The sequence below is a fragment of the Ylistrum balloti genome, unplaced genomic scaffold (assembly GCF_031769215.1).
Source record: "Ylistrum balloti isolate Yb309-2 unplaced genomic scaffold, AGI_CSIRO_Ybal_v1 Utg371068, whole genome shotgun sequence".
NCBI lineage: Eukaryota > Metazoa > Mollusca > Bivalvia > Pectinida > Pectinidae > Ylistrum > Ylistrum balloti.
The window spans coordinates 1,664-66,287 of record NW_026782590.1 but is presented as its reverse complement, the minus strand read 5'-3'; the positions used below and the strand labels follow the sequence as shown (position 1 = coordinate 66,287).

At 35.1% G+C, this 64,624-nt stretch overlaps 5 protein-coding genes across 7 annotated transcripts; 2 read left to right on the top strand and 3 right to left on the bottom strand.

Annotated features, from left to right (window-relative positions):
* Nucleotides 1-4,402: 4,402 nt before the first annotated feature.
* LOC132560485 (protein TonB-like) lies at nt 4,403-11,967 on the bottom strand (the record flags this gene model as incomplete). Its single annotated transcript, XM_060225150.1, has 4 exons — nt 11,806-11,967; nt 7,208-7,366; nt 6,685-6,751; nt 4,403-4,560 (listed from the first exon to the last, which is right to left on the bottom strand). Coding segments are annotated over exons 1-4 (546 nt in total), but the record flags the coding sequence as incomplete, so codon positions are not given.
* A 316-nt stretch (nt 11,968-12,283) lies between these two features.
* Nucleotides 12,284-17,135, top strand: LOC132560483 (uncharacterized). 2 transcript variants are annotated; one of them, XM_060225147.1, is made up of 4 exons: nt 12,284-12,382; nt 13,125-13,214; nt 14,004-14,069; nt 15,588-17,135. In XM_060225147.1, exons 2-4 carry the CDS (start codon nt 13,129-13,131, stop codon nt 16,396-16,398), a joined length of 963 nt encoding a protein of 320 aa, XP_060081130.1. In that variant the 5' UTR covers nt 12,284-12,382; nt 13,125-13,128; the 3' UTR covers nt 16,399-17,135. The 2 variants fall into 2 exon arrangements, with proteins under 2 accessions (XP_060081130.1, XP_060081131.1); XM_060225148.1 differs by lacking the exon at nt 12,284-12,382 and adding an exon at nt 12,389-12,657.
* Nucleotides 17,136-18,035: 900 nt separating this feature from the next.
* On the bottom strand, nt 18,036-42,553 carry LOC132560482 (HBS1-like protein). 2 transcript variants are annotated; one of them, XM_060225145.1, is made up of 17 exons: nt 42,474-42,553; nt 38,360-38,428; nt 38,027-38,191; nt 37,349-37,483; nt 36,896-36,949; nt 27,908-28,250; nt 26,870-26,952; nt 26,437-26,596; nt 25,731-25,843; nt 24,239-24,355; nt 23,523-23,756; nt 22,747-22,920; nt 22,262-22,357; nt 21,836-21,939; nt 21,176-21,276; nt 20,214-20,358; nt 18,036-19,699 (listed from the first exon to the last, which is right to left on the bottom strand). In XM_060225145.1, exons 1-17 carry the CDS (start codon nt 42,514-42,516, stop codon nt 19,646-19,648), a joined length of 2,190 nt encoding a protein of 729 aa, XP_060081128.1. In that variant the 5' UTR covers nt 42,517-42,553; the 3' UTR covers nt 18,036-19,645. The 2 variants fall into 2 exon arrangements, with proteins under 2 accessions (XP_060081128.1, XP_060081129.1); XM_060225146.1 differs by lacking the exons at nt 18,036-19,699; nt 20,214-20,358; nt 21,176-21,276; ... (7 more) ...; nt 26,870-26,952; nt 27,908-28,250 and adding an exon at nt 34,822-36,434.
* Nucleotides 42,554-42,829: 276 nt separating this feature from the next.
* Nucleotides 42,830-49,000, top strand: LOC132560486 (inosine triphosphate pyrophosphatase-like). Its single transcript, XM_060225151.1, has 5 exons — nt 42,830-42,866; nt 43,836-44,015; nt 44,862-45,011; nt 45,897-46,089; nt 48,656-49,000. The coding sequence occupies exons 2-5, from the start codon at nt 43,869-43,871 to the stop codon at nt 48,937-48,939; spliced, it is 774 nt and encodes a 257-aa protein (XP_060081134.1). The 5' UTR covers nt 42,830-42,866; nt 43,836-43,868; the 3' UTR covers nt 48,940-49,000.
* A 615-nt stretch (nt 49,001-49,615) lies between these two features.
* LOC132560484 (annexin A13-like) lies at nt 49,616-60,645 on the bottom strand. Its single transcript, XM_060225149.1, has 9 exons — nt 60,625-60,645; nt 55,784-55,862; nt 53,943-54,037; nt 52,937-53,050; nt 52,739-52,829; nt 52,463-52,611; nt 50,738-50,915; nt 50,250-50,362; nt 49,616-49,741 (listed from the first exon to the last, which is right to left on the bottom strand). The coding sequence occupies exons 1-9, from the start codon at nt 60,643-60,645 to the stop codon at nt 49,616-49,618; spliced, it is 966 nt and encodes a 321-aa protein (XP_060081132.1).
* Between the last annotated feature and the right edge of the window lie 3,979 nt (nt 60,646-64,624).

Genomic DNA, 64,624 nt, shown 5'->3' with positions numbered 1-64,624 from the left:
CAAACATGATATGTCACCATAACTTAAAATAGAAGATGCCTATTCTTCCAGAAAACCTGGTCTTATTCTCCTTGTACTTTTTCTGGGAATCTTCAAGTAGATATTGACTTTGTTCCAATTTTTCATGTTTATATATTCTTTGTTCTCTAAAACTTGTCACAAGATATTTTATTCCTCTTGTATTATCATTTTTTTAACATCCTTACAGTGACCTTGAACCTTGAAATTTACAAGATGTGAATATCTTTTAGGTTGTGAAATTTGATAGAAAAACGAGGGTAATACAATGGAAAAACACCCCCATGCAACTATCCGTTTTTTGACTGTGACCTTGATCTTTGATATCTGACCCTGAATTTCTAAAGAAACCGACTTCTCCTCACAAGGGATACATGTTCCAAATTTGATTAAGGTATACTAACTGTCTTGGCCTCAATGCGTTTACAAGGTAATCATATAGTACTTATGCAAGTACTGTGACCTCTACATTCAATCCTCAAAATCATTACTATATCCTCGCCACATTGCCCAGGGATAACTGAAACTGTAATCCAAATGATAACTAATACCCCCAACACCCACAGCCTTAGTTATCTCCCCATGGTGACCTTATGCAAAAAAACATCCTCTGAAACACAGCGGCATGTGCACATGTTCCCTAATATTCCTGCGAAGTTTTGTTGAAATTGGTCCACAGGTTTAGAAGTTGACCGACATGCAAAACCTGTCTATATTGACCAGATGCCATGGCAATCAATATTTCCAGGGGAAAATGGTGCATGCACATCTACACATTGTCCCGAATATTACTGTAGTTTCATTGGAGTTGTCTAGACAAGATGTGTCTACAGACAGACAAACAGATGGATGGACAGATAGACAACTTGATTCGATTTACCCACCCTTTTGGTGGTATAAGAATGCACAAGAGTGCTTACAAATTCCATGTGGACAGACATCATGGAAAAATAATAATGATAATAAAAAAAATAAAAACATGATAAAGATGCTTATATCTTGTTTTCTTTATTCAGTATTCTTTCCATGCTTCGATTAGCAATGTAATCTTGTCATGTCAATATCCTAGTACAAGATTGCATACACAAAATTGTTGTAGGTAGACTTTTAAGATAAATAAAAAAAATACATGTCCAAGTTTAAATGAAGGTTTTAAACAGAAGTCGTATTATGTTCAGTATACAGTGATTTTTCTAGACAATTGTAAACTATAAACTCGGTATACAGCGATCTTTTCTACACATTTGTAAACAACAAACTCAGTATGCGGTGATCTTTTCTACAAAAAGTTTTTTTTATATATTGTATATACATAACTCAGAAAAAAAAATAAGTAAACCTTTCTATGTACACTACAAACTCAGTATACAGTGAGCCTTTCTACATAAACTTGGTATAACTAGTGAATCTTTCTACTTAAGTGAATTGAAGATTGTAAAGAAATTTACTACAAATGCAGCATACAATGATCTTTTCCACATTTTTTTAGTTTCTGCCATTTGTTGATTCTTCTTTTGTGATGGTAATTATATTGCCGCCTTTAGAGAGTACTGTGACCTTAAAAGGCAACATGGTTGTTAGCATATCCTCAAGTGATTAACCATCTTCAACATCTAATTGGAGGTCGGAAAGAAGGACGTTTTTCTCCACCATAAGGTCCTCAAATCCATTGTTGGTCACAATGGCCAATTCCAAGTTAGAAGAATCAAGAGATACCTTCTACCATTCCAGATTTCATTTCTTCAGGGACATCCACCTGCTGAAAGAGAGTAAGGGAAATAAATAACTATATTTCTTTATTGCTATGATTATGTGCAAGAAATATACACTTCTGTATAAGCTTATAGTCTTGAACTTCCCAATAGGAGTCTATATTAAATATAATTAATTGTTTTGACATTCAGGACTGTCAAATTATGAAGTGATGGACAGCTAGAAAATAAGAATATCTTGACCATGGTCATACAGAGATTGAATCATAAAGTTAAATTCATGAGATAAATCTGTGCAGTATGATAATTTATTTTGACATTTGTATTTCAAAAATCATTATGACTTGAAAGGTAATGTGTAATTTAATTAATTACATTGGACCGTCATGCAATGGCAATGCCATTTTCATAATGTAATTGTAATTTCATTAATTACATCATCATGTAATTGAACCCATGCCTATTACAAACAGTAGCTGTCCTAACTGATCCTAAAATTAAATTTGGCTATGTCTATCACAAAATTAATGTTGGCTGTCTATTACAAATGCCATATTTAGCTACAGCAGAGGTATTTCAAAAATGTATGTCATTGTAACTGAAAGGACACAATTAATGGTTACTTAACCAGAACTACAGTTCTGAACAAACCACTACAAAGCCTGGTTAACTGTACTAAGAAAATGTCTTCTCAATTAATCAATTTCATTGATTATTGACATCTTATTGTTGTACTTACAGTCACTTGAGTTTCTTAAAAGTTGCAATTTGACTTTTAATAAGGCCCAAAATGATAATACTGCAATGTCTTAATTAGCTCTCGAGGGGTATTGGTTACACTGTTTATCTCATTTCATTCCATTCACCATGAAAATAAAACTCTAAAAAACAGTCGACAATTAATGACAAATATTGAGCCTAGGGCTGGGTAAAATTGATGAATCAAAAGTGTTGAACTGAAAGTGGACGCAGTTGACATAATACTGAAATTTCTGAGATGAACAAATACAGTACATATATCAAAATGTTCAATTGTACCAATAATACTTTACACATTCACACTGGGACTTTACACATTCACACTGGAACTTTACACATTCACACTGGGACCTAACACTTTGCTAGGTTTATCCTAATCTTTATTAAAATACTTTCCGGGAATCAGATGTTAATTGACATCTTCATTATTCCTAATCTTCATATTGTAATCGTTCACATGCATCACTCTTCAACAGAATCAACGAGACATCATGTCAGAAAGACAAAAACTAAAATTAAGCTAAAACTATATATATTAACTTCACATGTAAACCTGAAAATTAGCATAGCTGTAGAGTTCCCGTACGATTTCAAACTCTGGTCTTGGGCCGTTGGGGTACTTATAAATTATCTCCGATCAGAAATTTGAAAGAGCTAGACCTACAATAGCGCGGACAGTGACAGATATTTTAAAGTAAAATCGATATATTACCCAGACAGATTCCTAGATCTATTCACGGTAGCGTAAGTAGTACAGTACAATATTACGGATAAGTTTTTTTTCTGGTTAATTTCCGATCTGTTGGGCCACTGACAGAAGTGACTGCGATGAGACCATTATGAAACGATCATTCCAAAATAAATCCATTTCAAAATACTGAAATACTTTACGGAAGCAACAAAAATGTGCTAGATGCTTACATAACATTTTTCAAATGCATACTGCTTCAAGGGAAAAGTCTTGAAAATATTTTGAAAAAAAAGTGCAGCCTAAATTCAATAGACGCGAAGGCTCATTCCAAATGAATTGTTGCAAAAAATGCAATTGATAGTTCAGTATAAGTATTGACTTCAAATTCAGCTAACATATATATATAGTGATACTTACCTACATGAATTACCTGCCATCTTCTTTCAGCCGCCGTCTTCTTTCAGGGTCCAGCAGCACAGAGCACCCCGGCTGTTTCCGTCAAAATTTTATGCTACTCTAAATCATTCTTATTTTAGTTTCATTTTTATTTTCAACTACATATATAAGTATTTTTAATAGTTATCAACAGTATTAAACGGGAAGTAAATTTTCGAAAAAAGAAAAATAGAAAGATATACAAATGTATATGACTCCCACAATGCATCGCGCGGAAAAGAAAGTCAAGCCGCCATATTGGCATCGCCTCGCAAAATTTACCACCATAAACGTGAGTCTTTGTCATTGTATTTACAAATTTCGATGTCTGATTATCATTAATACACAACACAAAACATTTTCTTGATGTACAGGTAATGAAGAAAATGTCGATAAGGTTGTTTCATTTAATGACTAGGATCAGCAACTTGTAGGGGCGATAATCCAATGATTACGGTAATGTCCGGCAGATGGAGTAGGAGTAAACTTTCGATTTATGAACCAATGAAAACGAAGTACTGATACTCAGCCTCAGGGGCGATAGCAACATGCTGAAGAGCATTGAAAATGCTCTTAGCATAAAAACATAGCACAGATTTCCTTGATATCAATTGAGCAATGCATATGAAAGTTAATTGCAAGAAAAAATATAGAAGTCTTTTCAGTCTTTGAATATATAATGTTTGTTATGGTGAACTAAACTGCTTTTATCTGTTACAGTGATGTACACACATCATTTAGGTGAGAATTACCACTGTAACTAGAGACACATTAACTTTTAAATTACCTTCTTTTTCTTGTTTTTCCCTTTTGACCTCTGTTCCTGGGGAGCTTCCTCAACCTGTGTTACTTTGATCTCACACTCCTCCCCTGAACCAGAATCATTCTTATCTTCCTTCTTGTTTTTCATCTTTCTGTCCTTTCGGGACACTTGAGTGGTCCATCCTGACAACACATATCATAATATCAAATCCGCCATATCATTATAAAAATATTCAAATGGCAATGTTAAGTTAATTTTGCTACCTAAAACAAGTACACTGCTGTTCAAATTTATCTTTGTCCTTTCGCAAAATGCGATCATTATTTTTACATTTGTTATTTCCCTTTACTCATACACTTAACACTGCAGGATCACATGTACACAAAAGCTGTATATTGAGCTGCATAATAACATCCTCAACAAGTAGCATTAATTCAATCTAAAAGTTTCCTCTATTTTTTATATTCAAAATGATTCATTAGTTATAAAATTTAAATAAATGTGACATGATTTTATTCAACAGGACCTCATGTCATTATTTTCACCTAGGGCCTCACGAGTGCGACACAGCTTAAAACAAAATTTAAAACATTGTAAGGTTTCATTTATGTATTACAATATTGAAGATGCTAAGAACACTAGAAGGTCAGACAATTAGTTTTTATAACCATGAAAATATAATTCAAAAGTACTGACATTACTGAAAAGCTTAAAATGTTAATGATAAACATTTCCTATATCTATTTGTAACTTTAAATGGATATGCAGTTCTACTTCCTGCACCAATATTTCTCAAAATCTATCACCTCTTGTCAGCTGTATGTAACATAACTTTCGCTGGGCTAGACAATGCACAGATTTACTTTCAAGTAAAGGAATATTTTACCCAATGATATTAAGAATGTCCACTGTTTTTCCACTTTTAAAAGAAAACTTATTCAACACCTTATATCTATGTCTTAGATCTCTTTGTGATATATTTGACATTCTTATTCAACTTTTTTACCACCATATTGACCTAAATTTTAGACTATGCTATATTAGCATATAACTATGTCAATTTTTATCTGTTTGCTATATTAGCATGTATGTATATTAGGCACCTGCCATTTAATTGATGAAATATTTTTGCATGAGTAATTGTGCATTCTATGATAATTTTAATTAATGTCTGTGAAATTTTTTTCCAAGATATAGTTTAAAATCCCATTGTTGTTTAATATGTAGATTGTAGTTTAAACTTGATTCATGTATGTAACTTTGTAGATTTTAACTAACATTATTTTACTAATCAGAGGACCATGTGGAAAATTAGCCATTAGCTAAACATGTTTTATATCCTCAATAAATAAAGTTTATCTTCATTATTATTATTATTATTATTATTAAAGTCATATATAGTATACGAGTATCCCTGTTTTTTCACTTAACTAAAATACTTTTAAAGTTTTCTTGCTGTATTCAGTTGGAGATGTGCAGTGTAAATGCTTAAAGTTACAGAATGGTTAATGCAATGTACAGAACAGAATCCGTTCAATTATATCCAAGTCTAGACCGGTCAACTTCCTTTATTTCTACAAACTGAACACTCCCTAAGCCAAACAAATAATCATGTCCCATGCATGGTCGGTTTAAAGAAAACTTCTTTACAATAGATTATAAAGGGTCTATTCAGTATCTGTTGACCACTGATTTATAGTTTAAAGATGCTGCCCTTGGAAGTGATACAAAATGAACATGTGTGCCTTCAGCAATCAAGAAAAATTTAACTCTCCATTACTCAACCAATGATACAAATATCAATAAGAAACTTGGCATAAATGTGTATTATAATCAAATAGATCTATGATGTCGTTAACTATACTGATTAGTTTAAAAGATAATTTTTAAGAGTCTTTAAAACTCTTACTGGCATCAATTGTCAAGAATAGAATAGAAATCAATGATCCCATAACCCTGTGTGTTCTAGCTACTATCTTTATCTCACCTCAACTTTAAACCAGAAAAATGTTAGGTTGTGACTGTCGCAAATCTCAATCTGAACAGTGTTATGAACACCTAGCCTGTCACTTTTGGTAAGTTTCTATAACACTTGCTTGTCTCATTGCAACTGATGCATGCATAACACTGTTTTAAAAGATGGCGGCATTATTTTTAACACAATATCGCCACCTGGGGTCATGGGTCACTCGGACAATTTTAACCAATCAGAAAGTTAGGATTGGTAGTAACATCTACTTCCAAGGGCTGTGACAATAGGCTGAAACAGTAACTGTGCTACCTTTAGCCTAATTATAACAACATACCATCTTCTTCTATTTTTGCAGACGCTATAGTAGGAACAACAGCTACCTCTTCCTTGTTTTTCTTTGCCTAGGAAACAAGAGCACACATACAATAATAAATTCCAATTTTCAAACCATGATATTTTATGCCCCTTCTATCTATGCTGACCAACTACCTTTCCCCCTTGAAAAATCAAATGCCAGTGCACAATTACATCAATTATCCATCATCGAACCACAGCATTTACCATCCACCCCAAAAAAGGCATCATCATGCTCCCACCTACAACATGTAATGATTATAAGTCAAAGTATAGGTTATGACTAGTTACAACATTTGACCATACTTAAATTAGAGCTGTCACATCTTCAAAAAAGGTCATACAAGTGACCTAATTAGGATTCAAGATGGAGGATGAAAGATAGCTTAACTAAGGTTAACCAGTAAATTACTCTTATAAAAGGTCTTCATTTCAAGGTACAATGTATACTGATGCAAGTTATTTACAACCTCAGGTAATTTAAACTATTTTTCATTGCCTACCTTTTTAGTCTGAATTTCTGCCTTTTTTGCACTTTTGTTTCCAGGAGATGGGGACTTGGCTGGTTTATCAGCATGTTTAGGCGATGGCTGGGGTTTGGTTGGCACACTGGTTTCTTGGGTCACAGCCGTGACATGGCCATTAGTTTGACTTTTCTGTTGCTACAAGACACGAAAACAATGCATTAAGCACAAGTGTCAAAAATATCTATGAAAGTTTCGCATCAAATTGAAATTTAACATCAAAATCAGAAACTCACTTGCAAAACATAAACATTCTCTTCATCTTTTACTTCATAAATGACATCATGATCATATATAGATATATAGACATATTCTAAATATTACAATTAATGCAATTCGTTGGTGATTAGACTTCACTGTAGTATACAAGAGGTGTTTAGAAAGCACTTAAATCTAAAGCTTAACAATATACATGTAATTTAACGACTTAAAAGTCATGTAACTGCCACACTTTTTCAACAATCAAGGAAAAATTATGATGATTTTAAATATTTTAAAATGAAAAAAAAACCCATTTATTTTCTAATTTAACAAAAAGTAGGATAGTTAATTCCTAAAATAATCGCTTATCTTGTAACTTGTACAATTTCACATTTGTTTGCTTTGCATTAAACAGGATTTTTTGTGATATGTGTTCATGCTCAATATGCTATTTTAACACTATTGGAATTGTCATTCTTCATTATGCTGGTCAGTTCGAGATTCCCGTAAATAAGAACAATATACACTGATTCAGTCATGACAGTCTTCAATCCTTCCCTGTTTTATTATGTCATTCTTTAAACCATATCTAACATTAAAGTTAGAAGTTAATTTCATAAACATTTTCTATTTTTCCAACAGTTAATTCAATCCAATAAGGAGCATGACATTCTCTAATACAATTACCTGATCCTACTTGGTAACAACTGCATAATACATGTACCTAATTTACCAAAAATAAGGGACAGTTTAAAAATTACATTATCAAAATTTAAATCAATATGTCTATTAAATAGTTCAACAAAATTAAGTATTTAATCATTCTCCCACACTGGAGACATTTATGTGGTGGTTACAGTGACTCTACAACAGCTGTGTTAGACCAAGCAGCTTTAGAAAGTACATGACGTTGTATATTGGTGTAACACTACATTTAAAAACTTTACTGTACATTAGAAACAGACTTGCCAATAACATGAATGGCACTCTAGAAAAAATCAATACTTTGTGCCGATTTACCTAGTAGGTATATTTAAGTCTTATCTAACAGCTGCCAATGTTTCTGATTAAGTGTGTATCAACAGCCTATGTAGGTTCTGTGGTGTGTGTATTATAGGCCATATCGTCAACCTGTTAGCTCTGCTCACAGAATTTCAAGTGATGACCTCCATAGACATATCATAAATTTTAAACAGTGTCTTCCTGATCTGTAAAATCTAACAGTACATGATAGTGATGACATCTATCACAAATACACCAATTCATAATTATATTGTATATCATTGTAGAATATTACTAGCTGACAAATTTTTAACAAGAAAATGTCTGTAAAACATAAATCATAGTTTTGATGAATTTGCAAAAAGTTGCAAAATGTGTCCTTTTACCCTTTAATCTTAATTGATGACCTTCTTAATATGATTAGGTGTAGAATTTGATGTTATGAAACTATAGAGTAAATATGAACCAAATCTGTTCTCTTGAGAGGTGCTAAAAATATGAAACTGATCAAGAATTTGACGGGACACAGCAGGAAGGGACAGAGGGACATATTGTGCTATATACCTCTCACTTTGAGGTGTACGACTAACACAACTGTAGTAAACCTTTTCATAATCGTACATTATATGGTACATTATTGCATCCATGTACAAATAGTAGGCAGTGTCCCTCTCTCACATCAAGAAGTAATTACGAATCTGCAAATGGAATCTCCCAAATGCAATCTAAAATCAAGTAAATCTCAGAAAATAAGCTTTTTCAAAATACTTTTTGAACAGGGGTGAGGTAAGACTAAATATTGTGTATGATTGAAGCAGGAAATTGCTGTACCACTTGGTTTGAAGGATTTTTACTGATTTCATGAGTCTCTATGCAATGTACTAAAAATGATGTACTGTGGGATCAACATCTAAGAATGAATGGGAGTTCCATAGGAAAAAGACAACTTCAAGACTCAAAAATGTGTTCTAAAAATCACGTCAGTATTTACTTCAGATGGTAATAAGCTGAAATGCATCAAAAACTCCTTAAAATTACCTAACATATTTGTCTTGTTAATTCAATGAAGGAAACTTCATAATGTTTTCTAAAGCCTGCATAATTCTTCAGTGACTTGGGCACATCTGTTTTCTCATTGCTTTATTGGGTACTGGTAGTTATCTATAATCATGTTTTTTCACAGCCTTACTTTGCAGTAACTTTATCTCCTGCTTTCTTATATTAGATATTATTGTTTAAATGAGCAAAGTCACCTTCTCCTTTTGATTCTTATAATAATCATAAACTGCCTAAAATGGACAGTCACCTTCTCCTTCCAGCTTCTGTTCTATTTGCCTATCTTGACAGTCATCTTCTCTTTTCTTTCATGTAAAGTGATTATTGCCTAACTGGACACAGTCACCATCTCCTCTTTTCTTATTGCCAAACTCAACACTGTCATCCTTTCTTCCAGTTTTCTTATTGAATAACTTGGTACAGTCACCTCCTTCTGTTTTTTATTGCTTTAATGTAGCTATCTGAGCATTCACCTTTTCCTCTTTTTTCTTACATGATTCAACTCTATTTTGATGATTTTAGGGACTCAGATATTTGAGTGCTGGACTCATGACTTTCCTGAGGGTCTCATTCAAATTTTGCGGATCCATCATGTCTGTCAGTAATGGGACATTAAAATTTGGGAAATGGTATTCTGTACCTAAATGTACACATTCTCCTTCTCCTATTTTCTTATTGCCAAATTGGACACTGCCACCCTTTCTTCCTGTTTTCTCACCATGCACTGTCAACTTCTTTTCTTTAAATGCCTAACTTACAATAGATATGTACTTTCTCCTGTTTTCTATCAATTATTGTCTAAATGGATCTGGTCACCTCTTCCTCCTGTTTAAATAAAGTCTAACACAGTCATCTTCTCATCCTATCTTCTTTTAACCTGTAGCTTAACTTAGCACAATCACCTTATCTTTCTATTTACTTATAAGCTATAGCCTAACTTAGCACAATCACCTTTTCTTCCTATTTACTTATAAGCTATAGCCTAACTTGGCATAGTCACCTTATCTTCCTATTATCTTATAAGCCATTGTCTAAATTGGCAGTTACCTTATCTTCCTACTTTCTTATAAGCTATAGTCTAACTTGGCATAGTCACCCCATCTTCCTATGATCTTATAAGCTATAGCTTAATATTTTTTTTTCAATTTAAGGGCAGTTAATCATTATACAAGATGCTGCCCAAAACAAAATCTAACCTCCATTTGAATTTATCTTATGCATAATTGAAGTTCAATCTCTTTATCCATCAAGGATCAAGAAGAAAATTTTACCAACACCAATTATGATGGAATAAATGTCAACTTGGGCAACACTATGTAATATGCCCCTGCCTTTCATGGCCACAGGTGTCTTAAACCAAAACTTTCTGTCTCCAAAATAATAATTCAATGTCATTATTCACATCTATTATGCTGTTACTGATAGGTATATTTTTATTGACCATGTTCATTTTAGAGACAGAACAGACATGTTCATAAAAGTGCTAGAAACACATCCAACATGGATACAGTGAGTTAAACGATTATTTAAGCAACGTCACAGAAAATGTGTGGTCATTTCAAAGCGAAAATAATTTATTTTCCTCACTAAACTTTTCAGACCTTACAGTTTGCAATTTTTAAGCCAATCACAAGTGTGTGTTTTTTCTCTCTCAGCTTTGACTTATACTGCTATTAGTATCATTGATAATTGCGGCGCATTTGAAATTATACGTCAAAGTGGAGAGAGGAAAATGACAAAATAGAATCGCTTAAAAATAAGGTCTGATAAGGTTAGTGAGATAAGTAAACTTGTTTTGTATTGAAATGAACCCACAATTTGTGGGTATGCTGCAGGAATAATTGTTTAATTCACTGAATCCATGGTGGATTTGTTTCTACCACTTATGAACAGACCCATTATGTCTCTAAAACGAGCAAAGCAAATAGCATAATAAATGTGAATACTGACAATAAATTATCATTTCAGAGACAAAAATTTTCCGTCTTTAGGTGTCTGGGTTCTGGAACATCCACAAGTTTATAAAAAATAAACAAGTTCATCAGAAGAATGAGATTTTCATCCTCAAACTGTTAATATTCCAGAACGCAAGTACCTGTGTTTACCATAAAGCATAACTTTTTTGTTTGCGTTCATATCTAATCTGTATCATCATTGGCACCCCATAATCGACATTGGTTACAATTTCTTCATTTTCCGTTGAAATTTCTTTTGATACGAAAATGCATTCAGAAAGCATACTTATAGAAGGTATGACACATATAGTGTGTCATTACGTTCGAATTTATGTGTCTGCTGACATTAAATCAACCTGATACCTTGGCTTTCTTTGGCTTCTTTTTCTTGCTATCCTCATCAAAATTGAAGCTCGGTGGCTGGGCAGGTGATTTAAAACCAAAGGCAAAAACGAGAAATGCACACAGCAGGACACCAAATACAGGTACTGCCACGTGCGGGGATACCACCTCTGTCAGCTCCATTGCTTACAGCTTTTCAAACAGTCTGTTGTGTGATAAATGCGCTAAAATATGGTATCTTTAACTCTGTGTATGCATCCCCTTCATTATACGACGTATGGAGCTCATGCTGACGTCGCGTGCTTTCTACGTCATCAAAATGTGTGTATTGATATTTTAGAAAATAAGAGAAAGCATCCAAAATGAATATCAAACTCAACTTTCATTAAATAATGGTAACAGCAGGGAAGTTAACATATAATTCTATTAAAATAAAGTCTTTACAAATAACGACTTTAACAAACACGATGACGTCATTCACAAGACAATATGGCGACGCGATGTATAGACTCGCGTAGAAAATTTACGAAGCAGTTTTGGTGCAATACAAGACAAATTATGTGAAACTTGCACATTTAATTTTGCTACCGTGGAGAAGGTGTGTTTGTAAATATGATAATCGCCGATATATGCTTTTATTTCCATGTCTTGGAAACCCACGACAGGAAGTGATTAAGCAACATGTTTATAAACAACCTGATGAAACGATTCTATTTTTAACACCATATCGAATGTTTCGAATGTTGTCTGATTCATTTAGCAACGAAGCTTATGTGATGTCATACACAAATCAATTAGTTGATCTTTTCGTGGGAGATTGGCTTTTCTTACGGATTTTAAAGACCTGTGGACTAAAGCAGGACGTTGCAGAAGGTATTAAAACATGTTTATTTCAACAGCATTTTTAAAACACTGAATGCTGGTTTCAGTCTAGGACTTTGTCAATGAAAATCCACGGGAATCAAACGCATCCAACAGTGACACGTATATGTAGGTTTAAACGCTTCGCAAGGAAGCAAAACAAAAAAGGAAAAATATTTTTAATATGTCATTACAATTAAATGTTCTATTTAATCAGATATATATGTTAACATCATAATAAATAATACATGTTTTTGACCTAGTAATACATTTTCTGCTTTCTTGAACTTGTATGATTATATCGAATTGTTTTTTGACATAATGTAATTTCTACATACATTTGTAATAAAGATAATTTCAGAAGTATAAATCATATACTTGAATTACTTGGTATGTAGTTTGAAGGTTTGTTTTAACTTTTTTTGTGTTTATATTCGGAAATATTTTGAAATCAATTATTGCAATGTTGCTTCTATTAGTAAAATGGGAGATGACGATAGCTTCAAGAGAGAAGAAAACACAATCAAGCTTCCCACTGCTTTCAAAAGGTTACGGGTTCAGCCAGAAAAGTAAGACTTTATATCTTAATCTAGATTGTTTTTTTTAGAGAAATATCTTTGATTTATCAAGATTAGTTTTTCAGTCTAGTTGGACATTTCAACTTTCAACTTTTTGCTGCCTTTTCATCATAATTTTTACATTAAACTTTACAATATACCCTTTGCTTACTAAAATCTCATTGAATTCTAACTCACATTCATAAAACAAGGGCAAAAGAGATGCTTGTGAAAGTGCAAGTCCTGTAAATTTGTCTTGATCTAGGTAATTATCTAATGTAAATAATGAAATATTTGGAACATTACATCCTGAAGAGATGTAAGTAATGACAGTGAAATCAACAGTTCAGGAATCAGATGTTTGTTTTTAAAATCACTGGACTATTGGGATCATAGATATGATCATGAAGTCTTTGATATGGCGATAGCCGACATGAGCCGGCATCTGATGACATCCCTTATCAGGTTAGATGCAATGGCAGGTGAACATTTAAGTCAACTGTTATTTGAACTTATTTAACATTATTATGAATTGCGATATTTATTTTCCTTTCCAGATACATATTCCACTGCTATTTCTTTTGCTGGAGTAGTATTTTCACATCCAGGCTATAGTGCCTCAGTTTTGGAGTACATACCACAATATGATGCAACCTGAAATGGGCCAATTTAATTTTAGGTCCAGAGGTCATTTGCCCCCAAAATCTTGTGATGTATTTAGTTTATATAATTAATTACATGAATAATAGCATTTACTTCACAAAAGGCACTTGATAAAACACCAAATGGTTGCTATTTCAGCCCTAAAGATTCTCCTGACATTGCAATTAGTGAAAGTGTCCTTGTTGTCCAAGAGCTTTGGTTAAGGTAAGTTAATTGTAGGAAATATTTGATTTTTATGCCCCCGCCATTTATGGCCGGGGGCATATAGTGTTGCCCATGTCCCAAATCAGTATATACCACCTAACAACTTCATTCGGAAAGCAATTTTCATGAAACTTCATACAAATATCAAGTATGGAAAGACCTCATGCAGTGTTGAATTTCTCGGCATTCTAAAAAAAGATGGCCACCAGGGGGAGATAACTCAAAAAAGAGGAACATCATCTTATTTCTACATAATATGGTACTTGTGGGTTTTAAGGCATAAGGAACTAATATACTCCCTCATTTTTTCCAGAGAACAAAATTCCAAATTCATGTACGTGAAATCAACTTGTCAATTTAAGTATGAAACTTAAGTTGTACATAGTTGCATACAAATTAACAAAATCATCTCTTTCGGACCTTTCACTATTATTTCACATGGGGGGGGCGGGGGCATTCATGTCTTACAGACATTTTCTAGTTTTTTCAAGAAGCATATACCATACAATAAACTTTTATATTACTGGTATTTTTTAGATCATTTTTAAACAAAAATATTTCAAACATCTTTTATTGAAATGTACTGATGTGATAATGCTCCTTATCAAAATATAATTTGTACTTTTTAATTAGACAGTACATCGAACGTTAACTTTAGTTGCTTCATCTTAATTATATATATGTTATATTAACAAGGGATAGAAATGCTCAAAAGGTGAAAAGTATTCTACTTTATCGTAACTGATAAATAAAATAACCTTGTCTTTATCATGAGCGCTGCCAACCATTTTAACAAAGCTTAGTAAACAGATTAGAGTTTCTTTATGACTTTTATTTTGTGATTATTTCATACCATCACTGGAATGGGGAAAGGGGATCATAAAAACGTCTTTAACATAATACAAATTGTACATGCATTATGATATTTCATGTAGAATAAAAGAATTATCTCATAGAAATAACCACAGACTTCTGAATTCCATGCAGTATCAGCTGTTCTAACCACAAACATGTTCACCAACTTACAATCCTACCAGGTGGATTTTTTATCGATTTAATTTCACTTGGTCAAGGATATTGTGAAAAAACTGGGTCATATGAGAAGTTTCTGCCTTCTGTACTACTGTTACATATTAGATGTGGTTAGTCAAACTAACACTTTGGTGTCACATGTACCACATGACCAGTTACCTCATTGAATTTTGCACTCATACATAACAGGTACAGGTATTTGAGCGACACCATATCAATGGTAATGCTATTTGGATTATGATTTAACATAATTTAACGAAAACCAAAATTGTGGCCAAAACACTGTCGCCAGTTTTTAAAATTTATTTCCTATTAGACATCTTAATTTGGACATGTATGAAACAGACCATAATTCTGGCATATCATTCTCAAAGGTACCTTAGCTTTGTTTTCAGGATATGTATAGTATGAAGTATTACATGATACAGGTGATTTCAACTCGCAACACTGGTTTAAATCATTTCTGAAACATTGAATGCTTTATAGGGACAGTGGTGGTCAGCAGAAAGGGTCAACCAAGAGTAGCGATAAAAGCCATCAAAAGTACAAGAAAAGCAGCAGCAGGATGGAGCCATACCCTCAAGAAGTAATTTTTTCCATGCAGAAGATGACCTTGAAAAAGGAGGAGTGTAATTCTAAACATTGTCGTTGCTCATCAAATCATGGTGATTTGGAAAACCGAAACAAGTACAACTATGCCAACATCTCAGGATCACCTCGTCGTTTAATTCGAGAGGCAAGACTTAAACTGCATCACTCAGAGAAAGACAGAAAGCATATCATTAGGTCAGCTAGACTCAAACTGATTAAGAAGGATAGAAAGAGTGATCCAACTGGGTTAAATGTTATGAAACTTTCTCATTCTAACAACAATTTTTCTGACAGCTCTGTATTTGGATCAGGTACAAAAAGGGTTCTTAGTGATTTTTCTAGTATGTGTATCTCTTCTAAGAAAACAGAGACAAATGAGTCTATTGCTTTATTTGGTGTTGATCATCGACAAAATACATCAGGTGGTAGAAAACATTCTCGTGACATTGATTCCAATAGTAACTCTCCTGGTTCTTCCTGTAGTCCGAAAGCCAAGACCGCACGCCATTCTAAGACCAGATCTGCCCCTGGCAGGTCAGTGGAATCTGTGGTCAGCAAGGCTAGTCAAGATCAAGTCTTAGAGAGATCATGTTCACAGGAAGCAAGACTTGATGATATGACTGTAAATGAATTAGCAGGCTATTTTGAAGATTTTGTTTACATCCCTAAAAAGATGTCAAGCATGGCTGAAATGATGTACACGTGAATAGAGTTCACCTTATTTGTGTTCAGTGCTATTTGGTTGAAGTCTTGTTGCTTATCACCTTTGTTAAACATATTGTTCAAATAATTCACTTTTTTAATATGTAAATATGAGTATTAATTTTTTTTTCTTTTCCTCTGATCTGTTCTCCAACGGAGTTGAAACCTGATATTTTGTAGTAGTTTGATGTCAATGATTTCAGTGATATTGTAAATTTAAACAAAGTTTTTGTCACGGAAATTTCAACCATTTTGCACAAATTGTGCAGAGCAATTTTAAAGATAAAATGTAATTAAACTTGATTAAACACGTAACATCTTGGCAATTGTATATTTGGATTATAGTTAGAAGAATTTATTGTGATAAATCTGAAAGCTTATTTACTAACGTGACATCCTGCTTTTAGGCCAGTGTTAATTAGCCCATGCTCGTGTATGATTGCCCTATTGTTGCATTCAATCTTGATTTCTGAAGTTTTGTTCTCATCCGTTTAGCCTTGTATTGATATTTTGCATTGCTTGAATAGAGATGGAACAAATAAGAATTTTATGTAATATGGTATTTTCTATTTAATTAAATGTTATGCATGTAGTAATACACGTTTTGTACATGAAAACAAATGGAGGGAAGGTGGGTTATACAAGTTACAAATCTTAATTACCATCCAAATGTCATGTACAACATTTTGAATTTATAGCAAATTCTTAGTGTGAATAAAATGTTCATTTTGTTTTTGAGAATTTTGAGTTGACTACCTTATGAATTAGAGTGGAAGACCTTCAAGGTAGAATTGATGAGAAGTATCAAGAGGTCATTATTTCATTTGATTTGTCTTTTAGATGCAAAATACTCTTTCACTCATTGTTGCTGTAAACCAAATTGGTTCAAATCTCTTCTTACATTTGATCATTTGCACAGTTTATTGTCCTGTGAATTGCCAGCTTGATCATTTTGAGACAGGTATCGTTGTAGTGCCTGGTATAGGAATTGAATCCCAAAAGCTTGAGTCTTCACTATAGGTTGTATATATTAGCCCACTGCTTTACCAACTAAGCTACCATAGCCCTTTATTTATCTCATACAGTCTGTTGTCCAGTGAATTTGGCCATGTAACATTTTGCATAGTCACTAAATATACTGTAAAGTGTTTTTCATTAAATGCGCCAGTCATAAATCAATTGTGATGTCATAATATCTTCTACATGTATTATTGACAATGAGATTATGTCATGTATTGAAAATTGTCCAACAAAATGGCTGCCTTCATTTGATTTTGTTCTCCACATTTTCATATTTATTTTAAAATTTGTCCAAATGTACATTTTCGGAGTCATGTGATAAAGGCAAGCAAAAAAAAACCTCTAAGACTTGTTTCATAAAATCCCATTTGAAATGAAAACTTTTTCAAAATCCTGTTTAGTGGAATGAATACAGATTTAAACACTTTTAATCATTCATCACTATTCTATTTTCTTAGTCCTATTTATTTGCCTCTGTAGTGAGTAGAAATAGTTGAGGGAGACCCTCTATTTATATAAATTGTATCCATCACTTTGTGGTGTTCCAGACCAAATATGGTCCAAATTCTTCTGTAAAGCAAAAAAATTCTTTATTACAGAATTAATCAAGTGATAACACAATTCTTCCTCCACACCTTTATTAACTTGCAGGTACTCCATGCAAAATCAGCATCACAGAGAGAACTGTTGGCTGTCCAAAATGAGGTATAATTAAAGGACAAGAAACCAGCCATATTTTACAAATGTTTGTAAATCCCTTACTGACAGCATTTTCTTGCATGTTTTATAAAGTTTGAAGCTCATACACAAAATGTCCCACAAAAAAAAATTTCAGTTTAATATCTAACATGATATAACAAATGCACATGAAATCATTTGCAATTATTCTCTAAACTGCTCGGCTTAAACATAACTGTACTGTGGCATGTAGATTTTAACAGCAAGTTTGTGTACAGTTGAACATTGCTATATTGACGGGTGTAAAGCAAAGTTATGCTTTAGAAAAGGGATTTTCTTAAGGGAGGCAAAAAAAATCAAGATCAGACATCAGATTATGTTGATGGTAAATGAGGTGACATTGGCAAGACATGAATTACCAATAGCTTTTACCGTGATCTCTTTCTGTAGTAAGCCTTGTTCATAAGCATTTGGAAAAAACCACTTCACTTTGCATATATTGATGCACTGTCTGTTACAGATCTAACATGACACAATCATGATTCTAGCTGAACAAACAGCAACACTTCCATAACATACCTCAAGACAAGTAAATAAAATGCTATATTGTTATTGCACTCTTCAGTAAATTCTTTCACCACAGATTCATATGAATGTTGTTTCCTGTAATCCAGTAAAATCAAATGAACTGATTTTGAAATCAAACTTTGCTACATTTAGTTTAATGGCAGACATTTATTGCAGAAAGAAAGAAGAAAACAAAAAAGGTAAAACTGCTAAGTGAAACTGCAGCATGCTCATCCATATATGATATTGCTGACTTTCTGGAAATGGGTAAATGATTCAGCCTTAAATACAACTATACAAAGTTATTGTAAAAACACACAACACACATGATAGATTAAACAACTCCAATCATTCTTAAGCATGTTTAACAAGTTCTCTGCACCTACCCTTGTACAGTACAAACTGAGGTAAAACCCACATATTAACAGGCAATCTTGTCTGCCATTATCCTTGGTCTTTGTTTAATTTTCTCAAAATTTGTTGTTTGATGGTTCTGTGTGAATACAACAGTAAACATTCCATTCAAATTCATTACCATTACAGATTATCAATACTGATGGGATAACACAGCATGAATATGTAGGTTTCTACATAAACATCTTTATAACAAACAAAACCTGTATACAATATATTGTACAAGTCCAGATCCAAAACTTCTTCCTGTTTTATATCCATTTTCAAGGCCATTATGCTTTCGCCCCATGTCATATCATTCCTACACCATTACCATATAACATTCAATGGTATTTGGTCACACAGTAACCAGTGGTATCTGCACATCACTTCAGCTTCCTTTGAATCTGAGATGTGTTATGAGTATGATACCACATTAAGCCAAGGTTTCATTTGAACACATACATGGTGTAAAATTCTATGAATCCAAGTTTCAAACAGGTCCACAGTTTCAATACACACCATGTGTTTGGTAGATGAAAGTTTCCAAATATTGAAGGAAAACATAAATTCAGAGGCTACTTTCCTTGATGTCAGTATGCTGTAGCCCCCTGCGAGTCTTCTGTTTTAGTTTTGCTCTTCAAGATCTACAATAGTAAAATATAAGTAATTATAAGTATGTTATTAATCAATCTACAAAAAATGACTGCTTCACATCTAGATTTTCCAATTTGTTGGAATAAATCAATCAGTCAATCATATATAGAACACTTATGTGCACCGCAGAAGTGAAGAATAATTTCTAACACAGAATATCTAATTACAAAATAAATTCTCAGATATATACATATTACTCTCTTCAAAACCTAAATTACTTCATAACCAATCCTCAAAGTTAGACAAATACTTGAAAAATTCATCTGCAAGTTCCAGAAATGTGCTCTTAGGATTTCTTTCCTACAACATAACTAAGAGAATATATGTTGTTGAATAACCACATTGCCATACATATGAAAATATCTAACCCAGTCTCAAACTTGTGTTCAAGTGGTCGGAAGCTAATGCTTGAATGCACTTGTCGTGATAGTCATTCAGCACTACAGCAATCATGGTAACCATGACACCTATTTCTATATGTAAATAACAAGGATGTTTTCTTACCTCCTCTACCAATCCTGCTGCTATTGTAGAACCACTGTACCGTAACATAAATCTGCCTAGGTCTTTAAAATCTTTATACAGCTCCAGGCAGACTGGTCGTTCAAATTCAATCTCTATCACAGCACTAGTATTCTTAGTTAAACATCTGAAGTTAGAGGAAATCATTGAATGTCTACCTTCCAACAATACCCCTAAGATAACATTTGTGAAGCCTATGTTCTAAAAGTTTTGATGGAAATGAAGTTCTGCATAATCATATGAATGATTAATACTACAGGCATAATTTAATTTCATAAAATCAAATCCTAAATTTGAAATAAAGGAAACAAAAATAATCTGTTATCAATTATTGACAGAGAAATAAATCTAAATGGTACATTTAACTGAAGTGTGTGATAAACTGATAGTTTTTTCTTTAAGTCCTAGTCGTTTCCTAGTATAGGTACCAAATAAGACTGATTTTCAATTTAGTGTATTACTTTGACTTGTATATTTCACAAATGAATTTCAACTTGACTATATATAAATTATTGCATAGACATTGACCTTAAAAGAATCTTGCCAAAGAAAATTTTAGCACAACAGGGAACATTACTGTAAAGTTGTTTTTCCTATGGTTATAATTTTTGCAGGTTAACCTACATTTGTTGGGAAAAGGAGGTATTTTTCGAGGAATAAAATGTTTTAAATGTATCTTTTCATTGCAATCCTATTTCCAAAAAATAGCTCAAAATAGAACCACTTCAGAATAACCTTTACAGTCAACTTTTAAAGCTGTAGTTACCATTATAGACACAGCTGAAGAACACAAGTCATCTGGAGTAAATGTGAATTAACAACTATTTCCATTATAGACATTGCTGAATACAAACCTTATGGAGGAAATCATGAATTAGCAACAAGTTAGCTGAATAAAAACCAGGTATTGCTCCTAAAGCAGAACTCTGGTGACAATGACTTACTTAGGTCTGGTCTTCACCACCTCTCCTGAGCTTTTATTAAGCTGACTGACAAGTCTTTTGATGACAGCTGGTTCAGTGATTGACTGGTAATGGAACACAACCTGTAAGTCAAACAATATTCATGAATTTGAAAAATGAAATAAAACTAATATTTAATCAGACAGGTATTTGTGTCTGAAAGTCACCACTTTGACAGTTTTTCCCAGTAAGACAGAACAATCTCAATCACAGAAATATGGTTCTTAATCTTAAATTTTGTAAACATGATATGTGGAATGTGTGAGAATTATCCATTAAAAAAAAAAGTATTGTAATTTGGCCAGGTGCAAGACTATATCTCCCTGGTAAAAGTGATCATGCCGCCAACAAAATAATGTTTTGATGCTTCTGAAAAGAGTACATCTTTCTAATGAAGCAGTAGACTTAGCATATGATTCCACTTTTACATATCAAAGGTTACAAGTAGTGAAGTGTTAACAGATTTACATGTGGCTAGCTTTCTATACTCTTCATTGTGGAAAAGGAATTCCTGTAGAACGGGATAATTCAATCTGGGAAAGGAGAAGTAAGGTGAAATGGATTATCTTTCTGCTATTCCTTCTGTCAGATATCTAAAAAATGTCATGTTACCATGAATCCCTTATGATGAAAACATCTTACCATGAATCCTTTAGTCACAGGAATTCCAAGATTGAATAGCACCACCCTAGCTCGGATCCTAGTGGCACAATGGATTGGATTGGCAGGGTCACAGACAACACTCCCTATCAACAATAACATATACATATATATGTACATCCTGGTAAGCAATATTAACTCTACCAACTCACTAATCAACAAAGAGACTGAATGAATTGGATTTTAACATTAAGAAAGAAAAGAGTTTCTCCTCATAATAAAGCTAGATCTGCCTATCAAACTGAAATGAGAACAAAAGATAGTTTTATATTATCTCTCCCTTCAAAAATAAAATCCAGCCAATTCATAATCAAACACCACTTGCCTACTAGTTGGATACAGTTTTAACAAATCGGTTCTGTTCCTATAAAGAAAATAGCTACCAGAGGAAACAGATAAGGTACAAACCTAAGCTGACATTTGTCATGTCTATTCCTGTCAAGGTCAAGGTTACATGGTCCCCTGCAAATGCACACATGGCTGACAGCTCACCTAACATGATCCCTGTAACAGACACTAGACAGTCTGATATATCTGGTAGTAAATCATGTCAGTTTCTCGTCTACAGTGTACTGGGGTAGTGGATTGATCAGGATTGTGTATATCTTAGACCACTGAATCTTTTTTTAAAGAATTATTTATTGATATTTGCCAACTCGGGGAACTTTAATTTTCAAGGATCAAATTTTCATGGTTTTTTCTTTCTTGAATTGGATAATTTTTACTTTTATTTTTCACTTCCAGCATTACCACTCAATATCTTAAATTTTAAAATTAATTCTGGGTTTCACAGTGAAATGTTTACAGATTTCTATGTTGTGTTCAGATAAAGAAAAAAAATTAAAATGCATTATTTAAAACTGATTAACAAAATATTCCTTGTATTGACCTACCTTTGACTGTGGCTGTTTCCCCATATGGCATGATTTGCACCTTGTCACCTGTTTGTACTGATCCTGCCCCCACTCTGCCAGTCACACTGAACCCTGCCCCCATTCCTTTGAACACATCTCCCACTGTCAGACGCAGTGGTTTGTCTAACTGGCGAGTCACTGTTTTGAATTTATCTGCAGTGAAACAAAAACATTCAAAATCAAATTACAGTTTATCAATACATAACCCACTTATAAAAACAAACTGACCAGGAGCTCACTTAAATGTACCCTCTCTCTCCGAAAGTTTTTTTATTTAACTAAATCTGTTGAGGGGATCATGAGACATCTCTTACAAAATATTTATTTCAAAAGTGGTCAGAGTAACACTTTTAACCTTGACCACTGATGGCTAAAAGCTAAAAAGCTGTGGAACTTAATGATATAATGTTATGGTATATGAACTAAATCTGTCGATGGGTTCTTAAAATGTCTTGTATACAAGGATTATACAGACAGACAGAGTGATTACTAAATCAACACCCATCTTCTTCACTAAATGTGGGGTGAAAAAATAATATATTAAACATCCAGAAAAAAGCTTTTTAACAAGCAGAGACATAATGATTCTGACAAGTGTTTTTCTTTAAATTAAATCATATCATTAATAATCAGGATTATTATAAGCATGGAATGACAAAGAAAAGGGAAGTTAAAATATATTTTACTGCAGAATCAGCAGAAATATTTCAAGTAGGTAAAGATATGAATTGAGATGATACAGGACACTGACTGACCTATCTGTTCTACAAGCGTGCTACCCCTGTACCACGAAGACAGCTCAGGCTCAGACACAGATTTTGCCAGGTTCTCTCCACTTAGTCCACTACAGGGAATGAATGAGATGTCCGAGTCTCGATATCCTGCTGTCTTCAGGAAGGAACCTAACTTTTTTGTGACTTCATCGTACCTGTCTTGTGCCCACTTGACTGTGTCCATCTTGTTCACAGCCACAATCAATTGTGAAACACCTGTAAACAAAACCTTAAGTTTAAATATATAACAGTAAACAAGAAAGTAATTCATAAATGAAACAATCAAATAATGAAGAAAAATAAAACACAATAATAAGCGAACAACCATTTTTACCTATGGGACACTCAAGGATGGTCAGAGTTTATTTGTGTTGTGCTTTTGGTTACAAAAACGTACACAAGCAACTCATCCAACTACACATGATGAACCCATGCTTTCAATTTATCACCAAAATTCATTTAAGAGTTTGAACTAATTTGATCGTGGTAACCTTGACTATAGGTCAAGGTCACTTCTTTCTGCAAACCTTGCAGAACTTTATTCAAACATTGCCAATTTGCTCATTATCTTGACTCTTGATCTCTCGTTTCTGATCACTGTGACAGTGAATATGGATAATGTTGATTTATTTTCAAACTTTCAACTTAATGAAGTTAAAAAGATATAATCTGTAAGCTGCTTAGGGACATTTACTTACCAAGAGATCTTGCCAGAAGGGCATGTTCTCTTGTCTGACCTCCAGCCTCAAAGCCTGTTTCAAACTCGCCACGTGTGGCATTGACCACTAGGATACCAACATCTGCCTGGGCAGTACCTGTGAAAACACATAACAGAGAAAGAAATTTCACTAAAGGTATTATGTATCTACAAATTATTATGCTCAGATCTGCTTTAGTGGCAATAAACCTCAATATTGAGTTTCATGTCTGATGAACTAGATCAATGTTAATGTTTGATCTCTATTTTTTTATAGTACAACCAAAGTGTTACTAACACATGTTCCTTCTTGATTTTTTCTTTCATTGAAATTTCATCAGAGTGAAACTTTTAATGTTTGTAGGTAATTTACTACATTTTTGTTACTGAACAGCTGTTTGACATTATTTCAGATTGAACAGCTAATTCAATTTACTTGCGACTGAACAACCATTACACTTTACTTGTGACTGAACAGCTGTTTTACTTAACTTGTGACTGAACATCTGTTTTACTTTACTTGTGACTGAACATCTGTTTCACTTTACTTGTGACTGAACATCTGTTTCACTTTACTTGTGACTGAACAGCTGTTAAATTTTACTTGTGACTGAACAACCATTACACTTTACTTGTGACTGAACAGCCGTTACACTTTACTTGAGACTGAACAGCTGTTTTACTTTATTTGTGACTGAACAGCCATTACACTTTACTAGTGACCGAACATCTGTTTTACTTTACTTGTGACTGAACATCTGTTTCACTTTACTTGTGACTATCTGTTTCACTTTACATGTGACTGAACACCCATTACACTTTACTTGTGACTGAACATCTGTTTCACTTTACATGTGACTGAACATCTGTTTTACTTTACTTGTGACTGAACAGCCATTACACTTTACTTGTGAATGAACATCAGTTTACTTTACTTGTGACTGAACAGCTGTTTTACGTTATATGTGACTGAACAGCTGTTAAATTTAACTTGTGACTAAACAGCTATTAAACTTTACTTGTGACTGAACATCTGTTTTACTTTACTTGTGACTGAACAGCTGTTAAATTTTACTTGTGACTAAACAGCTATTAAACTTTACTTGTGACTGAACATCTGTTTTACTTTACTTGTGACTGAACAGCCATTACACTTAACTTGTGACTGATCATCTGTTTCACTTTACTTAGGACTAAAAATCTGTTTTACTTTACTTGTGACTGAACAGCTGTTTTACGTTATATGTGACTGAACAGCTGTTAAATTTAACTTGTGACTAAACAGCTATTAAACTTTACTTGTGACTGAACATCTGTTTTACTTTACTTGTGACTGAACAACTGTTAAATTTTACTTGTGACTAAACAGCTATTAAACTTTACTTGTGACTGAACATCTGTTTTACTTTACTTGTGAATGAACATCTGTTTTACTTTACTTGTGACTGAACATGATTCATGTTACCTATGAATGAACATCTATTTCACTTTACCTGTTATCATATTAGGAATAAAGTCTTTGTGTCCTGGAGCATCCAATAGTGTCACTGCTTTCTTTGGTGTTTCAAATTTTGTTTGAGCAATATCCATAGTAACGCCACGAGATCTGAACAATATAAAATAAATTTTGTTTACTGTTCTTTTTGTCAACATTAAAATTGATGATTGTCAAACAGAATGTCAAAGAATCAACACTGGGAAAGGGACTATATGTAACTATAATGTTGACAGAAACTAGTGCCTGTTAAAAAAAGACCACAAGAAGTTAATGTAAATAACAAGATTAAATATACAATGTTTAGCAATATATATCAGACACTAAATCTAACCACTTCTGGTGACACTCTGTTTACTGTTACATGAATATGACTTCTATCATACTACATCTAGATATCATCTTACGAGGATTTTGCCAACGTGACTGCATAAAACATGTCATTAAACTGTTTTTTAATGGTAACAGTAACTCATCAACAAATAATATCCAATTCATACAGCAAAACTTGTTAGCTATTAATCAGTGAAATTTTGGAGATTAATGCAAAAAAGTTAAACATCAAAATCACTTCAGAGAATCACTAATGACCAAAAACATTCCTTTGTAAAAACTCTGTACTCTCCTTTTAAATGGTAACAAGTGGGTGTAAAACTATTAATAAAGAGCCCTCCCATGCAAGCATCTTATGGAAAATGACCAACCTTTCTTCCTCTGTCTCATCTAGCACCCAGGCAAAGGCAAAAGATCCCTTGCCAACTTTCTTTGACTCTTGCTCAAACTTGTGCATGGCCTTTTTGTTCACCATTCCAAGCTGGAACAACAAATGTCCCATCAGGGTACTCTTCCCAGCATCTACATGACCTGTGAGGAAAAGTACACACCATAATGGAATTTGTAGACAGTACATGTATTTACATATTGGATAAGACAAAGGCATGTATCTGAAATTTCAGGTGATCATTCGTCAAGAATATGAAAGTTATACAAATATCAATAAAGAAGACAACTCAATGAAATATGTAATATTAATAATTCTTTTAACTCTTAATGATTATCTACTAAGTAACCAATAGCAACCAATGAAGTCTATTTCATGACACCAATGAAAACCTTACAGATGATAATCTAAGTTACCTATAACAACCATGTTGAGAAGCTCTTTGTCACCCTGTCTTTTGTCATATTCTTCTTTTAGTCTTGCCTTATCATGTTTTGACCTGAAAATAGAATAAAGCATACAATTTTAGGATAAATGTGAAAGAATATTTTATATTCTAATTGGGCATTGATGTTAATGTTGTATTTTGACATATTTATTAAGAGAATCCTTGGACTATGTATATAAAGGTATGAAACATAAGATACCAGGCCCCACTTGTATAAAACATCTCAACTTGAGATTTCCTCAAGCCCAGATTTTCCTCAGCTAATATCTCCTTGAAAATATCTTGTATGAAAATTCCTCAAGGAATTTCAAGACATCCTAGCCGATGACTTCCTCCTCTTCCTTGAGAAAATTTTATACAAGCCGTTTTTGAGGAGATATCAGCTGAGGCAAATCTCGACTTGAGGAAATCTCAAGTTGAGATGTTTTATACAAGTGGGGCCAGGAGACAAGTTAACAAAGGTAAGAGTTACTATAGGGACCACTCAGAGGAGGTAGTCTACTGATCTTTTTTTGTTTTGTTATGTTTTTGTTATGTTTTTGTAATGTTTTACAAACCATCATCAATAAGAGTCATTTCGGGCCAGCTACTGACAGGTATTTTGATGTTCACACAGGTTAGAATCACCAGACAAATGATAAAAATAATAATTCACTGAGAAGATGGATATTCTGACAGGTACTTGGTGTACTTTCAGGAACTAACAGAAAATTGGTCAACATTATGTTAAGAGGATGCATATATACCTTACTGTTGTCATCTGACAGGTATTTTGGTTTATGTTCAAGAACAACCAGGAATAAGGTCAACATTACATTAAGAGGATGCATGCCTAACTGTAGTCTTCTGATTGAGTACTTTGGTATAGGTTCAACTAGAAAATTAGTTCATATGGGCAACTGTGTAACTGTGGCCCTCTAACAGGTTCTGTGGTTTACATACTAGAATTACCAGTCCATATTACACTGAGAGGGGTATACCACATAGCTATATATACTTCACTTACTTTGATGCACTTTTTGCCACCTGAGGTGTTGATGCCTCTTTCTTAGGGGTTTGTAAAGGTGTTTTATCTGAACTACTTCCTGCAGACTCTGCAACTTTAGGGGGTGGGACTCCATCACATATGTCCTTATGGTCAATAGTTTTAAGATCTGGATCAACACTTCCCTTTGCAGGCTTGGCCGCAGCTTCAGGCAAACTGGGCTCAAACCCACGCAATGGCTCTTTACTACTGTTTATTCTGATCTGAGAAACAGCAGTTGCTGTATCCTCATCTGGCTTTATTGGTGATGTCTGTTTCTTCCCGGGTGTCTTCAGTTCTACTGTTGGAGGGTTGGGTGCAAAATCTAGAAATAAAACAAACATATTACCTTCAAAAATACTCAATGACACCGAAATCTAGATAAAAACCTGTTCTATTTTTTGTTCCTGTCCCTCCCATCTCAGAAGGCAGGGCCCACCATTTGTACAGAACTAAATCTCTACCCAAGGATGCTTCAGACCAAAACCCTAATATGCCTTGCCCTTTTCAATCTATCTGAAACAAAATTGAATCCCCTTCATCCGAGGATGTTTCAAATCCAATTTGGATAAAATCCTAATATTTCTATAAATGGAGGAGGATTTTGAAGAATTTGTTTTTATTGTTCTATTTAGCCCTGCCCCTGCCATCCCATTTCATGCAAAATTGAATCTACTCCATCCATCAATGCTTCAGACAAAATCTGGACATAATCCTAATATTCCTACAGAAGACTAAGAATTTTAAAGAATATGTACTATTTCTCATATTTGGCCCTGCCCCTTCCACTCCATATTATACAAAATTAAATCCCCTTCATCAAAGGATGCTTCTGTTTGAATTGGATATTCTTTTAGAAGAAGACAGATTAAACAGAATTTGTTCTATTTCCCCTATTTGGACACTGTCCATCAGGTCCTAAGACCAACCATTTATGAGGAACTGAGTTCATTTTCCAAGAGGATGCTTGTGACAAAATGTTTTGTCAAAATTTGCTCAGTTGTTCATAACTAGCACAAATGTACCAGTTTTGCAATACACAAGGCTCTTGGACGTTTACAATTATCTGACTAAAAATCTAAGCATAATATGATAAAATGGCAGTAGTATTAGTAGGAACTGTTATTAAATAATCAAACAGTTCAGCTACAGAATATTTCTGCAGAAAATCAATACAAGAGGCTCAATGGGCCTGAATTACTCACCTGTTCTACTGCTTACACAGAAGACTTCGTCCATTTATAATTCAATTTCTGCAAATTTGAAATCCTTTTCCTCAAACAAGCTACTATACAAATATCATGAACCTGGACCTATTGCTAAGAAGAATTTTCAACTTCTCATCACACATGACCCTTGTGATCTTGAAACTAGGTCAAAATCATCCAGTTGAATAAACTTGGTAGATCTACATTCAAGCATGCTACATGCTTAATATCAGCTCTTGGCCTTTTGGTTATTCAGAACAAGTTGTTTAAAGATTTCAGCACATCTGACAATTAACCTTGAAAGTAGGTCAATTTCATTCATTTGAACAATTGTGGTAGCCTGTCATTCTGGCATGCTACATGTCCAATATCAGCACCCTAAAGCTTTTGCTTACTAAGAAGTCATTTGAAGATTTTAACATATTTGACCGCTGTAATAGTTAAAGTGGATCAAGGTCACCTATTTGAACAAACTTGGAAGCTCTTCATTTCAGCATTTCAGCCCAATATCAACATACCAGGTCTCTTAGTAATTGATAGGTAACTGCTTCAAAATTTAAACACCTTTGACTTCTGTGACCTTAAAATTGGGTCAAGGTAGTTCATTGATCCAAGTATATTACTGGCAAAATATCAGCTTCCTGGGCTTTTTGGTTATTGAGAAGATGTCATTGAAAACTTTAAAGGAGATTCATTTGTACACACTTGATAGCACTTCAACTCAGCATGCTGCAGGTGCAGTATTTCAATTTCTTCTTTGCGAGTCAATGCTTTTTGGTACATAGTACTGTGTGAAGTATTTCAGTCAACCTTCTGATGTCAATGTTTTGATGTAACTAGTACACTGTGTTGTCACCTTCTGATGTCAAAGTTTTGATGTAAGTAGTACACTGTGTTGAGTGTCACCTTCTGATGTCAAAGTTTTGATGTAAGTAGTACACTGTGTTGAGTGTCACCTTCTGATGTCAATGTTTTGATGTAACTAGTACACTGTGTTGAGTGTCACCTTCTGATGTCAAAGTTTTGATGTAAGTAGTACACTGTGTTGAGTGTCACCTTCTGATGTCAATGTTTTGGTGTAAGTAGTACACTGTGTTGAGTGTCACCTTCTGATGTCAATGTTTTGATGTAACTAGTACACTGTGTTGAGTGTCACCTTCTGATGTCAAAGTTTTGATGTAAGTAGTACACTGTGTTGAGTGTCACCTTCTGATGTCAATGTTTTGATGTAAGTAGTACACTGTGTTGAGTGTCACCTTCTGATGTCAAAGTTTTGATGTAAGTAGTACACTGTGTTGAGTGTCACCTTCTGATGTCAATGTTTTGATGTAAGCAGTACACTGTGTTGAGTGTCACCTTCTGATGTCAATGTTTTGATGTATGCAGTACACTGTGTTGAGTGTCACCTTCTGATGTCAATGTTTTGATGTAAGTAGTACACTGTGTTGAGTGTCACCTTCTGATGTCAAAGTTTTGATGTAAATAGTACACTGTGTTGAGTGTCACCTTCTGATGTCAATATTTTGATGTAAGTAGTACACTGTGTTGAGTGTCATCTTCTGATGTCAGTGTTTTGATGTAAGTAGTACACTGTGTTGAGTGTCACCTTCTGATGTCAATGTTTTGATGTATGAAGTACACTCTGTTGAGTGTCATCTTTTGATGTCAAAGTTTTGGTGTAAGTAGTACACTGGGTTTGAGTGTCACCTTCTGATGTCAATGTTTTGATGTAAGCAGTACACTGTGTTGAGTGTCACCTTCTGATGTCAATGTTTTGATGTATGCAGTACACTGTGTTGAGTGTCACCTTCTGATGTCAATGTTTTGATGTAAGTAGTACACTGTGTTGAGTGTCACCTTCTGATGTCAAAGTTTTGATGTAAGTAGTACACTGTGTTGAGTGTCACCTTCTGATGTCAATGTTTTGATGTAAGTAGTAGACTGTGTTGAGTGTCATCTTCTGATGTCAGTGTTTTGATGTAAGTAGTAACTGTGTTGAGTGTCACCTTCTGATGTCAATGTTTTGATGTAAGTAGTACACTGTGTTGAGTGTCACCTTCTGATGTCAATGTTTTGATGTAACTAGTACACTGTGTTGAGTGTCACCCTCTGATGTCAAAGTTTTGATGTAAGTAGTACACTGTGTTGAGTGTCACCTTCTGATGTCAATGTTTTGATGTAAGTAGTACACTGTGTTGAGTGTCACCTTCTGATGTCAATGTTTTGATGTATGCAGTACACTGTGTTGAGTGGCACCTTCTGATGTCAATGTTTTGATGTAAGTAGTACACTGTGTTGAGTGTCACCCTCTGATGTCAATGTTTTGATGTAAGCAGTACACTGTGTTGAGTGTCACCTTCTGATGTCAATGTTTTGATGTAAGTAGTACACTGTGTTGAGTGTCACCTTCTGATGTCAATGTTTTGATGTAAGTAGTACACTGTGTTGAGTGTCACCTTCTGATGTCAAAGTTTTGATGTAAGTAGTACACTGTGTTGAGTGTCACCTTCTGATGTCATGTATGTTTTGATGTAAGTAGTACACTGTGTTGAGTGTCACCTTCTGATGTCAATGTTTTGATGTAAGTAGTACACTGTGTTGAGTGTCACCTTCTGATGTCAAAGTTTTGATGTAAGTAGTACACTGTGTTGAGTGTCACCTTCTGATGTCAATGTTTTGATGTAAGTAGTACACTGTGTTGAGTGTCACCTTCTGATGTCAATGTATTGATGTAAGTAGTACACTGTGTTGAGTGTCACCTTCTGATGTCAATGTTTTGATGTAAGTAGTACACTGTTTTGAGTGTCACCTTCTGATGTCAATGTTTTGTGTTGAGTGTCACCTTCTGATGTCAATGTTTTGTGTTGAGTGTCACCTTCTGATGTCAATGTTTTGTGTTGAGTGTCACCTTCTGATGTCACTGTATTGATGTAAGTAGTACTCTGTATTGAGTGTTACCTTCTGATGTCAATGTCTTGATGTAAGTAGTACACTGTGTTGTTAGTACCAGAATTTAAGAATCACCTTTATTATTAATTCCTTGTTGTAAAGACCTTGTACAATACTTCAGACAAAATAACATCTTAAAAAATCAACCCATTCAAATTTATTCAGATTTACTGTCTTAGAAAAATAATATGAAAAAGTTACAAAATATTTATATACAATGTAGAAATGATTCAAATGGACATGACGCTATCTTTCATAGGGTTACTGGTCAGTCTTGTTACATCTGTAACTGTACCACATGGTAATTGTCTGATAAATGAAATAAATGTTCAGACAGAATCATTGAATTTATTATCAAATGGATGTTAAAAGATTTTTCCTTTTGTACAACTCTCTTAGCATACTCCACATCAAACAGAAGTATTTTTAACATCATGTTCTTTAGCCCCATAAGGGTTGGGAAGGTCACACCAGTTTCGTTTATTGTTTGTTTGTTTTTTCTAGTTTCCTTGACAATTTCTGAGCCCAAATGGTTTAACAATCTTCCACAGCACATAAATTCTATTACACAATGGTTCTTGAAGACATTCAGATCAGTATAATTTTCTTGAAAACTGATGACTTATGCTTACTCAACCTCACGATGACAATTAATAAAAAGTCAAAATAACCCCCCCCCCCCCCCCCCCCCCCCCCCCCCCCACTAGAAACTACCCTTGCTATTCATTATTGTGTGACACACTTTTGTGAAATACTAGTTACCATAACAATTCATTTTCACAATTAATGTTTGAAAGAGAACAACCAATTTCCATTTAAAAGATATTTCAGAATGAACATGACGTTCACCATTATGATGTTTATTAGGTCTTGATAAGTTGGATCTATTTCTTGTCTTTTCTCTTAATTCAATTTCCTCCAGATAAATCATATGGTGAAATGTACAACTGACAAACAAATTAAACCTATATTGTAAATGAAATCTTCAAAAGAGTATACAAACAATCATCAAGTCTTCCTTATCTAAAATATCCAACTACTGACCATCTTATTTTTCAGATCATTCACAAATTTAAAGATACCTAGAAATTAAGGACAGGCCTGTCAATTCATCAAGTACTCAGCAAAAAACAAAATAAAAGGGAGAATAAATAAATCCAAGATGGCCACATATCAGCCATTTTACTTTTCCAATCAGTCTCAAAACTAAGCATAGGTAATAAGGCACTAAACCCTATATTTGAAATTCCAGGTCCTGTAAATGCATTCTGATAAATAGCAATAGTAAAAATAAATAAAAGGCGGCGACATGGACCTGTAAGTATTTTTTTTTTACCAATCAGTCTAAAACATTGAGCATGTATCAAAAAGACAAAAAGGTTTTTATATAACTTTGAAGGATCGATTAAAGCCTTTCAAAGAAATATCTTAATATATACTTCCAACTTTTCAAAGGATGGATGCCACTTAGTCTGGTTATTTCCTCCAAAACTAATCATACATAACAAGTTACCAAGAGGAAACTGCCTATGAATTTTTTTAGATAATTGCCATACTTTTCAATAAACAGCAAAAACAAACTTCAAAATGTCAATCCAAGATGGCAGCAGTATAGTTTTTTTTTTCTTTTTCTGATCAGCTTAAAAAATCTAACCTACTAAACTATGGTTCAAATAAAATCTACCAATGAACTTTGAGAATGATCAATCTTGTGCTTCTCACGAAATTACAATGAATTTATCAATATAAAAATCCAAGATTGACACCTGCAGGCCATAATGATTTTCCAACCAGTTTTTTAAAAATTAAATACCTGGTACACATAACTATTGGGACCAAGGGGAATGAATTTTTACCTACCTACATCTAACTAAAAAGTGAAAAGAGACTGTAACTGTCAAAATCTTGTTTATCATATTTGTCTTAAAAATTTGATATGCACATCCATTGAACAACAGTACCCAATACAGATGAAATGAAAGAATGATCCATCTAGTACTCTTCAAGAAATAGTGATAGTGTGTAACAAGACACACTGACAGTTGAAGGTCAACAGAGGAAAATCAATTTGAAAATTCCACTTTCAGATGATAGTGTGCTAAAAATAGGTTAAGGAATGATGTCACTGAAATGGTTGATAATTTACTATGAACAGTAATGTCAGCCTTGACCTGACATCAACACTTTAATTTGAACTCATCCAAGATATTCTTTGGATAAAGTTTTCATGGATAAAGTTGGCTAATCATGACTGACTGAGGTATAGCAATTCATCTCAAAAGGCATCTGAAATATAAGTATACAGAAGGAATGATTGTAAACCTGAGTTTCGAAAACAAAGGACCATATCAAACATTCCATTCAAAAGGGTAACAAGAAATAATATACAAAATGGCTGCCCTAAGAAAGTTTGACAATGGAATGATGAAAAGAATGAACAAGACTAAGTTTCAGTTGATACTTTATGACCTTTCCCACTCAGCAATATCAGATCTCAGACCTTGGTACATACAAGTAATGCAGTCTGCCCTTCCAAGGTGATGGAGAGTAAATTGTTACAATAGGTATGTAACTTATCTGGTATGTATCCCACATTTGCAAGATACAATACATATCTGTTATATGTACAATTTTGTTATAAAGGTAGGCCATCTTTAATACAATGTATCTTGGTGTTTTATTGATGATTAATGTCTATGTTATTGCAAGCATAACCAGCTTTTTAGAATATTCTGAAGGTTTATAAATCTCAACATATTTTATTGTAACCATCCATAATTATTTACATATTTGAATACATACTAAAACCATGGAAGTGACAAGGCTGGTCTATCTACCAGTGCGTGTGAAAGCTAAATTCTGTTTTTTCTTCACAATATCATCTGGTGATGGTGTTGAAAAGTCAAATGGTACAATGTTTTCATTGACCTTTGTTAAATTTTCTTTCACTGTACTCATTTGAACTTGGTATGAAAACTTTGGGAATCTCAGTCTCTTTTTAGTACCATTTCGTTTTGAATAAACAAAAGATGACGATATAGATTTTGCAAGTACCGATGGTGAAACCATTTTGACCCTATTTGTGAAATCTGCATCATTTTCCAAGTAATAATCAATGTCAACATTTGCATTCATTAACCCAGAAAACTTCTGACTCAAAATATTTTCATCAATTCTATCACTTGTTTTCTGGCCTAGTGAAACTGGCTGTGCCTGTTCACTGTCTGATAATAACATCCTACTTTCCTCTACACATTGCTTATCTGATGAAGTTTTTGCGGACTTAAGCTGCTGATGTGCCAAGTCCCTCAGAGATTTGCTTGCAGTTGTTGGTCCTTTCTGTGGCTGGGTTTTGTGACTTTTGGCCAGGTCTGCAAGAGATAAACCTGACAACTGGCCAATCACAGTCTCTGTTGCAGAAGCTTTAGACTTTGCTGGAATGCAATCTGTTCCCACAATTGAGGCTTTGTGTTGACTTGCTAAATCAGCCAGAGATTTGCCATGTTTGTTGGATGTCTGCCCGAGGCTTTGTGCTGCTGTGCCAGATGATTTTGAAGCAAGATCACTCAGTGAAACCTTTGTACTTTTACCTCCTGTCATATTACTTACATTTGATTGTGACCTTTGACCTGCCAAGTCCGCAAGAGACACTCTGGATGCATGTGATGTATCCTTAGCAACTACATCACCCTTATTATCCATTCTGTTCTGCTTTATTAAGTCTGTGAGTGACAACCCAACAGGTCGCTTTGTCCCAGATTTTAATTCTGACTTGGACCCATATTGAAACCCATCTGCTGCTTGTGAAGATGTTAATGAGGGTCGGTCTTTGTGCTGTTGTTCGCTTACTGTGATTCCTCCCACTTGTGGACTTGCCTTTGTCCTCTGAGCAATATTTTCTGAATGACTCAACTCTTTATTTCCCAACTTTTGTTGACCTTTTACACTTGGTTTTGCTAGGGAAGCTAGGCTAACCCCATGGCCAACAGCACTTACACTGTGCTGTTTTGCTAGGTTGGATAATGATAATCTGCCAACCTCAGTTTCACCTGGCAAGCTGACAGTGTCCTTGGGCTGTTTAGGCTTAACTAAAACCCTAGGACTAGTGTCTGATGCACCAAATTTAACATCTTTAGTAAATATTGAGGAGTCACCTGATTCTGAGGTTGCATTATCAGTTTTATTTGTTTGCACATCAGTGTTTATAGGACTGTCAACAGATGGGGATAGTTTACCAAATTTTAATATTCCTAAACTTTTATTTTGGTTTGAAAGAAAGTGTGTTTTTTGGGGAGATTCAGATTCAAGTGACTCCATAAAGCTATCTAAATCATCTTCAACATTGTCATCGCCTTACCTTACAAAAGCCACATGGGGAGAAAATCACACCAGCACCAGGAAAGACAATTCAAAGAGAGCCCAGCAGCCAAGGATACATCGAAAGAGGACATGGGGAAGAGAAGAAAGGCAACTAGTTAAGCATTTTTCAAGACAAATATGAGAAATAAGTGAAGTCTAAGTGCTGAATTTGTATTGATGTAACAAATGCAAAATTCAAAAATAAAGATGCATCTTTTAATACATAAGATATCACATTTCATTTATTTTCAATCTTCATAAATCTTCTCTATGTACATTATTCTGAATCATATTTTATCTTACTTACACAGTTAACAACATCTAAGAAGCTACAACAGACTTTTCAAACCCTTTATTGTCAGTATTTATTTTCCCTTAATAGCTGTTCTATCAACTACCTCTTATAGAGACAATCTCCTAAATAACAGTACTGTAGCAGTAAAGAGGTGTTTACCTTGTGATCTGTTTCGTCGACTTTGTCTTGGCTGTCTCTGGGGCTTGGGAGCTTCTGAAAAGATAACACAGCACCTCAGAAACAACATACATTTTAAGTAAAATGAATTATTTCGTGAATGGGCATATTTTCATATTTAAAACAACAAATTTACTGAATTGTAACCTTTGCTTCATATTCTCAGGCCTATAAATGCTACCAAACTTTCGTCAAAATCCGATGAAACTGTGACGGTTTTTATCACGACACCTCTCATCATATGACATACTCTTTACAAATGCACCAGACTTCCTAGAACATAGTTGGACCTTACAGGTAAGACGGTTCTGTTGTTTAGGAGTCTCAGGTATGAAAAAAAGACAACATGACATTAACCAAAATGTGACATAAAGCAATATGACATTAAGTGTTTTTCACTATGCATGTAATTTGTTGAGATCACTGAGTACCTACCATCTGATTTAAGTAATTCGTTGAGACTGGCTTGTAAATCGTACTTATTTTTGATGATGGTCTGACATAACACATGGTCAGGGGTGCTATCTCCAAGTATATTCCGTATTTCTTCTAAACAAGAATTCAACTTTCCTGAAAAAGCAAATGTATACTTTAGAGCAAACTCTGGCCTAAAATTTGTTGCTGATAAACTATCTTTACCAGCTTACTGTATAGTTGGTAATAATTGTGGAGGATTTTATTTGCTTCTAGACCTTTCTCACCTTCTCTTAATGAGTCCAATTTTAAGAATTTTACCAATAGTTTTAAATAAAGTTAATGTATTTTTATAGGAAGTCATGAAATGGACTCTGATATACTTTTTACAGGTCATTTTCAAGATACATATCTACCAGATATTCTTTGTGGTTTTAGTCAAACCTAAAAAAAATAACCATCTTTTACAGTAGCATACCAACATCCAAATCCTCTGTTTGAAAAAAAGCAAAAACAAACTAAATGAATTTTTTTTTCAATTCACATGTAGTCATACTATATCATGACATCCCTTCAATATGTAACATCTATAGTACACTCCCTTTTTTGTAATGGGATTTAAATGTTAATACAGCTATACCTTCTTTTTAATTATGCATACTAAAAGAATAATAAGATAGGAATAGTATCTTCCTCTACCTTGATCTGTGTCACTAAGGTTTGGTTTTTTGTACCCGTGAGAGTCATTGAGGGATGAAGGGTCTGTGTCACTGTCAAAGCCTTCTTCTTCTTCTGGGATCCTTTCATTTCCCATGTATGTGGACAAATCAAAGTCCTTCTCACGATTAAAAGTAAATTGGGCAGCTGAAAATACCAGTATATTAATTTTGAAATACCTCAACTATAATCATATCTTCATTATTTAAATCATCTTTGTGTAAATAATAATGTCAGTCTGAAAATATATCAAAACTACATCATGTCTTCAAACTATGTTAATTATTCAATGTCCACAATATGAAACAGTCCTACCTGTTCCTGGAGATATACAATAATTGTCCTCCACTGAATGTCCTAGGTAATCATCATCATCATAGCATTCTGAAACCAACAAAAATACTTCTGGTATAAAATCTTAAAATAGTCATCTTGTACACAATCTTTACTTATCCAAAATTTTATTTCAGTCCAGACACTTTGATTCCTGGCCAGAATCATCAAAGTTGCAACTTTTCTTCACTGTTGGATAAAGACAAACAAGCTGTCTAAAATGAACTGTGTCCCTTGATTAACAAGAGGCCTTTTGACCTTGACAGTCACCTGAGATAAGCAATATTTAATAAAGGTTAAAGGGTAGTTTTCAAGTGTCATGAAACAGAAATTGTGACACTAACTATAGTAAGCCAGTGTCACTGATAATTTTTACAAACTTATTTCCAGTGGGAAATAACCAATGTTATGCGCAAAAATGCATTTTTCTATGAAAATTTCAGTAAAGTTTTAAAAAACTTCCTTCCCAGGAAGAAATGCAAGATTCATTTTGTTAATTAAAGTACTTTCCATGCTTCCATTCATACAGAGCATTTGCTTCTACAATATGTGGTTGTTGAGAAGAAGAAATTTGAAATTTAAGTTAATTTGAGCCCTTTTGGCCCGGCCCCTCAGGCCCCTGTGGGGTGGGGACTGTATCATTCACAATTATGATTCATCTTAGGCCAAGGAAGGTTGCAGCAAAATTTCACTGAAATAGTCAAGTTTCACAATCCCGGCTATTTGACTTTTTGAACCCGGAGTAAGGAGAGTTCCATTCGAAAACAAGCACAGGGTGTCAAAACTTCCCATTCAACATGGCTTCAAATGTAAATCTGCGCGATATTGATATAGAAGACATCAGTAAATTGAGCGTTGTGGTTTTGAAAGATATATTGCAAGAGCATCGTGTAGGGTTACAAGGTAATAAGGAAATGCTGGTTGCAAGATGTATCTCTGAAGTCCCGTTTATTTGATGAGCTGATATGTGTGAATTCTGAAAAAGATGGCAACGACCCTTTTGCTGATTATAGAAGTTCAAAGGACATCACTTATGACATGCTTTACGCATCAGCTAAAGGCCATGTGTGGTTCGATGATTTGAGAAGACTATGTGAGTGTAATTTTCATCAACTTAATGACTATTTAGTTGTGAGGACACAAAAGTTAGACAACGTGGAAATGAAGGGTTCGTATTACAAAAAACTCCAGTCGTACACCTATGTAATTGAAGGAAATGTTTACTCCGTTGAAGTCACAATACGGCTTTAAGATGTACAACGTCAACTCAGGGTACTGTTGGATGAGAGCTGTCAAACAGGTTGTCAACACCTTGCGTCTCGTTTTCATTTATTAACTGGAGAGTTTTTTCAAAGGGAGATAATACAATGTTAGAATGTGAAACGGTCTATCAGATCAGGAGATTTTGAGAAAAAGTTGAAAATGTTAAAATATTTACGGATGCACGACTAATTACAATCGGTCACCTGAGACCTGATAAAAAAAACAATTACATGGAATTTGTTGTAAGTTGCTACGAAAATTATCTGATAACATATATATAGTATCCAGCAAGTTTCTACTTTCACTGTTCCTACATGGTGTGATATTTTCAATGATGTTTTTACCATTTTTTTATAGTTTGCATAATGGATTGATAGGGGAAAAAATGGCCATCTAATGAAAAGTCAATTCACCAGGAGTATAACGAAACTGTTCACAAATTAGGATATCAATTAATCAATTTTGATCAATATCATTTATGCCACATTTTCACATAAATACCCAAATTTAAGTTCACTTAAATACTATAAAACTAAATATCAGTAATGTTGTCAGTATGCAGATTTTTCAAGCTCTGTATGACCATGTAGCCATCCTCATGGAATATCTCTACAACAGAAAGTATATTTAGTTCTCTGTGCTAATCAATGGATAAAACCTCTGTTTGACAGTGCTTGTCAATGAGTACTTTCATTCTCATTCATATTTCATCTCCAACTCGACATAGCTAATCTCATGACAATGTCTGACAAAAATTACTATATTGGGCTACACTTCCACTTGTGTTATCAGCTATTTGAACCTAAAAAACACTCTATTGAGAAACAAAATAAAAGGTCAGACCAGTGCAGAAACATTCCTTTGACAACTGCTCAAAATAATAGTCCACAGAATACATTTTCTCATCCAAAAAATTACTGAAATATTTCTTATTATACCTGCAATATCACCAACGTAGACCAAAAAATTAATATTGATATCTAGCTATAAAAAATTATAATCTCCCATTATATTCAACTTGCACATGGAAAATTTATAATCTCATAAATTTTCTGTCTCCTTTTGGTGTACAGAAGAACGACAAATGCATGAACCAAGATGAAATAATGCTAATATCTTCAATTTCTTTGAAGTATGACTTTTTCAGAGTTTCTCAACAAGTAATATTTTCCATGCATTAGAAAATTTTCATTGCTTGCTTAAAAATATATAATTTCTTATGTAGTTAAACATCACATTATCGTCTGATTTTATGTAAATCATAATTTTTCATTGAACGTTTTCTATCAACCCTTCCTGTTACAGAAGAAAATAGTTTTTTCATATGATGATGCATGATTGATAGCAAGCATTTTTTGGTATCGTGAGTCTAAGTTCAAAGTGGTTCAAAACTGAACTGAACAACATCCAACAGCTGCATATGTGATCAGCCTTGAACAACAAACTTGTTGGATTTCCAAACTTTTGATTTAGCTAAAAATTATCCTGACCTATAAAAAATATCCCTTCAAGAATTCATGTGCAAATAAAAACAAAGTAAAAATTCAAATAAAATCATTAAATACATACATCAACAATATGAGATTTGTGATGCTAAAAACTTGTTCCAAGAAAGTAAACTACAACAAATAAGGAGACAAGCTGAATATTTTTCTTACATGACACACACAATTTTTAAGATAATTCATTTTGACTTTTCCTGATAAGTTGAGGGTTTTTTTGACAAAATAAACTCCACTTCTCATGATCACTGGCTGACAAAATAGCACTGGTCAGCGTTAAACACACAAAATATTGCATGAAAACCAACCAACCAAATCAACTTTGAGACTTTTATCAACAGAGTATCACTCATACTTCTTATCTGCTTCATTCACAAAAGAAATTATGAAAGAAAAAATATTCTGAAACAGATAGAGAATAAATGTATTGTTTCAATCCAATCCTTCTGCTTCAAAAATATAAATCTACAACTTTTTTTCATATCACTTCTACCAGTTAATGGAGCACCAGTAAATCTGGCTATGTAGGCAGATTTGGCTATATAGTCAAATTTGACAATATGAATGTAGGGCAAGTGTAAACACACAAGTGAGGTCATGTCACATTTTTTTCATGTAAATAGAAAAATGGATAACAACCAATATGGCGTCATTCACTCCTGGTGTCGTCTGCAGATATGCATTCCTTTGATGCCAATTCAGGCCACAGGTGCACTTTCAGCATGATGTCTCCATGCAAATATATCATAATCAACAATGAGTGTGATTGTGGTGCAAGACAGTGAGAAATGAGGTGTTTTGATAATGAATTAAGGAAATATCATGTCTCACCATCGGAACATGTGGATAAAGAGATGCAAGTACCAAAAATTGCACCGATGAAATTCAACCAACTCACCGGAAATGGTGTCCTGTGATAAGAAATATTCATTATACTACCTCACTAGACTTGTTGTCCATATTTTCGATGTGCACACCATGATCGCAACCAGGCATGGTTCAGTTGTTTACATCTACCCTATACACGTATAGTAAGATTTGCCGGTGCTCCAATACCTGTCTGCAACGTGCAAAGAAAATGACTCTGACAATGTTCGTTTTACACCGCGAGAAACTTGCGATAGCCGCATTGTAGTCGAAAGAAAAGTGTCAGAAAACAAATCAGCCGACCGCAGCGGCTTCTAATGTTCTGATGTTATGTAGGGCGATATCTGAGCTGGGAAAAGCAAGCTGTCGCCCATAAAGAAACATTAAATGATTAGACATCAAATATCATAAACATGTAAAATAATGGCAACATCATTTCGCAAATGGAAACAACTTAATTATACCATCTTCGTAGTTCATAGTCCGCACATTCCTATGACGGGCCATGATTACAGGAATATTCAATGCTTTTTCCCTCAACGCACTTTCATGATGTACGCCGCCATTACTGATAATGATGATCAAGGTTGTTTTCGTACGAATTACTTCTTCATTCAAATTTTGGTGTAAATCAGTATTTGATCAAGAGCCCAGTGAATAATATTTCTTTTTAGTGTTTACATCTTAAACTACGTCATATTGATGTAGAACTAATAATATTTAGGACACAAAACCGAAACTAAATTTATTCGGAACTCTCATAGTAAAATAATAAATCACGAAGCTCTCCGAAATAGGCGGGAAAGAGAAAGTAGATTCCTGCCTTGCCGTTGACTCACGACAAGACAAGAAGAAGAGTGAGTACTTTTACGGATAGGAATATCTGGTATTATAGGAACATTGATGTAACCCTCGTAAAATACTACCGCAATATACCACTCTGTTACATTGATTTAGAATAAGTTTGTGTATTTTCACAGTACTAGCAAAATTCAAGTTCATTTCTTATAGTTAAGTTGCTACTTTAGTGATAACAGAGACGTATATAACATATATGTGATATATACGTCTCTGGTGATAAATTTATTTATTTATATCAATAAATTGAAACATTTTTAACTTTATAATTTGTTTGATAGAATAATGAAGCATGTTCTAATCTTTCACTCCAATGAAAAGTAAAATTGAAGATTCAACAGTTTCAGCAAGTCTAGCAATTGGAATTAACTAAAATCAGTCCGACTAAATTGACCTTGCACAATATCGATGATTCTCTTTCAAGGTAGATTGTTCAAACATACTGTATAAAGTTCGGAAGCACGTTTGTTTTCATCTGAAGCTATACAATTTTGACACCATTCTGTGATCTGCAGAATATGGTATTTGCAGTATGTTCAGGACTCCATGGGACTTGCAAAGAAGGCTTGTACATGAAAACTTTTATCTAAACAAGAAATATATTCTCATTCTTTATTGGTAACCTTACTGTCCAGATTTGAGTATTTTTGGCATGAACTAGACAAAAGGTTTTATCAAACATGGGCACTTCTATAACAAGAGACTTCTGAAGAAAAGGAATGACAGTCTAAGAGCAGTAAATGTGTAAAACAGTAATTGGGAAGAGAGGGTAGTGAATTATGTTTTATAACATTGATCAATTAGTTTTCATTTGGTATTAGGGAAATTTTGATGATCAGTATAAATTCTTTTAAATGTGATTTCAAACGAAAATTGTTTTATACCTTTACTGCTGTTATGTATACCCTATAACATTTCCCCAGTATAACTGGTAGATCTACATGTAATATCCATTTTGTCTGTTGCAGTACTTCAATATTTTTCAAAAACTAATCTTCTACATGATTCCGACTGTGACGAGAGCATCTATCAGACTTGTATCCTTTATTGATGTGTCTGTCAAGCCAACTTGCTTGAGGTCAAGTGTTTTGTGTAGCCATCTGCTTTCCAGAAGAAGAAAATCAAGCGTTGGACATTTTCATTTATATGTAAGTGAACTGAAATGATACACTTCTTGTTGGTTATTAAGGCTTTGTAAAAATTATTAAGGCTTGGTAAAAAAAACCAGATGTCCAATTGTAATCACAATGTCTGTCCATTTATTTGTCAGCACTTCCATTTCTGCTGATTCTCAAAACATGTTGAAGAGATATACTTGCTCCAGCTTTTTTGGCCTCCATACCTAGACTGGCACAACAGCTTGTATTAGTAACCAAGGGCTACAATACTTCAGTGGATTAGAGTCTTGGCCTACATAAGCTCAGGTGAAGGTCTGAGATGCATGGTTAGGCACTCCGTAACCATGGCAGATTGTGATCCTCAGGAAGCTGAGAAAGAAACCAGTCTGTTCTAACATGTCATTGGGAAAGACACTTTATCCTAAATGCTTTGGATGACAGCACATAGTCCTCCTGTATTTTGCTTCAGTAGGTTTGCCATCAGCTACTACTATACCATGGGGCAGTAAATCCAGCAAACAAAACGAATTAAACTTTAGTCCAAATTATTCTGATATTCTAATAGCATTCAACGACTCAAGACAAATTTTACAAAGTTAATTTAAGTCAGAATAATTCGGACTACCCAGTACCTATGGTTCATAGGATTTTAATTGTGTAATTGATGCCCAGATGCTCATGGTGATATTTTCTGCTATTCATAAGCTCAGCAACACCTACTGAGGTGCAGTGAAAATAATTTTTCACTTGTCTATTTTCTATATCAGTTTTTGTTATCACCATATCTCAAGTATGCTGAAGTTCTCTTGGTCCTTAATTGTGCATCATGCTTCTTTGGCAATGGTTCAGCTACATGTATATTGAACTTTATTGTAGACTTCAAGCATATCAGACACTCAAATCTCAAGAAACACTAAAATCCCCAGAATGAACAAAGATGATAACCAACCAATTGTCATGGTGACAGGAAACCCAAAAAAATTGCAAGAATTTGTGGACATTTTGGGAACAGATTTCAAATCTAAGGTGAGTTGAAAGGTTTCATACCAAAGTACATGTAATCATGTAATATTCAATGTATTGGTAAGTAGGGATGTAATGATTCACCAATGCATCAACGCATCGTATCAAGAGGTTGTGCATCGATGCATCATCCATCCTTGAAATGTGTCGCATACCTATTTTTTAACATCTGTAGTTACCTCCCTTGACCAAGTTCAAGCTAAGTAACATGCAAATACAAATTTGTTGCTGCTTCGGTGACATTCAAAGCTTTCTCAGACTTAGTTCTGGATCTGATGAGTTGCCCATTAAGAACAGAATTATGGCTGAGGATACAAGTAGTACTAGTTGTGCTTTGAGTGACTTATTAGGATATGTTTATGTTGTTCATGAGGGAAAAAGTCACAAGCCTAAATTGGAAATGGCTTCTAGGAAGAAGTAGCAAAATATCAGAAAGTTCCTTGCATAAATATGAAAGATATTTTAATGGTAGAAAGAGAAAGCATATTTTTATCCAGGTTAGCAAAACACTACCATTGTGTTCCAAGGACATCTGTTCCAAGTGAACATGTTTTTTCCTGTGCAGGAGACATTATGACAGCTCAGAGGAGCACACTGAGATCTAAACATGTAAACACTCGAATTTTCTTACAATCTGACAGACATTCAATGGTTGAATAAACATGATATAGAAACTGCATTTATCGCAACCATATTTCATTGCAATACTTTGTGTGCAAAAAGTGCTCAAACAAAATCACTGCTAAAATATGTATATTTACAGTAGATAGTACTTGATATGGAACATAGGAACTCCTGTTAATGAATCAACAGTTGTTTTGAATTTTCTGTTTCAGCAATACATCATGTCTACCTAGCATTTGACATTTAAGTTACCCTTGTTAACAGGTTATTAGTAAGGACATTGACCTACCAGAGTTCCAGGGAGACCCTGAAGAAGTAGCAAGGTCAAAGTGTCAGCTGGCAGCTGAGCATGTCCAGGGTCCAGTGCTGATTGAGGACACCAGTCTGTGTTTTAATGCTCTTGGGGGTATGCCTGGCCCCTACATCAAGTGGTTCCTAAAAAGTGTGGGACCAGAAGGTCAGTTAATTATAGGCGAAATTATAGGTACAGCATTATCAGGAGGCAGGTATCACAATCTGCAATTATGGATAAAAGTGGGAAAACCATAAAGGGTCAAAGTTAAGTCCTTCAAAGACCTTTGCCTTGAAACGGTCAGACTTCATGAGATAACATGTATTATCTGAAACAATTAGATGGTCAGACTTCATGAGATAACAGGTATTATCTGATGTGATGAGATGGTCAGACTTCATGAGATTACAGGTATTATCTGAAACAATTAGATGGTCAGACTTCATGAGATTACAGGTTATATCTGATGTGATGAGACGGTTAGACTTCATGAGATAACATGTATTATCTGAAACAATTAGATGGTCAGACTTCATGAGATAACAGGTATTATCTGATGTGATGAGATGGTCAGACTTCATGAGATTACAGGTATTATCTGAAACAATTAGATGGTCAGACTTCATGAGATTACAGGTTATATCTGATGTGATGAGACGGTTAGACTTCATGAGATAACAGGTTATATCTAATGTGATGAGATGGTCAGACTTCATGAGATAACAGGTATTATCTGAAACAATTAGATGGTCAGACTTCATGAGATAACAGGTATTATCTGAAACAATTAGATGGTCAGACTTCATGAGATTACAGGTTATATCTGATGTGATGAGACGGTTAGACTTCATGAGATTACAGGTTATATCTGATGTGATGAGATGGTCAGACTTCATGAGATTACAGGTTATATCTGATGTGATGAGATGGTCAGACTTCATGAGATAACAGGTATTATCTGATGTGATGAGACGGTCACACTGCATGAGATAACAGGTATTATCTGAAACAATTAGACGGTCACACTGCATGAGATTACAGGTTATATCTAATGTAATGAGATGGTCAGACTTCATGAGATAACAGGTATTATCTGAAACAATTAGATGGTCAGACTTCATGAGATTACAGGTTATATCTGATGTGATGAGATGGTCAGACTTCATGAGATAACAGGTATTATCTGAAACAATTAGATGGTCAGACTTCATGAGATTACAGGTTATATCTGATGTGATGAGATGGTCAGACTTCATGAGATAACAGGTATTATCTGAAACAATTAGATGGTCAGACTTCATGAGATTACAGGTTATATCTAATATAATGAGATGGTCAGACTTCATGAGATAACAGGTATTATCTGAAACAATTAGATGGTCAGACTTCATGAGATTACAGGTTATATCTAATATAATGAGATGGTCAGACTTCATGAGATAACAGGTATTATCTGAAACAATTAGATGGTCAGACTTCATGAGATTACAGGTTATATCTGATGTGATGAGACGGTCAGACTTCATGAGATTACAGGTTATATCTAATGTAATGAGATGGTCAGACTTCATGAGATAACAGGTATTATCTAATGTAATGAGATGGTCAGACTTCATGAGATAACAGGTATTATCTGAAACAATTAGATGGTCAGACTTCATGAGATAACAGGTTATATCTAATGTAATGAGATGGTCAGACTTCATGAGATAACAGGTATTATCTAATGTGATGAGATGGTCAGACTTCATGAGATAACAGGTATTATCTGAAACAATTAGATGGTCAGACTTCATGAGATTACAGGTTATATCTGATGTGATGAGACGGTCAGACTTCATGAGATAACAGGTATTATCTAATGTAATGACATGGTCAGACTTCATGAGATAACAGGTATTATCTGAAACAATTAGATGGTCAGACTTCATGAGATAACAGGTATTATCTGAAACAATTAGATGGTCAGACTTCATGAGATTACAGGTTATATCTAATGTGATGAGATGGTCAGACTTCATGAGATAACAGGTATTATCTGAAACAATTAGATGGTCAGACTTCATGAGATAACAGGTATTATCTAATGTGATGAGATGGTCAGACTTCATGAGATAACAGGTATTATCTAATGTAATGAGATGGTCAGACTTCATGAGATAACAGGTATTATCTGAAACAATTAGATGGTCAGACTTCATGAGATAACAGGTATTATCTAATGTGATGAGATGGTCAGACTTCATGAGATAACAGGTATTATCTGAAACAATTAGATGGTCAGACTTCATGAGATAACAGGTATTATCTGAAACAATTTGATGGTCAGACTTCATGAGATAACAGGTATTATCTGATGTGATGAGATGGTCAGACTTCATGAGATTACAGGTTATATCTGATGTAATGACACGGTCAAACCTCTTGTGATTGTGGGTAATATCTGATGAGATAAGACAATCAGATGATAATACAGGTTATATCTGATGTAATGAGACGGTCAAACATCTTGTGATTGTGGGTAATATCTGATGAGATAAAATGATCAGATGAGATTACAGGTAATTTCTGATGTAATGAGACGGTCAAACCTCTTGTGATTGTGGGTAATATCTGATGAGATAAAATGATCAGATGAGAAGAAGTCCTCAAATTTGGATGTTATATTGTTCTTATCCCATGAAATATGTTATATTTAGTTGTTAACATGTTGTTGTATTGTACTTTGTAGGTCTATACAAGATGCTAGCAGGATTTGAAGACAAGACTGCTTATGCAATGTGTATATTTGCCTACAGCGATGGAAAAAAGGACTCAGAGGTTAAGTTATTTGTTGGAAAAACTGAAGGATCAATTGTGGACCCTAGAGGTCCGAGAGACTTTGGTTGGGACCCCTGTTTTGAGCCTGCGGGTTTTAAACAGACTTATGCAGAGATGCCCAAATCAACCAAGAACACTATATCTCACAGATACCGAGCTGTGGACAAATTGAAAACCTACTTAATGACTCTGTGATGATCAAAATACAGAATAATTCATGATATATGTATGTTTTAAAATAAAGATGAAAATGTTATGTAGATTTGGCCTTTGCAGAAAACAACCTTCAAATTGAAATTATAATTTTGTCTTATTCAGATTTTCAAGTCTCATTTGGAGAAAAGAATTAACAGCACCATTGTAATAGGGATATCAATATCAAATTCAACCTGCAGTTGCAGAATTTCAAAACTTTTACAATATCTGTATTAACACCAAACGGTAAACCTTATAAATTATTGATAGATAAAAGGAAATCAGTTTAACATAAAACTACAATTTTATTGTGAAGTAGATTACTATCCAGCACAGATGAGTAAACATGCATGAAAGTCGAGGTCATTAATAGTTTACTTTTAAGAATATTTTACTCAATGTTCAACAATTTGACACAAACACATAAGTATGAGATTGGAAAACAAGCTTAGAGCTTAAGATCAATTCCTCTTCCCAAAGACCATTAATAGCTTATAATTTAGTAATGTTAAAACCACTATCATCTAGAACGTTCACAGAATATCACAATACCCTAATTTATGATTTTGTTTCATCACAAAAATGTATATATTGATTCCAAGTCACTTTCAGATGCCTTGCATTGGATTTCTCCTCAGATTCCATATTAGTCTTACTCCTATAAAACGAAAATCCTCTACTTTGGATTTGTTAAGCTCACTAACAAGTTGCGGTAGTCTCCACTGGTGTCATCTGCTACAGCAGTCGGCAAAGCCGTCTTGTACATCTCCATATACTTGTCTCCAATGTCCTTCAGGTCAATCTGTTATGAAAGACCACATAAAATTTGATTATTTAACTCTTAAGTTTAACATGTTGACTCAAATAACTTTGATACAGTGATTTTATTTTCTAAATCTTTAAAAAATTTATTTTCTAAACAACTCTTACACACTTCCCTAATGTCTCTATACAGAAAGTAGACTATTAATTTTTTGCACCAGTTTTTAAATAAAACATAATTAATACTTATAACTTAGAACTTAAAAATCTACTTCATCAATCAGAGTTTTAAAGCTATAGTTGATGCACTTTCATGGAGCTCATTACTTTTAAGTATATAAAAGGGAAGATATAGGAACTTAATGACAGAGGAATTTTTTTATGTTATTTATTTGGTACAAACCAAAGTACATCATCTTGACAGACTTCAGTATGAAAAACAATACTCATCCTGTTATAGACAAGGCAAACAGGTCTTCTGCTAGTAAAATATATCATAAACAAGCCTGTCACAATGCCATCAGCATATGTTGCAAAAACTCCCTTGCCTCACTACGATCCACCACTAACTGCATCAGTCGATCGTCCTTGGTTCCCACCCCCTCCATACATTTGTACAGACATTCTGCAAAGTATCTTGGAGGATCCTTGATAAATTTAACTGCAATGTATCAAAGTTAAAATATTTTAATAATGAAAAACTAAGATGTTTGAAAATTTTTTTAAAAGGAGTCACTTTAAAAAATGGCCACCTTATAAGCAAAAAAATCAGCTAGGTTCTTAAATCTAAAAGTTTTCATAATTTGAGACAGAAGAAGTGGGAATTCTTCAGCCATTCCTCAATTGGGATGAGGAAGTAGAGCAACTTTTGACATATCAGCTTTTCTTTTGTCACTTGATAAACCTGTTACTCGTGACAGCACACACCGAAAAATGTGTCAGATTAAAACGTTTATTGTGAGGAATGAAATGTATTAATCTGAAGGGTTAAGTGTTGCCTTAATATACATGTAGTCATTAGACTTATTGAGCATACCGATGGCTAGATAGGCTTCCTTGGTGTCCCCACTGGTCTCTGAGGAAATGACTGCCTCAATGTCTCGCTGGTGCTCCTCACGGTACAACTTGAATACCTCCTGGAGGTGACCAGTACCCCTCAGTGCCAACACCTTGTTAAATACAGACTCATCTGTTCCCAGAATTCTTTCTCCAGCCTTCAAAGAGGAATTATTATTAGAGGTAAAATTGATAACTGCAGACCATTTGAGAGAAAATACTTAGAAAATACCTTTGTCCAGTACTTGTCTTACTTCGAATGGAAACATGTTTCATTTTTCTGTCAGCGGTCACATTCCACATACTGTACAATACAACAACAAATTTTGAAATATTGTTAGATCTTACAGTGGGGATATTCACATCAAGACAAAAATGGTGATTTTTATTACCAGAAACCATTTCTAGTGTGAAAAATAGCATGAAATTATGGTGAATTTTAAGAATGGACAAAAACTACTTTGAAGATATTTGATTTGAAGATTTTCTAAGCCGTTTAATAACTCTAGCAGGTTTAAAAAGACATATTTTATTATGCAGAATTCTTGTTTTTGTAAGTTATTAACAGCAGTAGATAATAGATACATTGTACTGGTTTATTCAATTATCAATAGACAATTATGGTTACCTTTACATATTCTGTAGCAAGTATTTATATAAAGATCTCTAAAATTTGCACAGATACAAATAGAATTCTTTTTGTCAGTTACAATTCCATGATATCCAAACAATATTCACACTTTCTCTGATAGTAACAAACTTTTACTTCCAAAATCCAGTCAAACCACAACACAGGACAAACATGTTTATTTATATTGCACAGGTTCACATGCTCCTGTGTACTTACAGTGTACAGGTCTGTACTCTCCTGTGTAATTTCAAGGTACAGATTTACAAACTACAGTGTACTGAAAATTTGATATTACATTGTACTGGTTCACATGCTTCTCTGTATTTTTGTTTTAGCATCATTTTGTACTTTAGTGGTACAAGGCCTGCTACCCTGTGTGTTTATATAGGTCCTAGCACTCCTGTCTAAATTGTTGGCCCCATATCCATGTGTAATTCTGAAATGATTGCATTTGTGTACTAATGTACCATGCCGCCCCCACCCCTCCCATTCTGCAGCCCCCTCCTGGTTCCTGTTTAATTTGTACAGGAATACTGACCTATGTATTTATGTTGTAAACATCCACATGTCCTCTCTAATTGTAAATTGTACAAGTCCTCACGGCCCTGTGTAGTAATGTTGTAACGACCCATGCACAATGTGTGCTAATGTTGTACAAGTCCACATGCCTGTATGTACTTACGTTGTACAGGTCCTCACGGCCCTGTGTAGTAATGTTGTAACGACCCATGCACAATATGTGCTAATGTTGTACAAGTCCACATGCCTGTATGTACTTACGTTGTACAGGTCCTCACGGCCCTTTTTAGTAATGTTGTAACGACCCATGCACGATGTGTGCTAATGTTGTACAAGTCCACATGCCTTTATGTACTTACGTTGTACAGGTCCTCACGGCCCTGTGTAGTAATGTTGTAACGACCCATGCACAATGTGTGCTAATTTTGTACAAGTCCACATGCCTGTATGTACTTGCGTTGTAGAGGTCCTCACGGCCCTGTGTAGTAATGTTGTAACGACCTGTGCACAATATGTGCTAATATTGTACAAGTCCACATGCCTGTATGTACTTACGTTGTACAGGTCCTTGACATCTTGTCTGACTATATTGCTATCAATGTATTGCTCTTCATTCCTGTTTCCCTGGACCAGGGACACGAGGATATGGCGGAAATCGCCGCTGGTCTCCGACACTACAGCACTCTCCAGCTCCTGTCCAAAAACTGATCATACCAAGTCATATATCAGACAGGGAAAATATTTAAATAAACAATGATATTCTTAAAGCAAGTCTTTGGAACATCAACGATGTAAGTAGATAATCGTCGGCTACATACAATATTTTCTTACGTTTTTTGTAGTCTGTTTTTATACGCTGTATCTCGGAGTTGGACTTCGTACTTAAAATTTCGATGAGGCGAATCTCTTTGGTTCCTATGCCCTGGAAAGAAAAGGATAATGACTATGTTGATAATTTCTGATTAGTCTGACTTTGGTAATATATTTGGACTTCAATCACCAATTATACACAGTACTTGTATAGATTACCTTCATGGCCTTGTGAAGACACCAGGCATCAAAGTGGTGCGCAGGCATCAATAGGTACAGACACAGATCTAAGAAGTGACCACTCAATTCTCCCTTCAGCTCTTCTTCCAGATCCTACAAATAAACCGAGGACACTGTGATGTTTATAACCATGGTCTAATCTGTCACATTACACCAAACCACGCTGATCAATTGTTACTGATAAACCTTGGCGCCAAACATGCTTCGCTTCCGTTTTTCTTTTTCTGAAATATGCAGGTATCTACATTATATAAGTAGATCTCGGCATTGAACCGTATTTAGATATTTACGTGAATCCAAGACTCATTATGTTTTAATCTTGCCATCAAAACACGATATTGCAATATGCTGATCTAAGTATTTTCTCGAAACTTACTGTTTCAAACATAAACTTACCACTTTAAATCTGACCTGGTATTTTACCTCTTCAGACATTATAGTACCTCGTACTGTCAAATCATTAATTTTCGAAGGGAATTTAGTTTAGATGTTTTTTGGGTTTTTTTTTTTTTTTTTTTTGAGTGTCATTAATCCATGAATTCATATGTCCATGAACTGTTAAAATTAGTTTTAGTACATTTATTGAGCTATACTTATCAACAAAATAGTGCCGCTGCAAACATCACCTTTTAAACATAGACATGACTTTGTTACTTACCGCTTCAGACATGATCATGTAACTTACCGCGCTCCAAACGTGACATTGTAACTTACCGCCATCCAAACGTGACCTCGTAACTTACCTTCCCAAACATGACCTCGTAACTTACCTTCCCAAACGTGACCTCGTAACTTATCTTCCCAAACGTGACCTCGTAACTTACCTTCCCAAACGTGACCTCGTAACTTACTTTCCCAAACGTGACCTCGTAACTTACTTTCCCAAACGTGACCTCGTAACTTACCTTCCCAAACATGACCTCGTAACTTACCTTCCCAAACGTGACCTCGTAACTTACCTTTCCAAACATGACTTGTAACTTACCTTCCCAAACATGCCCTTGAATATGCGTTTGATTTCTTGACGTTCGCCGTTACAATGGCCTGACAGGAGTTTGATGATAGCTTTCTCATCGGTGCCTTTACAAAAAATATTTTTTAATACGTTAAAGGGGCTTCTAAGAGAAAATGGCAGAAGTTCAAATTTATTTACAAAATCCTATGGAGTTACCAAAATCATTAATGTGTGAAAATCTGTGTTGACGGAAGAGTGTCACGAGGTTTTCTTTGACTAACTTGTCTCTTCGCTTGGTTTTCATAAAATGTGTTAAACTGTCACTTTTTACCGTTATGTCCCAGTTGTCAAAGGGGGAAAGGGCAGTTAATACAACAAAGGAATTGTATTCTACACCTCTGGAACTTGTCATGGCAAAGTCGACGGCACAAGTGAAAAAATTTGATTGGTTCCAGGAGAATCATATGCAGATACGCTCATTTTAGAGATTACAAAGGAACGACGTCCAACTTCAAAGCCACTACATTATACCGTTTTGCGACCGCGATATTCGTTTAATGTACATCAAAGGATCAAACTAGTGTTTTGTCTTGTCCACAGGCTGTCGCACATGGAAACTTCCACTTTGCCATGACATGTTCCAGGAATGCAGAGAGCGAAAGTGATCGTAACCCCTGGAGTATCGAGGATGGTGTCTGCCCAAACAGTCCGCTTTAGCTAAAAACGCCTACCGACTGAAAGCGTCCTTACACTGGGCCCATTTGCCGTAGCTGTACCTGAGTTCACCGTCTTTGGATCTTATGAGAATGGAACAATGTTCTGTTTTCAGAAGCGCCCAGATTTTGTCTGCAACATGGAGACGGAAGGCGAGGGAAGCGTTTTTTGAACTGCTTCGTCTCAGAACGGGATCGCTTTGGTCCGAAAGTTTAATAATTTCAGGTAGCATTTGTAGGGGCATCGCTCCAGACTTGTGATCAGTGACAAATTAAACGGCATTTGATGTCGGGACGAAATTGCAAAACTTGTGTTTCTTCCATTCTTAAAGCACCATGGCGTCGGCACAATTTTAACTGACGCATCAGCAGGACTGTCCTGCGACAGAATAACGTGCTTGTTAAAGCTGTCCATCGGAATCATTTGGAACGTTATTGGGCAACGTGCGAGAGAACGTCAAAATCAGTCGTCAAAGTTGCAATTACGAGTTTCATGTGATGCATCCTCGATACTCCAAGGGTCACGATCGCTTCTCTCCGTCTCCTTGGAACATATAGCAAATACCTTGTGGACAAGACAGAAAGGCTAGTTTAATCCTTTGATGCACATCAAACAAATGTCGAGGTCGCACAACGGTATGTTGTAATGGCTTTGAAGTTGGATGTCGTTTCTTTGTAATCTTCAAAAAGTCTATGATTGGTATTTTTTTTCGCCTGGAACCGATCAATTTACTTTGTTTGTGCCTTCAATTTTGCCATGACTTGTCCCAGGGGTGCAGAGAGCGAAAGTGAAGGTAACCTCCGGAGCACCGAGGATGCATGAGATGACACTGCTGTTGTTTTACGCCACAAACTGTGCTGATAACCCGTTACTTATGGTGCTATATTTGAAGCTGATCCACATGTCCTTAACATCGAATAAAACAAACTTTTTTTTTGAATGCAAAGTTTTGCAAATATCCATGGCAGATGTTTAGTCTGTATTGATCACGTGCTTATTTTACCATGATTGACAATCATTTACAAGTGGAATATTTAATTGATTGCAACATAAGATAGTGTTACCGTTATCTTTTGGTATAATACATGATTTTTGTCTGTATAAAAGTATAATTTGTGTAATATTATTTTAACACGAATGGAAATGATAATACCGACCGAACCCCTTCATAGCTTTGTGGAAGGCATTGGCAGCATTCTCAGGGTTGAAGTTGGGACCACATGCATTCACTGTACCCTGTTGTATTAAACAGATTTCATAAGTATCATAATGACATTGGTTTGTGAGTCCACGAAACAATGCCGGTCATAAAAGGGGAAGTGGTATGGTCCTCAGTTTGATATCTCGTCGTGAAATATGGAATGCAACAAAGATTTGCGTGGTGGGTGTGACGAAGATTTACATGATGGGTGTGACCAAGTTTTACATGGTGGATGTGACCAAGATTTGCATGATGGCTGTGATGAAGATTTACATGGTGGGTGTGACCAAGATTTACATGATGAGTGTGACGAGGATTTACATGGTGGGTGTGACGAGGATTTGCATGATGGCTGTGATGAAGATTTACATGATGGGTGTGACCAAGATTTACATGGAGGATGTGACCAAGTTTTACATGGTGGGTATGATTAAGTTTTACATGTTGGATGTGACCAAGATATACATGGTGGATGTGACCAAGATTTGCATGATGGCTGTGATGAAGATTTACATGGTGGGTGTGACCAAGATTTACATGATGAGTGTGACGAGGATTTACATGGTGGGTGTGACCAAGATTTACATGATGAGTGTGACGAGGATTTACATGGTGGGTGTGACGAGGATTTGCATGATGGCTGTGATGAAGATTTACATGATGGGTGTGACCAAGATTTACATGATGAGTGTGACGAGGATTTACATGGTGGGTGTGACGAGGATTTGCATGATGGCTGTGATGAAGATTTACATGATGGGTGTGACCAAGAGATTTACATGATGAGTGTGACGAGGATTAACATGGTGGGTGTGACGAGGATTTGCATGATGGCTGTGACCAAGATTTACATGATGAGTGTGACGAGGATTTACATGGGTGTGACCAAGATTTGCATGATGGCTGTGATGAAGATTTACATGGTGGGTGTGACCAAGATTTACATGATGGGTGTGACGAGGATTTACATGGTGGGTGTGACGAGGATTTGCATGGTGAATGTGAAAGATTTACATGGAGGATGTGACCAAGTTTTACATGTTGGGTGTGACCAAGATTTACATGGAGGATGTGACGAAGATTTACATGGAGGATGTGACCAAGTTTTACATGATGGGTGTGACGAAGATTTACATGGTGGGTGTGACCAAGATATACATGGTGGCTGTGACGAATATTTACATGATGGATATGACTAAGATTTGCATGATGGATGTGACCAAATATTACATGGTGGGTGTGACGAGGATTTACATGGTGGGTGTGACCAAGATATACATAGTGGGTGTGACGAAGATTTACATGGTGGGTGTGACTAAGATTTGCATGGTGAATGGGACTAAGATTTACATGGTGGGTGTGACCAAGATTTACATGATGGGTGTGACCAAGATATACATGGAGTATGTGACCAAGATTTGCATAATGGCTGTGATGAAGATTAACATGGTGGATGTGACCAAGATTTACATGATGGGTGTGACGAGGATTTACATGGTGGGTGTGACGAGGATTTGCATGGTGAATGTGACTAAGATTTACATGGTGGGTGTGACCAAGATTTACATGGAGTACGTGACCAAGATATACATAGTGAGTGTGATGATGGTTTACATGGTGGGTGTGACAAAGATTTGCATGGTGAATGTGACTAAGTTTAACATGGTGGGTGTGATCAAGTTTTACATGATGGGTGTGACCAAGATACACATGGGGGATGTGACAAAGATTTTCATGATGGCTGTGATGAAGATTTACATGGTGGGTGTGAACAAGATTTACATGATGGGTGTGACGAGGATTTACATGGTGAGTGTGACGAGGATTTGCATGGTGAATGTGACTAAGATTTACATGGTGGGTGTGATCAAGTTTTACATGATGGGTGTGACCAAGATTTACATGGAGGATGTGACCATGTTTTACATGATGAGCGTGACGAAGATTTACATGGAGGATGTGACCAAATTTTACATGATGGATGTGACCAAGATTTACATGGAGGATGTGACCAACTTTTACATGATGGATGTGACCAAGATTTACATTGAGGATGTGACCAAGTTTTACATGATGAGCGTGACGAAGATTTACATGGAAGATGTGACCAAATTTTACATGATGGGTGTGACCAAGATTTACATGGTGGATGTGACCAAGATTTACATGGTGGCTGTGACGAAGATTTACATGATCGATATGACTAAGATTTGCATGATGGATGTGACCAAATATTACATGGTGGGTGTGACGAGGATTTACATGGTGGGTGTGACCAAGATATACATAGTGGGTGTGACGAAGATTTACATGGTGGGTGTGACTAAGATTTGCATGGTGAATGTGACTAAGATTTACATGGTGGGTGTGACCAAGATTTACATGATGGATGTGACCAAGATTTACATTGAGGATGTGACCAAGTTTTACATGATGAGCGTGACGAAGATTTACATGGAAGATGTGACCAAATTTTACATGATGGATGTAACCAAGATTTACATGGAGGATGTGACCAAGTTTTACATGATGGATGTAACCAAGATTTACATGGTGGCTGTGACGAAGATTTACATGATCGATATGACTAAGATTTGCATGATGGATGTGACCAAATATTACATGGTGGGTGTGTGATATTTACATGATGGGTGTGACGAAGATTTACATGTGGGTGTGACCAAGATATACATGGTGGGTGTGACGAAGATTTACATGATTTTACATGGTGAATGTGACTAAGATTTACATGGTGGGTGTGACCAAGATTTACATGATGGGTGTGACCAAGATATACATGGAGTATGTGACCAAGATTTGCATAATGGCTGTGATGAAGATTTACATGGTGGGTGTGACCAAGATTTACATGATGGGTGTGACGAGGATTTACATGGTGGGTGTGACGAGGATTTGCATGGTGAATGTGACTAAGATTTACATGGTGGGTGTGACCAAGATTTACATGGAGTATGTGACCAAGATATACATAGTGAGTGTGATGATGATTTAATTGGTGGGTGTGACAAAGATTTGCATGGTGAATGTGACTAAGTTTAACATGGTGGATGTGACCAAGATTTTCATGATGGCTGTGATGAAGATTTACATGGTGGATGTGACCAAGATTTACATGATGGGTGTGACTAAGATTTACATGGTGGGTGTGATCAAGTTTTACATGATGGGTGTGACCAAGATTTATATGGAGGATGTGACCATGTTTTACATGATGAGCGTGACGAAGATTTACATGGAGGATGTGACCAAATTTTACATGATGGATGTAACCAAGATTTACATGGAGGATGTGACCAAGTTTTACATGATGGGTGTGACCAAGATTTACATGGTGGATGTGACCAAGTTTTACATGGTGGGTGTGACCAAGATTTACATGTAGGATGTGACGAAGATTTACATGATCGATATGACTAAGATTTGCATGATGGATGTGACCAAATTTTACATGGTGGGTGTGACTAAGATTTAAAGGATGAGTGTGACGAGGATTTACATGCTGGGTGTGACGAGGATTTACATGGTGGGTGTGACGAGGATTTACATGGTGGGTGTGACGAGGAGTTACATGGTGGGTGTGACGAGGAGTTACATGATGGGTGTGACCAAGATTTACATGGAGGATGTGACCAAGATTTACATGATGGGTGTGACCAAGTTTTACATGATGGGTGTGACCAAGATTTACATGATGGATGTGACGAGGATTTACATGGTGGGTGTGACCAAGTTTTACATGATGGGTGTGACCAAGATTTACATGATGGATGTGACGAGGATTTACATGGTGGGTGTGACGAGGATTAACATGGTGGGTGTGACCAAGATTTACATGGAGGATGTGACCAAGTTTTACATGATGGGTGTGACGAAGATTTACATGATGGGTCACTTTTTGTCTGCTAGAACTATGATACATACAACACTGGTTACCTTTTGTCCGCTAGAACTTTGGTACAACACTGGTCACTTTTTGTCTGCTAGAACATGATACATACAACACTGGTCACAGCGCTGACTGGGACCGTTACGATAGGAACCTCTCAGATCGTGCGGACTTGAGCAAGATTTCGTGCACTTATATGTATGTACCTGATATAGATATTCTATATATCATGCCATTTCAACATATTAATACAAAAAAGAACTTTACTTTTTGACGTTCTGAAATCGATTGAAAATAAAATCGAACGCTTTCTCTCTCTACGGATATGGTTCCAGTCAGCACCAGCGGTAATTTCATCGCTTTAAACTGAAACAAGTGTTCTTCGTCTTTGATTAACTGAAATTAACTATGAGATAGAAATCGAGTGTTTTCCATTGTGGAATTGTGAAACGAAGGGAAGTAACTCTAGGAGATCAGACAGGATGAACAATAACGTGTTATTAATAATAGCTGCACATGATATTGCCTGCAAATAATTTTGTTAAACTAATTTGCCGTCTTCTTTGATCACTCAGACTATCTAGACTCCATAATGCGTATAGGTGTCGCTAGGTTGTGACCACACTAATGATTAGACATTTTATACACGAACAGCGAACTGCAGTATACTATACGCTATACCAACATTCATGTGTCCTAACCTACACATAAGCATGTTTGTTTACAGTAGTAACCGGATAGTTGTATGCTAATTCAGGCCATATTTGATAGTTGAACGAATGAACACCGTGCCTTAGTTATTTGTGTTGGTGACTAATCATGACCGTGTCTGATAGCACATGAGTGACGTGTAGATATATTATGTACAAGTGTTGTATATTATAACTCACCAGTCTGTAAGACGCCGCCATGTTTGTGTTTACCTTTCCCTCTCGACACGTGACTATAACTTAATGAATTATTGACGCGAAAAGGCAATGACTATTGATGGCGTGCAATCAGTCTCACTTCTGCAGTGTACGTCCATGTTGATATTCAGATGATAATATACAATAGTGATGTACGGTTCCTCAACCAGCCAAATTGCACGTTATCACAAAGATAAAAACAACTATTAAGGCAGTTCTGTGAATCGATAGTGGCCGTTTATTTTTTTAAACATTGTTAAAATAAAATATGTAAAACAACAAACACTTCACATCACAATGAATCGGCTTACATGAATTATCTTCTGTGACTAATGAGGGGTTTGTGGAGAGGGGCGGAGGGTGGGGGAGAGGTTAAACCACCAACTGGCAAATTGAATGAGGATAAGGCACACTTAAGTTACGTTATGCCTGTCTCAGTGCAGCCAACCCCTACCAAATATACCGGATTATAGCTCCACAATTAACAATTTCACATTCAGCTGTGGAAAAATGTTCTCCCGCACACGTAAAATATTTTATAAAAATATTTATGTAATCCGTCAGTGCTTCTTCAAGTAAAACAAACAAGTACATGAATTTATTCGGAGTACATATGTAGGCCTAGCTGACAATTGATTCAGCTGATAAAATACATCTATAAGAATAATATCATATGTTTTTGAGTTCATGAAACCACGGAGCTAGATCTACATTTAAACCGCCACGATAAAGATGTACAGTATCACTTTACAATTTTAGTTCTGCGAACTTGATCCAGGATTCCAAGGATGACAAACACTTACGGACCGAGCAAACAGGCATGGTGAGATACTGTTAGCATTTTTTAAACTGCAAACACTTTATTGGATGCAGATTAAAAAAGGACGGAACAGTAATGACAATATCACATAACATTTTTCTTTATTTAATTTTAACACATTTATTGTCAAAATCAGAACAAGAGATGAAGCACAAAATATTGCAACATATTAACGCCTCCTCCTAATACATATCTACATGGAAAGCAATTACTATCAAGGAGACATGCGTATATGTAAACTACAATAATAATAATTATTAAAATCAAAATATGTTACTAGGCTAAATGAAGGACTTAACATATCATAGATATACCATGGAAGCGGTATGTTGATGACATATTGGAAATAGTAAAAAAAAAAGTCACAGAAAGATTTGATTGAGCAGATCAATACCGTAGATACCACCAACAGCATCAAATTCACTTGTGAGGAAGAAATCTTTGGCACTATGTCAATCCTTGATACCCTCCTAGTAAAGAAAGGTGACGGTACTATCAAAGTGTTGGTCTATAGGAAAAAGATGCACACAGACTAATACCTCAAATTCCGATCGCACAACCCTTTACACCAGAAGGTGGGCGTCGTACGAACCTTGCTCAAAAGATGTGAAAACATTTGTAACAGAAGACCAAGACAAGAAACAAGAGCTTAAAATCATATCCATACCGCCAAGGAAACATATGGGTACCCTGATCGGGCAATCCAGAAAGTTAGCAATGAATTTAATGAAAGCAAAAAGACTAAGAGACGAAACACCAAGGAAAAGAACAAAACGAAAGGACAAGTTGGAGGATTTACGATGGTGATGACATTGCAACGGCCATGAAACCTCACAAGACACTCGAAAATATCTTATTTCACCTTAAGGTCAACAAAAAAGAAGAAAAAAGAATGCGTTTACAAAATCGGATGCAATAATTGCGACGCATCATATATTGGAGAAATAGACAGGAGATTCGGGGTCTGACTCATCAGAAATCCTAGAAAACAAGAACATCGCTAGATCAAAACCAAAATCTTCACAGTCCTAGATGAATAAGTAAGCAAAATTATATCATTGACTTGGAAAATTCCAAAATAGTCGATAGGCAAAACTACCTTTTCAGGCGGTTTGTTAAGGAAATCATCTGAATTCGCCGCAGCGGGCAGGTACTTAACAGGGACGAGGAGGGGGTGGGGCACATACATCTAGGACCAAGTGTTAAATAAAGCGTAGCCGATTGAACTACAGTGCATTGTTAACATCTGGTGTATATCTATTTTGATTATAATCTGTTTACCATCTCTTCACACTATGTTCGACCTTAGTGTATATAGGATTATAGAACAGCCGAAAAAGATGGCCGATTCCGTACAATCTCATAGTCTACGTACGTCAGTGATATACGCTCCACACTGGCCATTTGTCTGATGAAGGTAATCGTGTAGACACCATAACGTCACACACTAATCTTCTATTGATTGTATCATATGAAGTTCCATTCTATATATACTATATTGAGATTTTCGTTTACGTTCAGAAATTTTTATTTATTTTGCTAAAATGTACTGCACAGTTACAGCATGTTGATATTGGTCACTCCCCATGCACTAACCAAGAAGCAAGTTTTTCTTCAAAATCCTTCTTGGTTCGTGCAATAAAACCGTGGAGTGACCTCACCAACATGCCATAATTGTACGCTGGGTTCTTAAGAGCACAACGAGATATAGAGTGATAATACAAGACAGCAAATGTATCAAGATAGATGAATACAAGTTTTCTATATCAGACGTTCAAATTAAATACAAATTAGTAATACAGAAACAAGCTTTGAATTATAAATAGATGACATTTTAAAAGATTTTTTTTTTTTTTTTTTATACCATGAAGTCATTTTGAAGGTTCCGAGTACCTACAAAATACTGACAACATTAAATGATCTCCTGGCATGCAAAGGGCAACCGTTCATAACAATCTCTGTCATTTAGTCCACCATCGAAAATACCGACATCTACACAAAGTTCATTTTTGGGTTGGTGAGGCCCCCAGAGGGGACTGGTATCACTTAGGGAGTTACCGTTCATCCATCTGAAGTCTCGACCTGGACCATCGGAACTGTGGTCAGACAAGCCAACCCATCCAGCAGAATCTATGACATAAACAGTTAAAGAATTAATCTTTCAAACAATAACTCATTTCCATTTGATAATAATCAAATAACTGAATTAACATGTATTTTCATCGTAGAAGTATTTTGCGAATGGAACAATTGAATGCCACTTTTAATTTAGATGTATAATGAGTACATGCCGAAATAAACTACATTGTACATCATACTGATGTCTTGTCCTTCTAGGAGGTTAAAATAGTTAAAATATAACCTATCACATCATTGTATGTCTCAATACTTTCATTCATAACAAGAGACGGATCACATGCATACAGATCAAGAGCTATTACATTTTGCGATAGTGTCGTATTCTATGATTTTTTCCAGACTGTCCGTAATGAGGATATATGCGTTGTCCTTCCTACAGGATGTCTCGGCCTCAAACCATGTGACCGCGATTTCTCTGTATAATCGGATGCACCTTTGGAATACCATATTGAAGAAGTACCCTTGTAGTCGGCAGTGCAGTTCCTGTGCAACTACTAAACACAAGTCATAATAGTTTATGTATTAATAATTATCGTCCTGACTTCAATACAAACGGTTCAAACGAAACGATCTGACATGCTCTTCATTATTAACATGATTTTAATTTAGAGAATATGACATTATGTTTTTCAATAGTTCTTTTGATCATACTTTGTCCCCCTTTGTCCCAAAAGGACCCAAAATGGGAAATGTAGCAAATTCTTACAAGGGACTCAGGGGCCAAGATAATCATATGGCAGTAAGTAATTAATGTTGAGAGAATTATTATCCCTTTGACATTAACACTATTTTTAGCAAAATTCCTTTTAAGAATCAAGAATCTGTTTTTCAAGATGGCAGAATGATTGTCTAAAGGAGGGGTGCCAGTTTGGGCCTTCTGGTGGCCATGGCGAATACTTTTTATTTTTTTTATCTATTAAAAACTTGAGGTCAGGCGGTAATGACATGACATTAATCTAAGGTCAGCTCAAGTTATTATTTCAATAATTATTAAACTTAATGTTTTTTTAGATTTTTTAAAAC

What these genes read in the sequence shown, in the direction of transcription:
- LOC132560486 (XM_060225151.1), top strand. Translation starts at nt 43,869, where the DNA reads ATGATTCCGACTGTGACGAGAGCATCTATCAGACTTGTATCCTTTATT. An exon ending in TTGGACATTTTCATTTATAT is followed by an intron (nt 44,016 to 44,861) that starts GTAAGTGAACTG and finishes ACTTTATTGTAG; the next exon opens with ACTTCAAGCATATCAGACAC. An exon ending in GAACAGATTTCAAATCTAAG is followed by an intron (nt 45,012 to 45,896) that starts GTGAGTTGAAAG and finishes CCTTGTTAACAG; the next exon opens with GTTATTAGTAAGGACATTGA.
- LOC132560484 (XM_060225149.1), bottom strand. Translation starts at nt 60,645, where the DNA reads ATGGCGGCGTCTTACAGACTG. An exon ending in CAAAGCTATGAAGGGGTTCG is followed by an intron (nt 54,038 to 55,783) that starts GTCGGTATTATC and finishes TTTTTTGTAAAG; the next exon opens with GCACCGATGAGAAAGCTATC. An exon ending in GTCTTCACAAGGCCATGAAG is followed by an intron (nt 52,830 to 52,936) that starts GTAATCTATACA and finishes TTTTCTTTCCAG; the next exon opens with GGCATAGGAACCAAAGAGAT.
- LOC132560483 (XM_060225147.1), top strand. Translation starts at nt 13,129, where the DNA reads ATGGGAGATGACGATAGCTTCAAGAGAGAAGAAAACACAATCAAGCTT. An exon ending in TTACGGGTTCAGCCAGAAAA is followed by an intron (nt 13,215 to 14,003) that starts GTAAGACTTTAT and finishes TTGCTATTTCAG; the next exon opens with CCCTAAAGATTCTCCTGACA. An exon ending in GTCCAAGAGCTTTGGTTAAG is followed by an intron (nt 14,070 to 15,587) that starts GTAAGTTAATTG and finishes AATGCTTTATAG; the next exon opens with GGACAGTGGTGGTCAGCAGA.
- LOC132560482 (XM_060225145.1), bottom strand. Translation starts at nt 42,516, where the DNA reads ATGGCCCGTCATAGGAATGTGCGGACTATGAACTACGAAGATG. An exon ending in CCTTAGTGACACAGATCAAG is followed by an intron (nt 37,484 to 38,026) that starts GTAGAGGAAGAT and finishes TTGCTTTTTCAG; the next exon opens with GAAAGTTGAATTCTTGTTTA. An exon ending in CATGACAAATGTCAGCTTAG is followed by an intron (nt 21,940 to 22,261) that starts GTTTGTACCTTA and finishes TATTGTTGATAG; the next exon opens with GGAGTGTTGTCTGTGACCCT.